General features: G+C 41.2%; 1 protein-coding gene across 1 annotated transcript; it reads right to left on the minus strand.

Moving 5' to 3' along the window:
• Positions 1 to 27,040: 27,040 nt before the first annotated feature.
• On the minus strand, positions 27,041 to 59,104 carry TNFRSF11B (TNF receptor superfamily member 11b). Its single transcript, XM_089659048.1, has 5 exons — positions 59,010 to 59,104; positions 42,358 to 42,715; positions 36,528 to 36,710; positions 32,343 to 32,558; positions 27,041 to 27,729 (listed from the first exon to the last, which is right to left on the minus strand). Exons 1-5 carry the CDS (start codon positions 59,040 to 59,042, stop codon positions 27,353 to 27,355), a joined length of 1,167 nt encoding a protein of 388 aa, XP_089515174.1. The 5' UTR covers positions 59,043 to 59,104; the 3' UTR covers positions 27,041 to 27,352.
• Between the last annotated feature and the right edge of the window lie 12,985 nt (positions 59,105 to 72,089).

The raw sequence follows: 72,089 nt of genomic DNA on the forward strand, positions 1-72,089 counted from the left end.
AATTAAAGCCAACCTCCAGCTCACACTTCTATAATCAGTTACAACAAACAGTTTCTTTCCTTTTAGGATAAAGGTCTTTGTTGGAAATTCTGTATATATAGCCCTACAGAACAGACAGTACACAGCCCACATGTGCTTTTCTGCTTCACTGCAACAAGGAAACAGGAAACTTTATTCAGAGAAAAGACAATAGAGTTTACCAGAGATGCAGCTACAAACTTATAAACACTGCCATCTACTGGTTGAAGAATATACCTCTACTGAATTTTGATGTAGTTGCACAAAATACATGAACACTGTTCTCCAACAGTTTTACATAAATAAATAAAAGCTGATTACTGTAAGCACCCCTGCTAGAGTTAAATTGTTGGTCTCATTTCTGTAACTGATACATTCTGCTCAAGAGCTTGTTCTTTTGAAAAACAACAGACATACTGGCTTGATTACCAGATGAAAAGAGAAGACAGAAAGCCTAAACAAGAAAAAGAATACTGCCATAGCATTTAACAATAGGTATGCTGCAATATAATACATTTTTTCTTTGGGGTTTAAACCCTGATTCACACTGCATGACTTCAGATGTGACACGTGAATTACAAATCGCACCAGAAGTCGCATCTAATATATTACTATGGCACTAACCTAATAGCAGCGATTCCAATTAGCATGATTTGCAAAATAGTTCCTGCATTACTTTTTCACCACTTCAGTGCTATTACATATCAGACAGGAGGAGAAATGGTTAGAACCTCTGCCAGGTTTTTATTCCTGTCTGCATGAGTCTCCACCAGAAAGATTTATCCTCGCGTCCTAAAGATAAAATAGAAAGTAAGTAAAAATGTCCCCAATGTACTGTAAGTGTACATGTCATCTATGACACCAGAACAGCTGATTAAGATATCTCCTCCTCTGGTGGCAACTGTACAAGTTTAGATTTTCTTTCACTTTTGGTCCTAGAGACTTTGGTCAACATGAAAAATAGTGACGATAGATCCATCCAATAAGAACCACAAGAAAACCCTTAAATTTCAACCAGTCTGAACTTGGTTTTTGCCCTTCTGGTTTTGAAAGCAACACCGGAGGAACTCTAGAGCAGTATTGCCTCTAGGGAAGGTTAGTATCTCAGTTACATTTATATATATACAGTGCTCATGTTCAGCATAAATTAATACACCCCAACAGACTTGTCAGAAAACCTTTACTTTTCAGAATCACATTTTCTATGGGACACTATACTAAAAATTATTATCACAAATGCGGGCAATTGATTGAAAACAAGATATGTTAATTTGCACACACAAAAAAGTATTTTTCAAAACAAATTCATTCAAGACCATGTTGCAAAAATTAATACACCCCAGTGAAAGTCTTATGAGCAAAGCTAAATTTTGGACAAAAAGATCCTAGTGAACAAGAATTCAACTACAGGTGAGTCTAATTATTCATTAAACAGGTTTCCAGCAGACAACTGATTACAAAAGAGCATTACTTAACAAAGAAAAACCTGTCAGCAATGGCACCATATAGAAGAGAAATGTCACAAGGCCTGAGAAAGAAACTCATTTCTTTACACAAGAAAGGTGAAGGCTACAAGAAGATTAGCAAAGTTTTACTTATCAGTTAGAATACTGTAACAAAAGTTATACAAAAATTTAACAAAGTTGGAATTGCAACCATCTCACAGAGACGTCCAAGCCATCCACGGAAGTTAACACCTTGAGAGGAGGGTGTTCTGATGAGAAGGGTTGAAGAAAATCACCATGCAAGTTCACTGCAGTTAGCTAATGATGTAGAAACTGGGGTGATTGTTTCCCGTGACACTATACGGCGTACACTGTAGAGAAATGGCATGCATGGGTGTCGTCCACGAAGGAAGCCTCTCCTAAAGCCCATGCACAAAAAAGCCCACATAGAATTTTCCAGTGCTAAATGCCCACCTAGAATTTTCCATGCTGAAAAAGAAGAAGAGTACCGGGACTCTATACTCTGGAGTGATGATACCAAGATAAATGTTTTTAGAACTGATGGCTTCAAAACTGTATGGCATCGCAAAGGTGCGGAGTACAAATAAAACCACATGGTGCCTACAGTGAAACTTAGTTGTGGCAGCGTCCTTTTGTGGGGCTGCATGAATGCTGCTGGTGCTGAGGAGCTGCATTTCATTGATGGTTTCATGAATTCACAGATGTACTGCTCTATATTGAAAGAGAAGATGCTACCATCACTCCGTGCCCTTGGTCGTCGTTCACTTTTCCAACATGACAATGATCCAAAACACACATCTAAGGCTACTGTTGCATTTCTGAAGAAGAACATGGTGGAAGTGATTTATTGGCCATGTATGTCTCCTGATCTGAACCCAATCGAACACCTATGGGGAATTCTGAAGAGACAAGTTAAGCATCACTCTCCTTCCAGCATTGAGGCTCTAAAAGAAGTCATTCTTGAAGAATGGAAAAAGATCGATGTTGCAATATGTCGCCAACTTGTTCATTCCATGCATAGAAGACTTGGTGCTGTCTTTACAAATCATGGAGATCATACAAAATACTAGATGGAGTAGTTTTTGTTGTGGGGTGTATTCATTTTTGCATCAACTAATCTGAGTAAGACTGAAGATTTTGTAATCTAAGTTATAACCTTACTTACCTTACTTTCATGTAATGAGCTAAACAAATGTTCTATAATACTCAGTTTTGTCAAAACGAAATTGTTTTCGTGTTCATCGAGATATTGATTAAAATCTTACTTTTCAAAAGGGGTGTACTCATTTATGCTGAGCACTGTATAAAAAAGTCCAATCTGCAGTACCTTGTAAATTTATTGAGAGAGTTAAAAACTCATAAATATCAAAATAACAAAGTTTCAGACCTGTTAAGATCCTTTTTCAGACATAACAATTTTTAAAATCACATAGCATTCATTATATAACAGGTTTTTTCATTGACTGGAAATTAGCAACACCTGAATCATCTCAACCCAAAACATAATATGGTTTAAACTTCACAGCTAATATCCAGCAGATAATTAAACAGTGTTTCTGGTTACTTCATATAAACATCTGTAAAAGAGAAAAGGAGCATAATATTTTACAAACATATTTATAAAAACAAATATAATCATAATGCTTATTTAACCCCTTAGGATAAATTGTATTTAGTTTTGAAATCCAACCCACTTCTCTCTGTTTTAATTTTAACTCCTTATTTCCCCTTCTCCTCAGTTGTGGTATGTGATCAATAACCATAAATCTTAGTTGGGCTACAGTGTGGCTGCATTGTCTAGAATGCTTAACAACCGGCAACTGATACAGCCAGCAACCACCCAAGAGCTCCCTGGGGCTCTCCTGACACATTATGGGCTCTTACTGAGTATGGATTTTCACCAATGATGGACAATCACTTTATTAGGTATGCCTGGGCAGCCACATGCCAAAATAGTTAGTTAGGGATGAAACTGTTTGAACTGTGTTTGCCCTTACCCTGTTATGCTGCAGAGAAAGTTCAGTAAAGTTTGTTGACTGTTTTCTGAGCTTGGTCTGAAGTTACTAAAGGGGTGCATGAAAGACACATGGCAGATACAGCGCCCTGCTTTGGGTCACTTAATGCGCATACGAGGTATGAACCAAGTCAGTCACAGGAGGTTAATTCAGCCTCGGAGTGAAGAAAAAGAGTAGTTGCTAAGGATAACTTGATTGGTGTCAAGTGAATAGCAGCTTGTTGTGAAGTGTACAAGGGTGGTGCTGCGCTAATCCTCTATATAGAGTGAAAAAAATGGAAAAGTGTATACAAACTGTATTTCACATATGAGCAAACAAAAAATAGTAGATGAAAAATAAATGGAAATGAGAATGTGTCAACAAACACGTGATCCGAATATCAACATACATGTAGTCTTGAGTGCAATGCAAATACAAGCATCCAGCTAAAAACTGGTGAAATACAAGCAAAGGTGCTGCGCTGCTCCTATTTATAGTGTGAACAAATCCAAAGAGTGTGTGAAAATGCACTAGTGAACGAACACACAAAGAAAAAAATATCAACATGAACGTGATCATAAATGCAGTATAACCATCAAATAACATATAAAGACAAAATCCCCAATGAGATGAATAATGAAGTGAGTGTATAAAAAAAAGAATGTGTACAAATGACACAATAAACATATAAACGAAATGACGAAATGTGCTACAACAACTGTGAACTAGCACAATGGTGTAAAGTCCAAAATAACTCCGTGAAGGGCCCAACAATCTGACTCTGTGTCAACTTGATCGGTGACAGCATATGGTGATCACCCTAGCACATAAATCCGCCACCGGCTAGCATGCCTGCTCACCTCCATGCTGCGACCCATAGGGGCCAACACACATCAGAATAGTGCTCAGCAAAGTCAGCAAAACCACATCTGGACCCTTGGTAGTAATCTAGGAACCGTACCAATGGTGGTGGTGTCCCCCTCCTAGTGATGGTAAGCCAGATAGCCTCTCAAACGATCTCCATAAAGAGGTAGAAAACAAGGACTCCCATAGTGTAGTAAGTTAAACCATTTATTAGGGCAACACATGCCAAATACCCACTTACAGCAAAAAAACAGGGTCTGCAGACAGTCTTGAAATAAGCAAGGAACACACAGGGTGTACTAGTATGGGTGTAGCAAGATGGTGGTTGCCGTCCACGCTAGATATGATGTCACCACGCCTCCATCCTATGCGTTACATCACGGGTTACGTGACTTCCTCAGGGAAGCTTTGCAATGTGAGGGCAAACAGTACAATTGAATATAGGAGGAATCAGAGGGCCCTGCTTGTTGAAGCTTACAATCTAAAAGGAGAGGGTCAAGTGATACAAAAGGTAATAACTGTGGGGGATGAGCCGATTGAGATAGTCAGATAGATTGGGGTAGGGAATTCCATAGGATGGGAGAAGCTCAGGAGAAGTCCTGCAGGAGAGCATGGAAGGAGGTGACAAGGGAACTAGAGAGCAGGAGGTCTTGGAATGAATGAAGAGTGCGATTTGGTTGGTATTTTGAGACTAGGTTAATGATGTAGCTGGGGGCCAATTTGTGGATGGCTTTGTAAGTTGTTGTTAGTATTTTTAATTTAATTTGTTGGGTGAGTGGCAGTGATACGTGAGGAGACTGATGTTGTGAGCTGAGGGGTAGAGCGATAGATTTGGGTGTCATCAGTGAAGAGATGATATTGAAAGTCATGGGAGGCTGACCCAGGGAGTAGGTGTAGACTGAGAATAGGAGAGGTCCAAGAGTCGAACCTTGGGGGACCCCAACGGAAACAGGAAGAAGAGAGGTGGAAGTAGAATTGTAAGTGACACTGAAGGTGCAGTGGGATAGGTAGGATGAAAACCAACGAAGAGCACAGTCATGGATACTAAGGGAGTAAAATTTTTGGAGGAGGAGGGGGTGGTCAACAGTATCAAAGGCAGGTGAGAGGTTCAGAAGTAGGAATACAGAATAGTGTCCAGTGGTTTGCTGTAAACAAATCGTTTGTGAGTTTTCTGAGAATAATTTCTGTGGAGTGTTGAGGGCAAAATCCAGACTATTCTTGATGAGGTAATCGCTCAGATAGACTAGGCATTCAAGGAGTTTGGAGGAAAAGGGGAGCAAGGAGATGGGGAGTAGGTTGTTAAGATTGGTGGGGTCCAAGGAAGGGTATTTAAGTATAGGGGTGACTTGTGCATGTCTCAGACATAGTTATCTGCTCAGGTTTCCCAGGAAACATTGCCTTCTGTAGCAAATACTTGCCAAAACCATCAGCCCAGTCCTGATGAGGCTCCATGAAGGCCACTCTAAGCTTTAAACATCCATCTGGTGTGGCATTTACTTCTGGACGAACACTGTAAAAATGTAGTTACCCAGCCTTTTTTGGCAGTGCCTGGGCAGGCATTTACCCCTTTGGCCAGTGTTAATAGGATATGTTAGGCTGGTGGCCCCCAAGTGGCCATACTTTACCATTCAGATATTGAACAGAACCAGGAGTAAGTGACACATGTTAAGCATGGTATAGTGGCACTAGTCAAACCTGGTAAAACATTCAGTAAAGGGAAGATTTCCTTTGAAGCTCTGCCATTTGATTGAATGCAGAGAACCCCAAAGAAAAATGAACATTGAAAAGGTGTCTCAAAATAAACTATGCCCTTTAGGAACAGCTACCTTCCACCCTGCACAGCAATCAATACACTTTTCATGGTGCACTTTCACACTAAATCTGTCCCTACAATCCATGAAAGCGCCATTTGATTGTGTTTGCCGCCTGGCCAATGGCCCCCAGTCTTCCTCTGCATTTCATTTCCAAGAGGATTGATTGCAAAAGTTTTCTTCCAACAAAGTGTGTCTTGTTTGATAAACACAAGTTAAATACCTCCAATGTTACTCAATCTAAAAAGAGGATTATGAAAAACAAGTTGTTGCCTAAAACCAATAAACTGCAAAAATGATCTTAAATCTTAATTCACTTTCCGTGATTGATGGCAAAGTAAACATATTAAGCAAAATGAGCTTTTCCTGGAACCATGACTCTGTGACCTGCAGGTCAGTACAGTTCTTTCGAAGTGATATTAAAAAACATGTTTGCTAAATCAAAGAGGTCACTCAGCTCTTCGAATAGCGTTTGGTATATTTTCAGGAATTATGTGAAGAACATGTGTTTTTTTTCTTGTCTGCGGGAGTAGGCTTCCTATGTGGGTCAGCACAATCAAAGCCCTCTGGTATAAATCCTTTCTTGGATAGCGAGCCTGGATGATTAGAATGAATAATTAGATAATGAAATTAGATATGAAATGATCTAATCTTTGGGAAATTAATCAGCATGTTTCTCCCAATTCCTAATACACAACTGAAAGCATGTCAAGAGGTCTTTAGTTACAGGCATGGAGTCAGTTATTTTTATTCACCTCTGCATTATCAAAAATAAACCATTTGTTCCAATTATATATATATATATATATATATATATTTACTTTTTACTTTCCCAATTCAAAATGTTTATGTGGTTCTAGCATCTGCATCTGTTCATATCAGAATAACTAAAATTCTTCTATTATATATTGTTTTTTTGCAAGGAATAAGCTGACCATACATGGAGATAATTTTGGCTGGTTACTGGAAGCTCATTTGGTTTGGAAGACCATTAAAGATATCAACAATAGGGTGCCTATAATAGGGATATGCTCTAATACCCTGGTGCCCAACTTACAGCCAAGGGATGTGTTCAGCCCTTTGGTATATTATGTGCAGCCCTCAGACCTCAGCAGTCTGTAGTGGAAAGATTAATTAGATTAATAGCATTGATCTGTGCTAGCCTTGTGCAGCATGTTCCCAATTTCATAATGTCTTCTACAACATATCCCCAGCCAAATTTGTAGCATGTCCGCACTTTCTGACCCCCATTTCCTCTATTAGATCTGCAGTTTCTGACAGTCTTCTTAAGCAACATGTATATTGAACATTATGTTAGGCCCTTTGGTGATGTCAGGGACAGCATTTGAGGCCTCCTTTAGCTTATTTGTTGACAACCGCCACTCAAATATATAACAATTTAGGCATGAATTGTAGAATTAGTTGTGAAGGAGGATTCCCTTTTTTTTTTTAGAAGGCCACAATAAAAATAGTGTCATCCTATAGTAAGAATGTACCCATAGTGGATTTACATCACTAGTTGTAGTATTGAAATTCAGAACAGTATCTCATGAGATACAAATAGATCTTTATTGAATATAGATCTTTAATCGTTACAATTTGTTTTGGCTATATTTGCACTTGCAGTAGAGGAATTCTGATCTCCAGCCCACCTTCCAAAGGTTGAATCTATATCAATCAGAAAAGTAATAAACATACACGTCACACTGTTTTCTTGAAATAAAGTTTATTGAGACTCTAGTACAGGATTTCTCAACCAGGGTTCCATGGGACGCTAGGATTCTTCCAGAGGTTGCCAAGGGCTCCTTGAGGAATGAGCAATTTCTGCTTCTCAGATAAGTTCCCACTGACACCATTGATCTTTCTAGCTATCTGTAAGGGGGTAATGCTTCCACAAGTGTGAGCAGCATTTTTCCCACTGACCATCACACCAAATGTATCTATAGTAAAGTTTAGCAGGGGTTCCCTGAGACCAGAAAATTGTTTCAAGGGTAAAAAGTTTAAGAAAGTCTGCTCTAGAAGGAAATTACATGCACAAGGGTTGTATGTTAGACCTTGTCTGCAAAGATTTTCATGAACTTATCCCTGAGTAGAGAGTCAACCTATGGGTAGGTGCAGAGTGGTGCAGCGGTAGTAAAGACACCGAGGCCGGTTGCAAGTAAGCTCTGAACTTGTACTGCAGAGAATGCCAATTATGAGGGGCGTTCAAGTCAAACCAGGACATTTGAGTTTATATGAAAAAAGAACAAATTTGGAGTGGTAACTGCATTTATTTTTCAACATACTCCCCTGCTACATTTATACACTTATCCCAGCATTTGACTAATGCCTGAAAAGCTTCGGCATAGAAAGATTTTTCAGTACGCCTGAACCATCCCAGGACAACTAGCTAAATTTTATCATCATTGTGTTCATCGTTCCCATAGAAAGATTTGTCTCTTGTGCAATTTCACATCAGTTTCTGCATCGATTATCCAGGATCAGGTGTTCCACTTTTTGAATGTTCACAGGAATGACTGCTGTGGGCTGGGAACCACCAAGGCCGCTATCATCTGACGGATGTATGGCCATCTTTGAAACTTCATCACCACATGCTGTTCCAAGCACACACTAACACTGTTGTCTGCCATCTTGACTCATGGTCTCTGGACTGGCCCACTACATGAGCGTTGCCTATCAGTAATAGGATACACTTGCCCCTTACTACTGCATGTAGTACTGCCATGCTAGCATCTCTTTTTATACCTATAAAATTAAAAGTCACGGTTTAATTTGAACACCCCTCATACAAGCAACCTCAGCGGAAGAACACTCACATTTAGGTAACACTGACAGTTCAGTTCAATGCAGAGATACAGTGGGTAATGATGCACTAACAGCATCTGTCTTCAGAGGGTGGAATATGGCCTGGCCAGTCTTTTGCCAAAGGGGAGGCTTTTATGCAGGGTTGCGAGTCCCTGGCCTGTCCTTACTCATCTAGAAGCTTTCTCTGCCACTAACACTTTCCCAGACAGACAGGTGCTCTTTCCCTACTCTTGCCACTTCGCAAAACCTGGAGGCAGGGACTTATAAAGGTGACTGGCAAGGATCACCTGGGTGCAAAGTAGCCAACCGGAATGCTGCCTTCAGGGCTCAGGAAACCATAGAAAAAACATGAACCTCTTCTCCAGGCTGCAGTACAGTTCCAGCCAAGCGCCACCTGCAGTGGAGAAAGCAAATTGCACCTGCTTACATACCCCTCTTTGACAGATGCTGTCCTCTGCATCGCAACACAATGCGCACACATGGGCAAATTGCTATGCAACTGCAGGTTTTTTTGCAAATACATGTGTATTTGGTGCAGGCAGGTTAGTAAGGAAGAGGGTGATAGTACAAAAGAATATTAATATTATTATTGTATTTATAACACTTGTAACAACCTCCAGGTTAGTTAGATTTTAGGATTTTTTTTGACAGAGGCCGAATAGCAGTCTGGGGATGAGCCAGCCTGGGGAGAAAGATAATGAGGTTACCTTAGGACAGGCTGGGAGGCTCTACAAGGTCAGGGCTTCTGGAGCCCCCCCACCTCTCCAGAAAACTGGGAGCTTTCTGAAGGAGGGGTGGAGGAAGGGAGGAGGCCCAGATCTGCATGTTTGAGGGACCCTAGCCAACTCCTTAAACTCCTTCCTTAAAATACTCTCCTTTATTAATCGTAACACAAGAAACTTGGTTTATGTCATCACCTGCACACTTTGTTCAGTTCAGTATGTGGGTCGGACAACCCATAGATTGAGGGATCGACTGCATGATCACCCTTATGATATTTGTAAGGAGCATTCTACCAATGTGGCAAATCATTTTAATGAATGTCATGATGGCGATGTTTCTGCATTACAAATTCAAGGTATGGAAAGGGCTGTAGTCCCTGTGAGAAGGGGAGACAGGTTTAGAATGCTGTGTAAAAAAGAAGTCTTTTGGATTTTGTTTGGGCATTAGGAAACCTTTGGGGTTAAATCATGAGTGGGATGTGTCACATTATTATGAATAGAAGATTTTTGATGGAACATAAATGTTTATATATATATCTTCAAATTCTGTGTCCCATATACAGGATTTTCTTTCTGTCAGGGCTCCGGGTATGACCAGAGGTGTGTGGACCGACACAGGGAAACACAGACTTCAGGTATAGCGTGTAAAACAATATAATTTATTAAGGGCAACACAAACATAAACGCAGTGCAACAAACCAAACCCAAAACTAACAAAAATACGTACAACAAGGTGCAACAAACCCAAACCTTAACTGATATATATATATATATATATATATATATATATATATATATATATAAAAATATGAAGCACAACGTAGTCAGGCAGGCCGGGTCGGTAGCTAACAGGCAGACCAGGTACAAGGAGTAGGCAGAAGATTGGTCAGGAGTAGCCGAGGTCGGTTTAGGCAGAGTTCAAGCAGAGTCAGGATCAAGCAGAGTCAGGATCAGGCAGGAAGCAGACAGGATGCAGGTACAGGGGCTCATGGGAACAATACACCAAGGCCCTGACTGCTGGCCTGGCCATTCCTTAAATACACCTCCTGCAATCAGCCTCAGGTGATGGCTTGATTGCAGGAGTGAGCTTCTGGCTGCTGAGAGCACCCGCTGGCCAGCCCTGGTACTGCAGCCCACAAGGCAGGTGAGTCCCACCACCATTGGCGAGTCCATTCCTGACACTTTCTTTTTTCAAAATACTTGGTACTGTGTTTTTTGATGGGTTTACATTTTTAGTGTCTAGTTAGCTGCATCTCACTAGCTAACTTCTCATGAGTGTTTTCACTTTGTAATTATTTTGTTACTTTGTATGTGTATATATATATATATATATATATATATATATCTGTATGTTAAAGTGTATCTTTGAGCTATGACTAAGCACCAGCACCTGGGATTTAGTGTGTGTATGGTAGTGGAAAAGGGAACCGACCTGGAGTGGTGTTTTTTGTTTTTTTATTTGGCTTTATTATAAAAAATAGTAGGTATTATACATACAAAATTAGCAAGTATCACAAGCTCATCATATGGAAACAACACGATCCAATCCACAATGCATCATATATCATGACAGGACAATAGGATCTTCAACAGGCTGATATGATTCGAGAACTAGCCTCTTCTTCAGAGCGAACCTTGAAGTTTGGACCCTGGTCTGAAAGGATCCATTTACGACATCTGTAGGGCTGAACAATGTGCTCCCAAAAGGATCTAGCGTTGATGGCTGCTGTTTGGTCCTTGGTAGGCACCACAACTGAAAATTTAGTGAAGTAATTAACAAATACTCGGGCCTACTGGAAGTGCATGGGTGCATTTGTGATCATTAGGATGTTCATGGTCACCAACGCAAAAGGCTCAGAGGTGGTGATACTCATGGGTGACTCCTTCCCAGGGGGTGTCCTGTGGATGGAACAACTCTTACACTTTTGGCGGGCTTTTTGTACCCAGAGCTACTGATGGGGCAAAAGAAATATCTTTGAACTAGCGCCTCTGTCCAGTCCACCCCAAAATGTCCACCTGCGACATGGAGCAGTTGACAGACCTCCAGGATATGCAACTGGGGAACCACAACCGGCTTGCCAGTAAAACACTTTGTCCCAGAATTGTAGCCGATCCCACGGTCTCAGGATGGCCCCTGCCACAGGGGCTAGTCTCTGACATTTCCTTGCAGAAGGTCTATATTTGTGAGATAGGAAACGCTGCACCTGGAAGGCTGCTGACTTAGGCAAAACAGGAGTGACCTCTATATCTTCTTAACTGGCATCCACATCCTCGCCAGGGCATTACACAGGGAACTGGGAAAAGGCATCTGTGTGTCCATTGAGATTTCTAGGTCAGAAGTGTATTTTAATGTTGAATCATGCTAGGTGGGCAGCCCACCACTTTTCCAATGCCCCCAGCTTGGCTTTTTCCAAGTGGGCTAAGGGATTGTTGCATGCCCTTGCATTTGCCAAGTTGTGCAGTGCTAAACAGCAATAAATGGCCTGGTCATGAAGGGGGTAAGATCTTCTGGAGCTTAAGTGGTTAAACATGGATACAGCAATTACAATACCTATGTAGGGAGAGGATGGCACAAAATATAGAGAATATCAAAATATTCAAAGTTAACCAACCCTTGGTCACCATTCTCCCAGATTGCTGATTCCCTAGGAAGTCCTTGAAAAGCATGAAAGTCAAATTCAGGACTTTACAACTGTCCTATTTTGGTCACAGTGTCAGAAGAGAGAAATCACAGGCGAAGAGGGAGACCAACTACTAAGTGTCCCTCGTCTTGTCACGTCAAAAGCCCTCACTTTCACATCAGAGTTCTCAGTTCCCCCCCTCTGTCACATGAGAGTCCTCAGTTTCCCCCTTTCACATCAGAGTCCTCAGTTTCCCCCTTTCACATCAGAGTCCTCAGCCCCCCCCCTTTCACATCAGAGTTCTCAATCCCTCTCCCCTTTTCACATAGGAGTGCTCAGTCCAGGAGTGCAGAGTCAGGCAGTTGGTGTCCAGGGCCGATCACTCAAATGTGATTGCTGAATGAGCAATTACATGCAAGTGGGAGCGATTAGCTGTGGGAACCAGCAGTCTCCCATTGTTTTCAATAGGGCTGCCTCTCGCAGTTCATCACTGAAACTCCTGCTGGGATTCTAGCATGTAATCAGACCGTGGATGCAAGAGTGAATGCACCCTAAGAGTCCTGATTCTCCTCTTCCACATCAGAATCTTCAGCCCCCCCCTTTTACATAAGACTTTTGGCTTCCAATCTTCACCACAGCATGGCTGTGGTAGTACCGCAGTGGGTGGGAGGTGATGCAGGCCAAGAAGGAGGCAGACTTCTGGTCCTGGGGCTGTCCTGAATGCCACCTGCCCTGGATTAGTCTCATGCATTGCCATGGTGCTGGTGGCTTGATCAATTGTGCATTGGACAAACCATAATGCTGAGCAGAAATATTGGGCACAATGTGGCACCCCTGCTGAACCCAGACAGCGCCCCAGAGTGCCCTGGCACCCTTGCTGACACATGCTGGCCTGACATACTGAACAATAGATTAAAGTTTACATACACTTAAATTGCCAAAAATGCAATAGCAATCACATACACTATATTGCTAAAAGTATTGGGATACCCCTCCAAATCATTGAATTCAGATGTTACAATCACCTCCATGGCCACAGGTGTGTAAAATCATCACCTAGGCATGCAGACTTCTTCTACAAACATTTGTGAAAGAATGGGTCGCTCTCAGGAGTTCAGTGAATTCAAGCGTGGTACTGTGATAGGTTGTCACCTGTCCAATAAGTCCATCCATGAAATTTCCTGGCTACTAAATTTTCCATGGTCAACTGTTAGTGGTATTATAACAAAGTGGAAGCAACTGGGAACAACATCAACTCAGCCACCAAGTGGTAGGTCACGTAAAATACCAGAGTGGGGTCAGCGCATGCTGAAGCGCACAGTACGCAGAAGCCGCCAACTGTCTGCAGAGTCAATAGCTGAAGACCTCCAAACTTTGTGTGGCCTTCAGATTTGCACAAGAGTGCATAAAGAGCTTCATGGAATGGGTTTCCATGGCCGAGCAGCTGCATCCAAGCCTTACATCACCAAGTGCAATGCAAAGCGTCATATGCAGTGGTGTAAAGCACGCCACCACTGGACTCTAGAGCAGTGGAGATGTGTTCCCTGGAGTGACAAATTACGATTCTCTGTCTGGCAATCTGATGGACGTGTCTGGGTTTGGCGGTTGCCAGGAGAACGGTGCTTGCCTGACTGCATTGTGCCAAGTGTAAAGTTTGGTGGAGGGGGGATTATGGTGTGGGGTTTTTTTTGCAGGGGTTGGGCTTGGCCTCTTAGTTTCAGTGAAGAAAACTCTTAAGGCGTAGACATTCCAAGACATTTTGGACAATTTCATGCTCCCAACTTTGTGGGAACAGTTTGGGGGTGGCCCCTTCCTATTCCAACATGACTGCACACCAGTACACAAAGCAAGGTCCATAAAGACATGGATGAGTGAGTTTGGGGTGGAGGAACTTGACTGGCCTGCACAGAGTCCTGACCTCAACCTGATAGAACACCTTTGGGATGAATTAGAGTGGAGACTGCGAGCCAGACATTCTCGTCCGACATCAGTGCCTGACCTCACAAATGCGCTTCTGGAAGAATGGTCAAACATTCCCATAGACACCCTCCTAATCCTTGTGGACGGCCTTCCCAGAAGAGTTGAAGCTGTTATAGCTGCAAAGGGCGGGCCAACTCAATACTGAACCCTACAGACTAAAAAAGGGGATGCCATTAAATTTCATGTGCATGTAAAGGCAGGCGTCCCAATACTTTTGGCAATATAGTGTATACAAGATGAGAAAAAATATTCTAAAGTGAGGTCTGAATAAACATATAAATATATAAATAGTTCACAAGGTATTAGAGTGTAGCTCAATCTAAAATCTATGAACAGACAGACACATTTTACAGAAGTTGCTATAAGACCAAAACATTGTTTTGGGGACACTGAAGCTTTGGTGACCACAATTTAGGCAAATCAGTCTCAGCACCCACTCACTCACAGATGCTCCCAAGTCACCCATCCAGCTGCGCCGCCATCCCCTGCTGTCCATGAGTCTCAGTGAGTGGGTGGCCAGAAATCTAGATGATTTATACTGAGGTTTACAAAGAGTTCTACGAGTCTTCTATAGTGTGTTGTGACTGCAGATGTCTTTTCTGAACACTGCTAATGCAGATGGCTATTTTTCTAGGCTCTTTAGTTTGTTATTTTTAAAGCTTTCCATGCTGTGAAATAGATCTGTTTATTTTTAAAGGTTTCTACAGTTTATTCCTTGAGCTGCAAAGCCTAGAGATTATCTGAATCCCACACTAATAATGGTAATGAACAAACAATATTTGCTACACCGGTAGCTGTTCGCACATGAAACTACCCCCCAAAGTCAGTGTTTTTTTCTATTTGTTGCTTTCCTCTATTTGGAAACCTTAAAGTTAAACTGTAGGCACAAAAACTTCAGGGGTGCCCAACCTGCAGCCCACGGGTCACGTGCTATGAATGCAGCTCAACACAAAATCATCAACTTACTTAAATATGTTGATTTTTTTTTTTAAATGCATTTACACATGCAAGTGCGAACACATGTGGCTGAAGAAAAATTTGACAGTGTCTCTTTACTGGATATTTATAAGTTTTAGCTTCCCAAAGAGAAATCTCCCACCCTTCCCACGCCTTGTTTATGTCATCAGTTTTCGGCAGCACTTATATTTGTGAGAACTATTTCCAAGGATGAAGCACGCGAAGGGAAAAATTAGAACCAAAATATCTAATGAGCACCTTGAGAACTCATTGAGAATTGCTACTCCAGCCATCCAACCAGATAATGATACATTAGTTTATCAAAAACAGTGTCAAATATTGCTCTAGTTTTATGTTGTCCTCTTTTAGTTTCATAAAAATATTTTAAAAAATGAAGTTTTATTACTCAGATAAGTACATTATGTATATCAGGGATCATTAACTTGTGATTTGCGTGACATTTTCTGCTCATCAGCTATCCTTATTGTTAGTGTATTTTATGTGGCTGGAGACCCAGGAAAGTCAAAAGGTTAAAAGGAAACCCCTGATATATATATATATATATATATATATATATATATATATATATATATATATATCGTGTTTCCCCAAAAATACAACACTGTCTTATATTTTTTTTTGGCTCAGAAAAACACACTAGGTCTTATTTTTGGGGTAGGTCTTATTTTTGTAATCTACAGGTGTGGACAGGGGGTGCAGAGGTGAGCTGCAGGCAGTTGTGGATGAGGGTTACTATAGAGAGGGCCGGCTGATGAAAGTTGTGAGCTGCAGTCAGGTGTTGCAGAGGTGACTTGACAGGTGAGTTTCAGACAGGGTGCAGATATGAGCCACAGACAGGGTGCAGGGGTGAGTTGCGGACAGGGGATGCAGAGGTGAGCTCTGGCTGGGGGGTGCAGAGGCAAGCTGTGGTCAGGGCCTTCAGAGCTGAGCTGTGGTCAGGGGGTGCAGAAGTGGGTTGCAACTCAGCTCACCTCTTCACCCCCCCCCCAGCCGCAGCTCACCTAAGCACCCTCTCTGCAACTCACCTGTGAATTTACCTCTGCAACACCTGACTGCAGCTCATTTTTGCACATCCCTCCTCCCCATCCACTGCCTTCATATGGCTAGCTAGCTTTGCAAAACAAGCTGTCAGCAGTCAGCCCCTCTCTATAATAACTCCTGTTTCAGGTCCTACATTCCCACACAGTGCACCAAGCACACTCACTCACCGCTTTCTCTTCCACACTGGCCGGAGATCACCCCTGGGACATCGGCTTCCGTGCATTAGGCTGCAGGACAGATGCCCCACCCGTAAATACACTGCACACTGCGCCCACAGATATCAGTTCCTTCCCAGTTCCACAATGAGTACAGAGGTAGGGAGGTTCTGTGGGAGCGGATGGTACTGTCACTTACAAGAGGGACTGTCACTTGCAAACACAAAAGCCGCGCTTCTGTGTTTATAATAGACAGTATATATTTTTGTGCACAGGGCCAGTGCCGGAGATGGCGGAACAGCGTTCTGACACATTCTGGCTGAAAAAAAGCCCTGATCACAACTAGGTCTTATTTTCAGGGTAGGTCTTATACTTTAGCAATTCCCAAAAATTGTACTAGGTCTTATTTTCGTGGTAGGTTTTATTTTCGGGGAAACAGGGTATATACATGGCGTGGCAATTTATTTCCTGGTATGCCCATGACATAGCACTATGGTCTTGAATCACATAGCCATTCGCACTCGAGCGTGTTCTAACATGTTCTAACTTGCACTTGCCTGGGTTGCAGACCAGTAGACTCAGTCTTTATGGAGTCGTAGAAATAATACCAAATTTGTGCATTGCGCTGTTGGTGGAAAATGACAGGAATCTGGAGCAGCGGATTATAATCAAAAATTGGCAAAAGTTTAGTTTTGTTACAATAGGCTTATGGCGAACACTCCCTTAAGTGTTTTTGAATGCCATAGGCTGAGGTCAGGAAGATATCCATGATGATACAAGAAATGGGCAGCCAAAAACGCAAAGGGTGGATGCAAATGTGGAAAATTAAATGGTATGGGAATCTGTTTGAAGGAAAAGACCGGAATAGTGGTCAGACAAGTGGATTGTCCACCATGACAATATTCCTGCACATAATGTGGTAAAAGGCAAATCACAGCGGCCTTTTACCACGTGATCAGCTGTGTCCAATGACACAGCAGATCACCGGGTAAATACAGTTGCCGGTTATCGGCTGCAGTTTCCTCATGCTGTCCTAGCCTGAGGAAAGTACTGCCGATAATCGGCAATTGTCAGAGAAGGGATCAGCACTGATTATCAGGGCAATGATGATCAGTGCCCAGCAGTGCCTCCCACCTGTGCCACCCACCTGTGCCCATCAGTGCCGCCCACATGTACCCATCAGTTCCACCCACCTGTGCCCATCAGTGCTGCAGTGCCACCAACCTGTGCCCAGCAGTGCCCCCCATCAGTGCCACCCATCAGTGCTGCACAGCAGTGCTGCCCAGCAGTGCCCAACAGTGCTGCCAGTCAGTGCCCAGCAGTGGCATCAGTCAGTGCCACCCATCAGTGCCTAGCAGTGCCACCTATCAGTGCCCAGCAGTGCCACCTGTCAGTGTAACATCATCAGTGCCAGCTCATCAGTGCTGCCTATCAATGCCGCCTATCAGTGCCTCCTATCAGTACCTCCTATCAGTGCCCATCAGTGCTGCCTATCCAAGCCACCTCATCAGTGCCTATCAGTGCTGCCTATCCGTGCTAATCAGTGCTGCCTATCAGTGCAGCCTCTTCAACGCACATCAGTGAAGGAGAAAAACTACTTGTTTGCTAAAGTTTATAATAGAAACAAAGAAAAACTTTTTGTTTCAAAGTTTTTGCTCTTTTTTTGTTTATAACGCAAAAATTAAAACACCCAGCAGTGATAAAATACCACCAAAAGAAATCTCCATTTGTGTGAAAAACAATTGATAAATGTTTCATATGGGTACTGTCACGGTGTGCAAGATCACCACCACCAACCTGCGACAATCCCACGATCGCGACGTCCAGTATGTCACAATCGTTGTGTCAGACCCCAGACCTTCTCACACAACTCCTGACCAAAGGACTAGCCAATCTAAAACCGCGATGTGACGTGCGTAACAATGCCACACCCAGCTGCACCCTGCACAACGATTTTCCAGCTAATGGATACAGATCGACGTGCCAGCAGCCTGAATCGATTGTTACTGGGTCAGGTTAATTAGGCAATTAACCATTCACACTGCCACCACCTCCTTTTTATTCAGAGAAAGAGGAAACTCGACGTTCAGCTATAACACTATAATGGTTGATATAATCGACTGCATAACCCGATCATAATACAGGCCTGTTATACAGAGGGTTAAAACAAACAGTAACGTCTCTTCAAAGGCAGGGATTCGTAAATTGCAATTAAGAGCTATAGAAACAGAACAGAAAAAAACCCAAAAAACAAGAAACAAAAAAATGAGTGGACTTGGTGGACCACTTGGCCTTTTTCTGCACAGGTGCAGGTCTAGGCGCAGGCGCAGGAGATGGAGATTTCCAACACATGTGCAAAGACAGCAACATCAAAAAAACTGCTCATGCCCAAGTCTGTTGGGAAAATTTAAACTTGGGTAAAATAGAAAGCAATACAGAAAAGGCAACACACAAAGCATTATTTAAGAGTAAACAGTGACACAGTCTGTATTTTTTTAATATAAAACATCTCACAACATGAGACATACATTTTAGTTGGAAGTCCAGCATCAATCTACAGAACAGTTTCTCTTTTAAATTAAATATCACAATATTAACATATTTAAACAGACAGTGCTATTGACCACTTGACGTAAAATGCAAAAAAAACCCTGCAATATCAAAAAGCCTTTCATGACATTAAAAAAATAATATATAATAATGAAAGTTTCTGAAGCTTATAAGAACTAAGGATATTTGAGGTAATGGTATTATAAAGGGTACAGGCTTCCCTCTGTGCACAAGATGCCCACATGGAAGAAAAATATATTTTAAATATATTTTAAAAATATTCTTCCCAAATATATTGACATATATTTGAAATACTACAATTTTGTCTGTGTTCAATATATATATATATATATATATATATATATATATATACTGCATGTTGAAATGAGTTTTTTATATATTACAAAATAGATGAAAAGTATTTTTAAAAATACATTTTTAAATATACTGTATGTCTTTAATACTAGTTAGAATACTGCTAGTTTCCTGCAAGACACAACTGACTTTCTGAGCAAGATCAACAACATACAGTAATTACCATCTAATACACTTCTAGTGACTATGGATGTAGTATCCCTGTATAGTAATATCCCTCATAAGGATGGATTAGCTGCATGTCACAGATCTTTATCATCCTCACCAAACAACAAATACACTGCTGAGGATGTTACACAGCTCATTGAATTCATACTTACACACAACTACTTTGCCTTCAATAAAGACATCTATCTTCAATGTATGGGAAGTAAAATGGCACCCCAATATGCCAATTTATTTATGGCTGACTTGGAGGAAAAATTCCTGAACAGCATGGAACAAAAACCATACAGATACTATCACTATATTGATCATATTTTCATCATATAGACAGAAGGTGAAGAAAACCTAAAACAATTTTACTCATTGATCAACACCTTTCATCCATCAATCAAACTAAAAATGGAATACTCAAACACCCACGTCAACTACCTAGATACCACAGTATAAATCAGGGATGATACGCTTCACACCTCAATATACAGGAAACCCACTGACAGATGCAACTACCTCCACAGTTCTAGCTTCCACTCCCAACACACGAAACGTGCCATCATACACAGTCAGGCCATCAGATACCACCGAATATGTTCTGACCCAAGAGACAGAGATAAACATCTCGGGACACTAGCAGACTCCTTCCATAAGAAAAGTTACAAGGACAAAACTATCAACACCAGCATAAACATAGCCTTGAGAACCCGAGGGGAAAATCTACTTCAGTACAAGGAGAAAAACAAACAAACAACCGTGTACCTCTAGTAACCACATACAACCCAGCACTAGAAGGGATAAGAAAAATAATCAAAGATTTACAACCCATCATAACAGAGGATGGAACTCTGAAAGCAATATCCCAGCAACCACCAATACTGGCCTTCAGACAACCCCCCAACCTCAGAAATAAACTAATCAGTAGGAAACTTCCTTCTGATTATGATGTCACAAATAATGGAAGCACACCCTGCAATAAAAAACGCTGCAAACTGTGCAACCAAATCAATCCATCAAAAAGTGTCAGACACTCAAAAAGGATCTTCAATATCTCCGGATCATACAGCTGCACCTCCAGTAATGTTGTGTACCTTATCCAGTGCAGAAAATGTAACAAAGGATCTTATGTTGGCGAAACAGGACAGAAGTTGCAAACAAGGATGAATTTGCACAGACATGCCATCAAGGAACATAAAGAAGATAACTTTTGCACACCTGTGAGACACCATTTCGCACAACAAGACCACACTTTGGGAGACCTCAATGTTTTAGTTCTGAAAGGAAATCTCAAATCCATTCAGGAAAGAAAAACTTTTGAACTAAGAATAATAATTCTATTTGACACAAGAGATAACGCCTGAATTTGGACATGGGATTCCTCAATCATTATCCAACATTTTTATGACTCTCTCTGTGACTGTTGTCCCCCCCCCCCCCCCTCTTTGCTTTTGCTTTGCTGTATCTTATCTCTAGTTTAACCCTAGGCTTGTATTTCTTTCTGCCTTTTTTTTTTCTCTCATCTCCAACTTCTAACATTCTGCTAAAACATTGTAATAGTACTGCTCGGACCTTGAAAAAGGGGACATTCCCCGAAAGCTTGTCCTCAAAGTTGTATGTTAGTGCAAATAAAAAAAGTATCACGTCAGTACTCAATTGTTTCTGTCGCAAGTGCGCTAATACGGCTACAATCACCTCAAGCACTGTATGTCTTTAAAAATACATTTAATCTACATTTTTGGAATGCATTTACAAATATATGTAAAATACATGTTAAAATGACTTTTTATATGTTAAAAAAATAAGAAGAATATATTTAAAATAAAAATATTTTTCATATATTTTGTAATATATAAAAAAACGCATCTCAACATACAGTATATATATATATATGTAAAATTGTAGTATTTCAAATATATGTCAATATATGTCAATATATTTGGGAATATATAAAATATGGAAAAAAGTGAGCGCACTCCAGTGAGCGACAAGTGCACAAAAAAGGAACTACAAGCCCTTCCAACCAAAATAAAACAATATAAGTGCAGCGCTACAAACAATATTCAAATGACAAAAAATATAAACGATTGTCAGATATAGGAATGTTGAAGATGATAAACAGTTCAGTGAAGGGGGAATCACAGGGCATATAGGTGTAATCCAATCCCAGGAATAGATAAATTGCCTGCTTACCAGAAGCGCAATTTAAATGCGCATGTACAGATTACATGTAGCCGGAATCCCATGTAGGCGCTGCTTTCTAGTACCCAGATGGTCTGTCGGTGGTGGAACGATGCTGGCCTGGTCGGAACACACTGCACCTTGGATCCACACAGAGAGCCTAAAAATTGCTGGGGCTGAGGTATGGGAACTCAGTACCAGGTGCAAGGAGTAAAAATACTCATAGTGTAGTATGTTTTAAAATTATTTATTCAAAACGTAAAGCCATATAAATTTACAAAACGCATGCCTGCAGCCTGTAGCCAGTAAATGCATCTTCAAAAAAAAAGATGATCCTATACACTGACCAGTAAAAACCATGGATGGGCCGCCGGACCTCCTGACCCGGCGGCGTAACGTCAAGGCGTGCAAAGGCCTTGACGTTACGCCGCCGGGTCAGGAGGTCCGGCGGCCCATCCATGGTTTTTACTGGTCAGTGTATAGGATCATCTTTTTTTTTTAAGCTGCATTTACTGGCTACAGGCTGCAGGCATGCGTTTTGTAAATTTATATGGCTTTACGTTTTGAATAAATAATTTTAAAACATACTACACTATGAGTATTTTTACTCCTTGCACCTGGTACTGAGTTCCCATACCTCAGCCCCAGCAATTTTTAGGCTCTCTGTGTGGATCCAAGGTGCAGTGTGTTCCGACCAGGCCGGCATCGTTCCACCACCGACGGACCATCTGGGTACTAGAAAGCAGCGCCTACATGGGATTCCGGCTACATGTAATCTGTACATGCGCATTTAAATTGCGCTTCTGGTAAGCAGGCAATTTATCTATTCCTGGGATTGGATTACACCTATATGCCCTGTGATTCCCCCTTCACTGAACTGTTTATCATCTTCAACATTCCTATATCTGACAATCGTTTATATTTTTTGTCATTTGAATATTGTTTGTAGCGCTGCACTTATATTGTTTTAATATATTTGGGAAGAATATTTTAAAAATATATTCAAAATATACTTTTCTTCCATGTGGGTGGGTTTGTCAGGTAAGCTTTTAAGGGGCTTAAAGGCTAAGTTCACCATTCCAGAAAATAGTCAATGCAGTCAAACTCTGCAGCTTTATTAAAATGTTCATTAATACATTGATTTAACTTTTAAACTATGGCCCAGGAGCCAAATCTGGCCCGGAGCAGGAGTTTAGTCAGCCCTCTGATGTAAAAAAGGACCCTAATGTAAGAGGTGACTCTGATTTAAGAAATGGCTTTGATGAGGACCCTTATGTAAGGGGGAATCTGAAGTCAGAGGGACTTTGATGTGGGCTCTGATATAAGATGGTACTGATGTAAGTGGGGGCTCTAATGTAAGGAGGGCTCCGATGTATAGGGGAATTTTATTGGGATTGTGATGTCAGGGGGACTTTAATCGAGATACTGATATAAGGGAACACTGATGTGGACTCTTATGTAAGTGGGGACTGTGATGTCAGGGGGACTTTGATGTGGTCTCTGATATAAGGGGACACTGGTGGGTACTCTGATTTAAGTAGGGACTCTGATGTAAGTAGGGACTCTGATGTAAAGGGGACTTTGATGGGGACTCTGATGTTCTTTGCTTTGTTCACTGAAGTTTTTCTTTATTGTTCTAAATCATATCATGTTAATTAAAAAAAACCCAAGTAACATTATTAATTCATTTAAATTTGATTTGTTCATTACTTTTTTGGGCCCATAACTATTTGTAAAATATATGATGTGACCCCCGTACTGAAAAGTTTGGAGACCTCAGCAAGCTTCATCTCCTGTCCTGTTGCTAAGAAGTAAAAATGGTTTCACTCTGAGCAATAAAGGAGAAAAACAACAGTTTTTACTCCCAAGGAGTTTGACAGTTCGGGGAGTTTTTCTGCCCGGCTTCTGGGGATGGTGGGGTGGGGGGGGGGTGTTGGGGTAAATGAACTACAGATATAACTATGTAAATAATTAACATTTTACTAAGCTGGTTAATACCTACCAGATACTATTGGCTGCATAGGCTATTTTCTGGAAAAGATGAGCTTGGCCTTTAGGAATAAAAATGTACAACATTTATTGTTGCCCATAGCAACTGGCCAGAGTCAATCTTTAACGTCTGTACAACAGAGATGAGAATTAAACAAGGATTTTAAATGTTTGATATGGACCACAAAAATGATCTTGTTTCAGTTTTAATTACGTTAGAGGACTCTGTTTGAACAAGAAGAATGTGCAGAACTTGTAAATACAGATCATTAAAGGTAATGAGATAAAGTCATGTGACTTACAACTGGTCTCTCCAGTATTACATACTGATTTAAAGTGATTCTAAAGGTTCATTTGTTTTTTTAATGTAAAATAACAAACATGTCTATATTTTCCTGCTCTGTGCAGTGGTTTTGCACAGAGCAGCCCGGATCCTCTTTTTCTCCGTTCCCCTGCAGGCTCTCCTGGCCCCTCCCTCCTGTCGGGTGCCCCCACAGCAAGCAGCTTGCTATGGGGGCACTCGCTGCTCCGTATGTCCATTCACACATGGATCTGCTCCCACTGCTGTCAATCACAGCCAGTAAGCCAATGAGGAGAGAAAGCGGGTACGGTAAAACCGCAGCTCTGTGTGTGAATGGACACACAGAGCAACGGCTCCAGAGCAAGCCTGTTTGGATGTCCTCTTTTCAAGCTGCTTGCTCTGGGGGCACTTAGCAGGAGGGAGGAGTCAGGAGTGACGGCGAGGGACCCGAGAAGAGGAGGATCAGGGCTGCTTTGTGCAGTGGTTTTGTATAACATGTTTATTATTTTTTTTTAAATTCCCTTTAATGTCACTTTAAGCCGTTAGTTAATGCATAACAGACACAATGGAGTTGACTTACTAAAAGCAAATAGTCTGTTCCCTTGCAGAGGAATTGTCTATAAGGTGACAAGGCACTAGCAGGTTCCCAAACAAATGTGCATACAAACATTTGTATGAACATTCATACGGAAATCCTCTAGTACGTTCAATCATTTTACAAATATTGTTTGAAAGTACTTTCACTTGTAGAAATTAGTTCAAGAAAAAATATCCATCCTGCTCCTTCAAAGTTTCTCATCACTGTAGTGGAAAATAAACATCAACTTAACCCCACTAACCATTAGAAAATCGAACAAACTTTCATAAAATTAACATTTTCAAATGAAATTCTACTAGTGTAAGGCCAGTTTTAGCTTAATGAATGTGGTGAAAATACACTGCATAATGACTGCCCAATCACGTGCAAGGAAAAAAAAAGGAATTTTAGTGTACACATGATTGGATAGTCAGCAGAGCTTCATATCATTCACTAAGCTAAGAGTAACCTCCTTTGAAAATGTCAAGATTTCCTTTAAAAGTCACTAGTCTGTCTTTAGTAATTCAAATTTGAATGTGTGTCTCTTTTAAATAATCAGAATTTATTAACAAGTTGCGGAGTGCATTAGTGAATACAGGCTCTGTCCACCTGGAGGTTTCCCACTGCTATATATCCCATGTATATTCTGGAACTGTACAGAAGTACAAGTGTAGAAAAGCAGAAGCTGGAGAACATGTTGGAAGTGGTCCAGGGTAAGACTTGCAATCAAGGAATCCTGCGATAGGAACCATGAAGGTGAGTAATATTTATATGAGCCTTTTATTTATCCTCAACCCTTTCCCTCCTATTTCAAGGGAAACTATATTTATGTTTATAAGATTTCAATCCATTTTATACGCTCACCGGTCACTTTATTAGGTACACCTATTAAACTGCTTGGTAACACAAATTGCTAATCAGCCAATCACATGGCAGCAACAATGCATTTAAGAATGAAGATGACTTGCTGAAGTTCAAACCGAGCATCAGAATGGGGATTTAAGTGACTTTGAACGTGACATGCTTGTTGGTGCCAGACGGGCTGGTCTGAGTATTTCAAAAACTGCTGATCTACTGGGATTTTCAAGCACAACCATCTCTAGGGTTTACAGAGAATGGACCGAAAAAGAGAAGATATCCCGTGAGCGGCAGCTGTGTGGACGAAAATGCCTTGTTGATGTCAGAAGTCAGAGGAGAATGGGCAGAATGGTTGCTGTGACATTCAGATGGTAGGGTCATAATTTCGCGGAGAGAACATGAAAGCATAGATCCATCATGCCTTGTATCAACGGTTCAGGCTGGTGGTGGTGTAATGATGTGGGGGTAAGTTTCTTGGCACTAGCAAGGTGTACCTGATAACGTGGCCGGTAAGTTAATATATACAACCTTTTTTTACTTGTATAAATGTATGCTACCTCCATCCATCTCTGTGGATCCTGGATGGATAGATGATGTGTCAAGTTTGTATCCCAGTACAGGGCACAACCCATGGAATTGCTTACAATACACAAGAGGCCCGCAGATGTTTCAGTCAAATACAGATGATTTAGCCCACCCGCATCAACCCAACACTAAAATGTCAACTATAGTTATTGCAACTCAAGTAGCAACTAATTAAAATTGGAAAAACCATTAAAAAACCCCTTTGGACATTTTGCCCAGGAACTTGCACTCATTGAAATGCGAGCTACAAGTTTAAAAAGTTTTTAAATAAAGAATGTCATAAGAACGACCTCCCCATCCCTAACATATTTCCTGGATTAAGTTAAATTAATATAATAAATACAAAAAGAGGGAAATTAACAAAGGTCTATGTAAAAATAACAGATATAAATACATAAAAATGCATATAACAAATAAAAAGAAGAGAAGACACCTGATGGGGAGCAGTGGAGATATTATCTGGGACAATCAAGCATATTCCAATGCCTTAGTTTGCCAATGCACTGTAAAATAAGAATGCAAGATTTTTTTGTTGTTTTGGCTAGGGACAGCATTACCTTTTTCTCCTTTGACTACGTTTCTGTTTTTTACCCTTTGGGTATATATATACAAAGGACTAGGTTTTAATTTTTTTAAGCAAACCTGTATTAACCTTCCCCCTACATCTTGACCCTACTTCCACCTTATTTATAGCTTAAAAAGAGGTTTTCTAAAATATGTACCCATTCTGAAGACACTGTTGCATCTGCTCCCAAGACAACTAGTTGCATAACCAAATGTCAGCATTTGGTCATGTGATAAGAGCTAGAATGGAGAATCAAAGTTGATGAATAGGCCCGTACCTTAATTTTAGTTCCCCAGTGGTTGAAATCTTATGAAGAGATGCCAACATCTGGTCATTACTGGCCACTCTGGGAGCTGTGGTTTCTTTGAAAGGTATTTCAGGGATTTTCTAATCAATGTGTACTTTTTTACTTTTGTGTATATAATTTGGCAGGAGGTCCAGGAGAGAGTGGTTAGATAAAACTCTATAAATTCACTTTAATAAGATATATATTATAAAAAAATACTTTCAAATATATTCATAAATAAAGCTTATACAGAAGGTACCAAAATAAATCTCCAGTTTCAGCATAATGGACCTCATAACAATTGCTTGAAAGAAAAGAGTCTTTTTTGCCCACATCAGCCAATCAGCTTCTTTTTATTGGCATGGGGAAAAAAAATGAAAGGTGGGATCTGCTATTTTCCTTTAAGCCATGAGGTTCAATGTTCTGTAGATAGCTTGAAATGGTCCGTTGATGAATGGTGAATTATCTGCGCACCAGTCATAATAATGAGTCCGATTTACCAAGATGTGATTGTGTGCTATTGAGCTGTAGAATTACCTTGTCATACAGTCTGTACATAGAAACACTGTTTAGAAACCGCTCCAGTTTCTTCATAGCTTTTCTTAACATTTTAGGCAGCTTGATGGTTGTCAGCTGTTTAAGGCCTTCAGTGGTGTCACCTCCATTCTTGTCTCTCCACAAGCTAAGGAGCTTCAGTATTTGCTTTGGTCGGTCACATGACTTCAGAGTGTTTTCTATATCCTCCTTTTTTACTGACTTCCCTTGCAAATTTTGCATCAATGCATTGAGATGTTTTGTATTCAATGGTAAATGTCCAATTTGCTTCAGGACTCCCATTTCACAATCTTTAATATCTGCAAGTGAAGAAAGCGTGAGGCAAGTTCCTAAAATACTGTAAGGCAGTTTTATCACAAAAGCTGAAGATTGGACAATCCTTGAGCACTTTTTTCACAGTATGCTACAAGCTGTCACAGCTAGGTGCCTACACTTAAGATGTCGGGGAACGAGGGCGACAGGTGAACCCGGCTGCCGTGAGCACATCACTGGATCCTGAGACAAGTGAGTGCCTATTTTTTAAAAGTCAGCAACTACAGTTTTTGTAGCTGCTGACTTTAATTTTTTCAGAATCGACTGGAGCTCCGCTTTAAGTAGTATAGTGAATGTTTGACTCTGTAATTGAGAGGACTAGCTGAAGACAAGCAATATTTAAAAAATCCAAGAAAAATGGGAATCAATGGGAGGGACAGCCCTAACATATCATGGGGGATTTGGTATGCATATAAATAGCTCAGGAACCTCACCCAGTTACATTCAAAGCCTTCTTAGTTATGGGGTTGGCCTGTACTACATGCTGAATATTTAATCGAATGACTGGGAGGCAAACCTGTAAGCAGGTTGAAACTACTAGTAAGGTAAGATCTGGCCCAGGCTCGTTTGGAAGGGGTAATCTCATTGCTCCCATTGCACAGGCTTTTTGGAGTGTCAGCTGGCCTACCTGTGATATAAATTGGGGGAAGGTTGAGGTCCAAGAGTCCTGCTTTCTGCTGAGAACCCTTTGAGAGCTTTCAGTATTGTGCTGTTGTACCCATTTCCAGGAGAAGTCCTAGCTGCCTGCCTTTTGTACTGAGGATACTGGGATGCCACCAATCATTAACCATGCCATCATCAATGGACTCTGTCTCAATAAACTGCTTCCTATAAGGTATGCCTGGGCCATCTAACATGGGCCATCTAACAGTTAGTTAGGGTGATTGAAGGAATCATTGCACTTTATCATGTTTGCACTGAAGTTAATTAATAAAGACTGTAAACTTTGTCCTTGAGCCTAGTCTGAAGTTATTCACAAAGGGGTACATAACGGGGCTGGGCCTGTTATAGCACTAGAGGGGGTATGAAGAATCTCCAGTGTCAAGTCAGTATGCTAAAGAAGAGCAAGGTCGTTCTCAAGAGTAACTTAGTATCTGGATAAGGTGAGGTGTCCTCAATTAGTGTGGGAGATGCTATTTAGTCCCCCTTCCCTAGCGGTCCATCTCCCATAGCAACCGGGAGCAGACCAGCGTTACAGAGGCCCTCAGCCTAACTGTATGGTACAGTAGAGGAAGAGTTCATACAGGACACGTATGAGATCTGCGCAGTGTGTCCCATTCTCTTACTAGGAGTGAGGTAGCACAGTTACACTGGCTGTTGTAAGTGGTGTGGTTCTACTTGTCACTCCGAATGCAACACATAAAAGTCACAGTATGTAGAGCAATGGAACAACACTTTATCAGGCATCATTCTACATGCAACGTCAGCTCGTCTGTAAGTCAGGAGACTGCCTTAATGCTTGACTGTGCACATGACCGCAGTTTCTGCCTGGTAGAGGACATTGATAAGCGTGCTCACGGGCAAGGTACTACTAGCGCACAGGCACAGTAGGCCCCGCCCACAACTCAGCTTAGTTGGTAGAACACAACCACCCTGCAAGCCTAAAGCAAGCCGAAAGGTGCAATGAAAGAGGATTATAGATAGATGAAGATAGGTTAGGCATAAATTACTTTACTTGCAGAAGTGTTAAATAAAAAATGCCAAGGAATACATCTGCAAATGTTACTAAATGGTGATTGTAGCATAGAATTTGTGAAAGAACTTAAGGACCATGTAAACAGAACATTATTAAATAAATTATTTTAATTACAGAAGATGTAAAGGATAGAAATCACTGAATAGGGAAGTAATTGTAGAAAGGTGCAAATGATGCATAAATATACTATGAAGAAATACATAAATGGGTCAACAAAAGATACAGAATGAGCAGTGGGTGAGATGTTACGGTTGTGATAGGCAAGAAGAATGGCAAACAGTACTTGGTGAGTAAATGGTTTCTTATAGAAAGGGCCGGTTGACACTAGATAGAAGGTTAAACAGGTAAAGTGGTAGGACAAAAGAACAGGAGTATAAGATGTGTGAGAGAAACCTGAAATTAGATGTATTAAAATAAGACAAAGCAGATTGATAAAATAGTGATTTAAGATGAGATAAAAAAATAGGGAGAAGGAAGGCACAGCCAACAAATGAAAAAGACAGGAGGGTTAGGTTTATTTTTCAGGTAGGCAAAAAAAAAAGACTAAGAAAAAGGTTGGTCAAAAGAAGACATAATTGAAAAAGACAGCGGGAAAAGGAAAGTGATGGACGTGGACAAATGAAAAGAAGACTAAGAATTATGATGGACAAATGAACACAGCTTCTAAGAAGCAGGACGGGCAAACAAAGAAAAGTCTAAGAAACATGATGGGCTAAGGCAGCCTTTCTTAACCATGGTGTCCAAGCACCCTGGGGTGCCTTGAGGTTTCTTCAGGGGTGCCTTGGCATAATGTCTAAAAGTTGCCAAAATTGTGTACAAGCCAGCTGGTGGAAGCCTGACTTTTAGTTACACAAAGCCACAGGTTTTCATTGTGCGTCGACAATATAGTCAAGGCACATCATAAAAGAACAGCTGGGTCAACACTGCGCTGAGTAACAGTCCGCAATAGGGAGTTTAGACATCCAAAAGGCTGACGCATTTCGAGGACTTGCCTCTTCCTCAGAGCCTGAGGAAGAGGCAAGTCCTCGAAACGCGTCAGCCTTTTGGATGTCTAAACTCCCTATTGTGGACTGTTACTCAGCGCGGTGTTGATCCAGCTGTTCTTTTATGATGTGCCTTGACTATATTGTCGTTTGCCTGTGCGCCATCTCTTTGTTCTTTCCCCATTCAGTATATTTGGATTCCCCCGGTCCATTTGAGGGCAGCAAGGTGTGCATGTTCCAGGACATTCTTAATGTGGTTGTAGCCTGCATCGAGTCCATCCCCAAGCGCAGGAGCATTTGTGTTTGCTGGTTCTTTTTTCATTGTGCGTCATTACGACATTCTAGCCACCGGTGTCCTGACAACCAATTACATCATCAGTTGATAAGGAGGATGTCAGTTGCCTGCAAAGCATTCTTGTTTGACCCTCCCCTGCCCCTCTCCATCAGTGCTGGGATCACATTAGTTCAGTGATGGAAAAAAACTGAGAGAAACACTGTCAGGACCAGTGTGCAAAAGTTTATGTAATTTGGACGAATAAATCGCCTCTACAGTTAAGTGCCCATGTGCGGATTTTGCTGCGTTATATAAAACTATTAGAATACTTTTTACATTTTAGAATGGGGTGTCTCAAGACTGCTCATAATTTTAAAGGTTGCCTTTACTGAAAAAAGGTTGAGAAACACTGTGCTAAGGAAAGTAAGTCTAAAAGCAGGATGGGTAAAAGAAGACAAAGACTAAGGAACAAGATATGAAAAAAATTCAATATGACTAAGGCTGGCCATACATTATACAATTTTCTTGAGAATTTTGCTTTAGATTTACAAAAACCACATAATATGAGGTCAAACCTAAACAACACTTTCAATTATATCCAATTAGGCAGGCCCTTGCACTACATAGTTAAAGGTAAATCTAAAGGAAATGGGCAGAAATTGGACAGAAAATTGTAAGAAAATTGTATTGTTTATGGCAGTGGTGTATTTAGGTTTCATGCTGCCCAGGCAACACAAACATTGTCTCCCCCCCTTGGAGAGACCCTGACACTGATAGATACCCCCTCCCCCATGATAAGAGCCTGACACTGACCAACAAAACCCCCCCCCCACACCCGAGAGAGCCTTCCACTACCACCACCCCCCATACACTGGCAACCCCCACCCCGACAAGAGAGAGGACACTCACCTTCACAGCTTCATACATCCCTGGGAACAAGAGTCAGGCTCTGCATGCACAATCAAGCAGCCCGCAGCTCTCTCAGTTCCCACCTGGTCCCCATGCTGCATGTGTCCTTTCTTCCATCCCTTCTTTTGAGGGTAGCGCTGCCCCCCTGAAAAATGCTGCTGCCCCCCTGAAAAAAATGCCACCCTAGGCAAATGCCTTGTTTGCCTTGTGGTAAATACACCCCTGGTTTATGGCCAGCCTAAGGAACACAACGGGCAAAGGAAGACAAGTATAACAAGAATAGGATGAGCAAAGGAAAACTAGATTAGGAAACGGGATCTGCAAAAGAAGGCAAGACTTATATACAAGTTATTCATAGGAAGACAAGACTAATTAACATGATATGCAAAAAATGATGAGAGAGGAGCAGGACGGGCAAAAGGAAGATAAGGTTTATAAGCAGCATTTTCAGAAGAAGATAAAATGGGCAAAGGGAAAGTTAGACTAAGAAACATGACGGGCAAAGAAAGACAAGCGTAAACAACATGGTGGGCAAAGGAAAGCAAGAGTAAAAAAAAAACAGTAAAGGAAAACAAGACTAAGAAACAGGATATGAAAAGGAAGATGGGAGACGACCCAGAAAATGGAATTTGTTTTGTGATTGAAATTTAGATTAAAGTGCTTGAAAATACCACAAAGTTATCTAGGGTATGGCAGGCATAAGAGTTAACAAATAAGCAAAGGGAAATTATCCCTTACCTTGTACTAGATTTCTGAAAGAATTGTCCCCTTTGATTTGACTCTTGTACAGCTTAAACAAATAGAATGGCTGATCCTTGGGGTCATAGCTCTGTTTAATTGCCTCTATTTGCTGTAACATCAGTGCTGTTGGTGGTAATTTCTGAATGAGTAAATCCGACCAGTTGGCTGCTGCCTTAGGTAACCGAAACAAGGCTTCTTCACAAAGACTAATATCTGCGGAGAGAGAATAAAGTGTCAAACCCACCCTGACATTGTGCAGATGTGGTATGCTTGACTTTGTAATAGGCACTCTGCAAACACAGTGACATGTATCCACCCTGTAGTAGATATTTACAGTCATGGCCGAAATTGTTGGCACCCTTGATATTTCTCCAGGAAATCATGTATTTCTCACGAAACGTATTGCATTAACACATGTTTTGCTATACACATGTTTATTCCCTTTGTGTGTATTGGGACAAAACAAAAAAAGGGAGGAAAGAAAGCAAATTCGACATAATGTCACACAAACCTCCAAAAATGGGCTGGACAAAAGTATTGGCACCCTTTCACAACTGCGGATAAATAAGAATGTTACAAGCATGTGATGCTCCTGTAAACTCACCTGGGGCAAGTAACAGGTGTGGGCAATATAGAAATCACACCTGAAAGCAGATAAAAAGGAGAGACGTTCACTTAACCTTTGCATTGTGTGTCTGTCTGTGCCACACTAAGCATGGACAACAGAAAGAGGAGACGAGAACTGTCTGAGGACCTGAGAACCAAAATTGTGGCAAAATATCAACAATCTCAAGGTTACAAGTCCATCTCCAGAGAACTAGATTTGCCTTTGTCCACAGTGCGCAACATTATCAAGAAGTTTGCAACCCATGGCACTGTAGCTAATCTCCCTGGTCGTGGACGGATGAGGAAAATTGATGAAAGATTGCAACGCAGAATAGTCCGGATGGTGGATAAGCAGCCCCAAACATGTTCCAAAGACATTCAAGCTGTCCTGCAGGCTCAGGGAGCATCAGTGTCAGCGCGAACTATCCGTCGACATTTAAATGAAATGAAACGCTATGGCAGGAGACCCAGGAGGACCCCACTGCTGACACAGAGACATAAAAAAGCAAGACTACAGTTTGCCAAAATGTACTTGAGTAAGCCAAAAGCCTTCTGGGAAAACGTCTTGTGGACAGATGAGACCAAGATAGAGCTTTTCGGTAAAGCACATCATTCTACTGTTTACCGAAAACGGAATGAGGCCTACAAAGAACAAAACACAGTACCTACGGTAAAATATGGTGGAGGTTCAATGATGTTTTGGGGTTGTTTTGCTGCCTCTGGCACTGGGTGCCTTGACTGTGTGCAAGGCATCATGAAATCTGAGGATTACCAAAGGATTTTGGGTCGCACTGTAGGGCCCAGTGTCAGAAAGCTGGGTTTGCGTCCAAGATCCTGGGTCTTCCAGCAGGACAATGACCCCAAACATACGTCAAAAAGCACTCAGAAATGGATGGCAAAGAAGCGCTGGAGAGTTCTGAAGTGGCCAGCAATGAGCCCAGATCTAAATCCCATTGAACACCTGTGGAGAGATCTTAAAATTGCTGTTGGGAAAAGGTGTCCTTCCAATAAGAGAGACCTGGAGCTGTTTGCAAAGGAAGAGTGGTCCAAAATTCCGGGTGAGAGGTGTCAGAAGCTTATTGATGGTTATAGGAAGCGACTGATTTCAGTTATGTTTTCCAAAGGGTGTGCAACCAAATATTAAGTTAAGGGTGCCAATACTTTTGTCCAGCCCATTTTTGGGGTTTTGTGTGACATTATGTCATATTTGCTTTTCTGCCTCTGTTTTATATTTGTTCCAATACATACAAAGGGAATAAACATGTGTATAGCAAAACATGTGTTAATGCAATACCTTTTTTGTGTGAAATACTTGATTTTCAGGAAAAATATCAAGGGTGCCAACAATTTCGGCCATGACTGTATTTGTTAAAAAAGGATTTAGGCTGATTTCAGATACAGTAAGTGACTCTGCCTCTAATAATCCTGCAAGGGCCCAAGCAGTGTCTCGCTGCATCTGGCTACAGAGGGATTGATTCCATAGGGGCAAACAGAAAGTCTTTTTAGTGATCCTGCTACTGGTGGTTTGTCTTTAGCAGCAAAATAGTCAAGGTGACATCAGCCTAACACAAATGTTTAAAATAAATATAATACTTTCATTTAGAAAAACAAAAATAAGACTGACCAAACCATTATGATTTCCTTTTAATTATAGCTTTGTTGTTAAATTATTTTTAACTTTTTTAAATCTTAAAGTGTATATGAAGCAAAAAACTTTTTTTATATAGTTGTAAATAGAATAGGGAATGATTAGCTAGTTTTACAGCTATACTGAGCTCCATTGGAGCCTCACTTGTCCTGTGGTCAACGGTTACATCAAACCTAGGCAAATTGTAGCCCCAGGGCCACATCTGGCCCTTTGGCTGTCCCTATCAGTGCCTTGATGCCCCCATTGTCAGCATTCCACTTGCCTCAGTGCCTTGATGCCCCCACTGTCAGCATTCCACTTGCCTCAATGGGTGAGCTTGACAAGCTGTACCACTTAGACTTTGAAGCCCAAGTTAACAGACTCGTCCAACTTTGTTTGGGTGGGTGGCCATGGGGTAATAAAACCACCGCTCAACTACCCGTTTTTATCACCCCCTGACCACCCATCTAAAAAGAGACCTATTTCATGAATAGTTGTAGCTATCAATTTTAGTACCAGGTGTTTGTATTTTATATGTTTATGTATTTAGGGCCTTCCCAGGTCCAAAATTAATATTGAGAAGAATTTTGTTAAGCCTTCACAACAGTCATGGCTTCTCATGTGGCCCCTTGGTCAAATTATTTGCCCACCCATGAGTTACATCATGCAGCAACAGGGTCACAGACAGAAATAAAAACTTAGTAGTGATCAATTTTCCCCTGATGAAGCCATGTGACCCGGTGTCGTAACGGGTAGGGGAGGGGGTCTGACGTCACAACACTTAAAGCAACATATAGCAAGTATTCATCAATATTGGAAAACTTTACTGTGGATTAAAATCTTAACATTTTAATGCATATTTAACTTGTAACACATGTGAGTGTACTACTATATTTAATAAATTATGTTTTAAAGAGAATAAGGCACTATATTCTTTTATTACATTCAATGGAGTAGCAGTGATATCTGTCAGTCTCATGTAATGTATTTATGTCTATTACTGTGTCTTGAAGGATGTTTCTTGTCTCAAACAATTCCTATATCATGTTCACAATCTCTGACAGTCTCCTGCAGTATGTGTGCAGTCTCTGATCATCTCTTGTATCATGTCTGTAGTTTCTAACCATCTCTTCTATCAGGCCCACAGTGCCTTACCGTATTTTGTGGAATTCCTGCAGTCTCTGATCATCTCCTGTGTCATAAACTCAGTTTTTGACCTTGTCTCATATCATGCCCATAGTCTTTGACTATATACTGTTTTGTGTCTGCTGTCTCTGAGACTGCACATTCACTTTATTTTATTTGCAGCCCTTTGGTTATGTTGGGGGCCACACTTATGAACCCCCCCATATAAAAAATGTTAATCACCACTTTTTTAGCTGATACATAACTACAAAATAGTAAAATACAAATAAATAAAGATGGTGGTGATCTGGAGAATATGGACAAGCACACTCCTATCTTATAGTGTAGATGTTGAAACTCTGTATAAAAGTTGTGCCGTGGAGTGTATATATTAATTACCCAGTATACTAGACATATACTGTTTGATAATCTGGCTTCATACTTTTACTTTTTAGGATAGTTCATATATGGTACTTTGGTCAATGGAATTCAAAGATGGTAGAGAACAAATATGTTGTCTTTAAACTTTGTCCTACTCTCATTCTATACTATGAGGTGATATCAAAAAAGTTTGAGACTAGTTTTGTAACACGTCAACAGAGGTGCACAGGCTACATGCACAGTCACAGGGAACACTGATCTTAATAAGTCAGTGATTCAAAAGACAGACTAATCCTTACAGAATGATGTCCTGTGTACATCGGGAGCTGTTCAACTGGTGCTATTCTGACCGTGCATGCAGCCTTGTGCTGCCATCTGTTGGAGTGTTACAAAATTAGTCTCAAAACTTGTTGATACCACCTCGTATAAAGAGGACTGTTTACCTGTCTCACAGAATCTCGATTCCTCTGCACACACGGTGTCCTCCGTAGAGCTTCCTTTATGAGCCACTTTGAGTCTAAGGTTCTTGCAGTTGGTTTGTTTCTTACATGGAGCTGTGGCAGATGTTACATTTGAGAACATTCCTTTGGGACATTCACCACAAACGGTGTCACTCTCTGGAGTCCCTGGAAACAAATATGGCCATGGTGAATTTACAATTCAACAGGAAAGAGGTTAGGCGAATATGATTTTTAAATCCTTCTTAGCTTCTTGTTTGCACTCTACCCATCTGCCAGTTTAAAGAGACTCTATCACTTTGCCCATTAAATAATAACGTAGAAAAAATGTCAATTCAAAGCAGTCCTTTTAATGTAATCTTTCTTCCCCTGAAACCACTACAATATAATGTATCAACTCAATAAATAATATGCTGTATCAATTAACCAATTATCTAATTAATTTACTGGTGCCTTTCGTAAGCATTCCAACTTTTTTTCTGTATGTACCTTTCCATACATTTGTGTTCATTCACATGCAATGTGCCTTTGAACTTGCTAGAATATTTGACTTCAACAATATTGACTGGAACAGTAAATTCCCTAGCACAGCCCCATGCCCTCCTTGCACATCATAGCCAGCAACTCTTCTGGATGTGTCTAATTCCTGTCTGTGCTGGCTCAGCTCCTCGGCCCCTCCCTTAACCACCCTACATAACCACATATTTAGCTACTGGGGGAGAAGCAACTGTGAATACCATAGAGCAGCTATTCTCAGCTAGGGAGCTGTGGCTAATTGACACCCATCTGATGGTGCCTGCCTAATCCTAGATCTAATGACACTAAGAATAGCCAGTGCATGATGTGATCTTTTTAGTAGCTTTTAAGGATGACATTCTGAGCATGCCAGGAAGGGGGTGTTCTTCCCCCTGACATAAATGTAAGGGGGCCTTCTTCCCACTGACCCCTTATGAATTAATTTTAACAAGGGATTCCTTTGACTTGATAATTATTATAGGGTTCCAATAGGGTAAAAAGATTAAGAAAGGCTGCAATAGAGTGTCACTTGAGTGACAACTCTGAATCTGCTGAAATCTGCAGAAGCTACTAACATCTCAGCACACGATGGGGTGCCCAGCAGCTGTCTCAGGGCTTTTGGATGTCTACACAAGGGAGTGTCTTCGAGTTAAATAACATATACAAAATATGTCAAATGCGTGTATAATCATATAGAAAGATTTTGGTTGAAAAGAATTGTCTGTAAACAGGGTATTTTTATTACTCTGCAGAAATGTATTGGACCGGGTTGGAGGGATACATCTTCAGTCAGGGGAATCATCACAATGGCAGAGGAGGATTTATCAGGAACTTTTATCCCAAGCTTAATAATTTTACATAGTCATTGACATTGCAGGGCTTTGTAATATCTGTTGGTAAGTGACCCCCAACCTTCTTTTAGTGAGGTGACACTAAAATTCCAAGCAGTCTTATCAGACCTGTCCAGTCCCCTCCATAGGATTACAGAATGCCTTTCACACATTTTATGGAGATGGGGAGAGGGGGAGTGTTCTGCAGCCCTAGCATGCTTCTTGTTCTATAGTACAGGAAGTGTAAAAATAAAGGAAAAATAAAAATTCCAGCCTTGATTATATACTATATAAAGTTTTTGTCACAAATATTCCCTATGCACTTGTTCCTGGAAATAGCTATTAGATGTCAGTGGGTGCTGCAGCAACCGACAGTTTGAAATTAACATTTAAAGTGGAAAAAATGTCACCAGCAGACCAGAGATTCTTCAAATAGGTGCAAAGCTTTATTCAGCGATCAACATTTCGGAGCGAAGCAGGGCCCCTTCATTAACCATGTGACATCACATGCCTGATGAAGGGGCATTGCGTGGATTCGAAACATTGCCTCTGTAAATACGATGTGATCACTGAATAAAGCTTTGGACTCATTTGGAGAATCTCCGTTGTGCTGGTGACAAAACAACATGACACATGTCAATCATATGTATATAAGCTAACAGTACATCCCATTCAAAAATCATGGACATTAACATGATTTTGCTACCCATTTAATGCCTATAGCAGCTACTACTCTTCCGGATAGGGCTTTACGCAAGATTTTGGAGTGTGTCTGTAGTAATTTATGCCCATTCAGCTCAAAAAAGCATTTTTGAGGTCAGGAACTGTTGTTGGATGAGAAGACCTAGCTTGCAATCAGTGTTCCAATTCATCCCAAAGGTGTTCAATAAGGCTGAGGACAGGGGTCTGTGCACGCCACTCCAGTTCCTCAACACCAAACCAGTCAAACCATTTATATATGGAGCTGTCTTTGCGCATATGGGCACTATCATCTTGGAACCAAACGACCTTTCCCCAAACAGTATTGTATACTTTAGTAGAACAGTACCTTTACTAGTAACACACAAACTCAATAATTTGTAGGCATGTCTACATGCTTTGGGCCTTATAGTGTATGTCCAGGGTTGGGTGAGTAGAACACAATGTTGGACTAGCTGCCCACTGAGATAAATTTTTTCCCTGTAAACTTGTTTGCCTTAAAAATTTATCAAATTTAAATAGGTGTAGCACACTCCTAGTTAGCTAGGGGGAGCTAGCTAATTATGTTTTTAGTTAGATGGCTGAGTAGCAGCCGGAAGGCTTTTCAAAGGGTCAAATTTGGGTCAGGGCTAAGAGGCTTTTCAGATCAGCTCACTGACACCTCCCCCTGAGCTAGAAGACTTGGATGAGTCTCTAGAATGCATTGGGTGGGGGTGAAGAGGAGCTGGTCTGCATTCTTGGGGGATCCTGACCAATCCCCAAGCAGGAGGCTTGGCATGGGGTCAGGACAGCCCTTAAGAGCCTACTCAGTAGCAGGAGAGTTTGGGTGGAGGATGGAGTGAGAAAGCTGGGGTGGGGAGCCTGGGAGGGGGCCCAGGAGAGGGGCTACATGGGTAAATACCATAATAATAAACAGCCATCTGTGGAGTAGCCTCACCCTTATGAAAATGACTTGGCTATTTCTAGAGGATTGAATATTAATGAACAGGAAATGTTACTGTGAAAAGTATTTACAGTTGTCAACAAGAACATTTTGTTTACATTTCAATATAATTTATTGCAGAAAAGGAACTGACCTGATAAGAAAGAATATTCAAGAAATCATTGTTAAAGGATAAGTTCACCTTTTGCACAAAAATAATAATGCACAATTTGTTTGGAGGAAAAAGAAATGTGCATTTATTATTTTTGTCTGCAGGAGCCTGTAAAGTAATGCACCAGCAATCAGCAGATCGCTGGTGCTATGCAGGTCTCCTGCAGACCTGTCACTATATCTACATGCCCATACATGATGTACGAGCAAGCAGATACACTGAGAGGAAGACTGAATGAACTGCCACAGGGCTCCACAGCGCCATGGTAGTTCATTGAAAACTACAAGCCAACAGCCGCTAAGGCTGTCGGGACTTGCAGTTCATTCACTCACAGAACTCTGTGAATGAATGACACGGCCATGTGGGTGGGGCCCTGTTTTCAAATCTGACAGCTAGTATGGGGAACTTCTGTCAGAGGGGTGGGGGGGGGGGGCAGCTGAGGGCTGATTTACTAAAACGAGCTTTCCACCAAAATCTGGTGCAGCTGTGCAGAGTTGCACCAGATTTTGCACTCTACAGTGTTAGTAAATTAGCCCCACTATGGCAGTCCAGGTGGTTTTTAGAAATGACTATAAGAGTGGGGTTGAGATTTTGGCTGGCGAGCAACCTGAAGCAACGGGAGAGGAAAAATAGCTCCATTGTAAAAAGGTCAAGTGAATAGAGGATACATTTACAGTTTGGTAAATATACTGATACAGTGATAGGAGTGCTACTCAAAGCTCAAATGTTTTCAGTGATAGGAGTGCTATTCAAAGCTCAAATGTTTTCAATCTGGTGATTCCACATATTTTGACTTGAACGGATAGACAATAAACAGAAAAATATGAGCGCACACCAAAGCCATCCGGTTCTACGACTTCAAAACACGCTTATGCTTTGCCTTCTTCCAAACTGGGCCCCTCTAACCGCCTTAGGTCTTGGACAAGGTAAAGCTGATGTCTGTTTTGAAGTTTTAGAACCAGGCAGCTTTGATGTGCGCTCCTATTTTTCTGTTTATTGTTAAATACTTTAAATGTCTTCTTCATACACTTAAAAGAGGTCTATTTATAAATGTTTTTACCCAAGATTTACATACCTTTCACTCAAGAGCCATACAATTTTCAAATTAGTTACAACTGGAAAAATGTGATTCCAAGGTTAAATAACAACAGAAATACCTTTTGGCGCTGCTCCAAGCTGGAAATGGGAAAGGAGTCACGCCATTGGCAAATGAAAGGAGGGAGCAGGTATCCAGGAGTGATTCTACCATCAGCCAATTCAATGGGGAAGTGGACACCGCTCAACGGACCCCAGGAGTCAGATGTATGGGATGGCCTTGGCCACCGCTCTGGCCATGCTCTCTGACACATTTCACCCCACCTAAAGGAGCTTGATCACAGAGGCAGTGAGGATGTTGGGAGTCAGAGAATTTATTTGCATCACTGGCCATGGAAGGGAAACAAGTGTGTATATGTGGTAGTAAAAAGGTTAGGAAACTTATTGCGGAAACTTAAGCAAGCCCTAGTGGGCTGGGTGAATTGGTTCATTCCTGGGTTAAAGTTGTATAAATCTTTAAAAAAAATAGACCCCCTAGATCAGCATTTCATAAAACGGGAGAACCCTTGAAAAAGCTTTCAGGTCGCAGGGAAGCCCTGCCACTAATTATTATATCTATAGTTGACAATACATTAGCATAATGATCATTGGGAATAATGCTCCTTACATTTGTGGTCACTAGTAAGAATCCCTCACATAGGAAGAAGGGGTGGGGGGAGTAAGTTGTTGACTTTTACTACATTTGCAAACTGCTGGTATACAGAGGAACAGTGATAAGGACACCTTCTTACAATACACCTTGATATTGATAGCTTTAGTGCTTGTGTCAACAGGTTTTTAGCTTGTGTCTATGAGAAGTTTTCCAGCCACATGAGGCGGTATTTTGAAGCACCATGTCTTTTAATGGAGTTTAATAATTCAACTATTTTTTCTGCACTTTCATGTATTGTAAGTGTATCTACAGATTATAAATTGTTAAATATGGTAATGAATATAAGAAACGTTCCAAACAAATATATGTTCAATCTTGTAGATGATGTCACCCATATGCAGAGTTCTTCATTTTTCCCTGAGGAAGGAGTGAAGTCACTCCGAAACGTGTTTGGTCATTTAGAATATTATCTCTGTAGTCATGTATACAAACAGTGATATTACATCCTTATCATGTAATTCATATTCTGATGTTGATGTTGTACTATGACTTTGGATGATGTATTGTATCGTATGTCTATGTGCTAAAACAATTCTTTGACAAAATAAAAAGTTTGTACTTTTTTATAAAAAAAACTCTTTTGGTATATATTCAAGCCTTTAAAGTCCAAGCCTTATAGGCGGTCCCTTTCTTCACCTATTTTGTGTTTATGAGAAGCATCCAGAATTCACTGATGGGTGTATTAGACCTGCATTTGACCTACTCCGGACTTGTATTTGACCTCTTTTGAAGCTGCATTAACCTGCTTTAAGCTGTTTTTGTGTTCACATTGACTTGTATGGAGAGATGAGCAGCTCTGATTCAAACAAAAGCCTATAGACACAAGAGGTTAGGTACTCATGTCGCTCTTAGCAATTCTGCTTTGTTACTTTAGACTCAGTTTGCTAAATGTGATAGAACATGGCTGTTGATATAGAATTGTTGCTTACCTTGCTGCAGCACTCCAAATCCAGGAGGACACTCCGTGTGGGAGATGCAGAACTCCACATCCAGGAAATGTCCTGCAGCGCACTCACAATGCCGGTTCCTGGTGCTGTTGCACTCCTGCTTCACGTACTGCAGTTCCTTACACACGGTGCTGCAGAACTGGCATTCCTTGTCAAAGTTCCACTGGTCTGCGTAGTGATTGGACGGGCAAGGGGCACACTCTGTTCTCTGCTCAACCGTGCAGTCTTGTTTAACAAAACTCCCTGGTGGACACTGGTCACATTGTAGCAAATTATGTGTATCCCGGTCATAGCGAAAATATTTGGGTGAGTTTCCAACGGTAACACTGACGTAGAAGATCTGTAAAGGAGAAATAGCAATCTTCAACAAAAGCAGGAGAGTCTATGGGGGAGAGATACTAAAATTGGAGCACTCAGAATCTGGTGCAGTTGTGCATGAGAGCCAATCAGCTTCTAACTTCAGCTTGATCAGTTAAGCTTTGGCAATAAAACCTGAAAGCTGATTGGTTTCTATGCAGAGCTGCACCAGACTTTGCACTCTCCAGGTTTAGTAAATAACTCCCTATGTTTAATTACATTAATTACATCCTATCTAGTCAAATTAATTTGAGTTTTTTTTGGAATGTTAGCTTTTAAAATGACCATACAGTGCTATTCTCTGGTGGTGGTGGGTGGATACCTAACATCCGGCACCCACAGGATGTTCTGGGTCTTTCAAATTAATATATTTATTTATTACAGGTACTTATATAGCTCCATCAATTTACATATATATTGGACATTCACATCAGCCCCTGCCCTCAAGGAACTTACAATCTGAGGTCTCTGACTCACATTACCTTACTAGGGCCAATTTAGACAGAAGCTAATTAACCTACCAGTATGTCTTTGGAGTGTGAGAGAAAATCTACACGGGCACAGGAAGAACATGCAAACTCCAGGCAGGTTTGGGATTCAAACCAATGACTGTAGTGTTGCTAGGTGGAAGTGCTAACCACTCGGGCCCCTGTGTCCCCCAATGCCAGAAGAATGAGAACATCTAGTAGTGGAAAAAATAAATGTGGGGCACTAGGCTGAAAAGGAGAAATGTATTGCAGCCAGAACTGCTTTTTGTTTTAAACCCCAGCTGGGAGACTTTTTTTTTAAATTTCCTTAAATTTTGTCCAGAGTTTATATTTGTATTATTTTGTTTTGTTTGTTTTCTTTAGCTAGTAAAATTTGCCAGCAATAATTGCAAATATGGTTACTGCAATAAATATTATCGTGGGACATACACAGAACCAATCAAGTAGGCATCATATCATACACAAATGCATCTAACATTGCTGGAGGCAGGTGTCATCAATACCTGATCCAAAAGCTCCTGATCCATTATAGAACACCTTGTCATATCAACATTCTACTCACCTATTCCACCTCCGTTTGTTTGGAATGAGCAGTACATGTTAGTTGCAGTCATGTACACTGCTCTAAGTACACTATAGTCCACGGGTGTCAAACTGGAGGCCCTCCAGCTGTTGCCAAACTACAAGTCCCATAAGGCATTGCAAGATTGACGGTTACAAGCATGACTCCCAAAGACAGAGGCATGATGGGACTTGTAGTTTCGCAACAGCTGGAGGGTCGCCAGTTTGACACCTCTGTGTATAGTCCATAGTCCATCTTGAGAGAAAACATAACAGGGTGGCTACATTCCTTTTTGTACATTGAGACCATGGGGAACAAATGGAGACACCTCTAATGAAGTCAGACCACAGCAGCAAAAAAAAAATTTTGGAATTTGGAAGTTTGAACATTTTTTAATTTGGAGATTTGGAGGAAGACGAAAGCAATAGAAGGGACTTTCCCAAATTAAGAATGCATATTGATAAGATTGTATTTAGAGAGTCAGTGTTACGTTGTACTTTACAGCAGAATTAAATGCAGATTTTTTTAAAACTGCTGACAGGCAGGGTTTTTATGGTAGAAAAGTCCCTAGTGGTCTCTTCTGTCATATATCTTTCTCCCTGCCTGGCAGCGGTAATGTACACTGAGACATACAGTGTACATTTATGGCCCCGCTCTGTGCTGTGATGATGTTACTCCTGTACAGGGGCGGACTGACCATTTGGAAACTCGGGCACTGCCCAAGGGCCCGAGTCAGTAGGGGGCCCCATGAGATGCCCCTGGTACCTTTTTCATAGTTTGGGCAAGGACACATGGGCCCCATGATCCCCTATTTCCCGGGGGCCCCATGAGTTGTCAGTCCGCCCCTGCTCCTGTATGCACAGGTGGAAGTGATGTCATTGCAGCCTGGCCATTCAAGTGGTCAAACAGATGGAACTCGGAAAGAAGATCAGGAGAAGATGGAAGCATCTGGGACCAGCTGGAGAGCTGACACCACAGCGCTGGAGGGCTTTGACAGGTAAGTCTGCCATAATGCGTTAATATGCTGTCCATTCTAGCACATAATGGCATAATCCCTGAAACAGAGTGCAGGTTCACTTTAGGTTCTTAAATAGTAATAATAGACAAGTAATATTGTAATTTTTTTTAAAGTATTATAAGGAATTCTATAATTTATAGAGGAAGTTAAATTTACACAAATGAAACATTTCATCTTTAACAAACAGCTGTATAAAATAAACCTGGAAATTTAGATTTTTTTTTTTTTCACATAATCTGACCCTTGTTCTACAAGAATACACTCTATGCATTCTTCATTTATAGCAGAAAGTAGCAGAGGAAGTTCTGCTGGGTTAGCCACAACATGATGGCTCGGTACTCGGCAGTGTTAGAGCTCACAGTGTTGATGTCTCTTCTAGGTGCCAGTAGTGAGATCTTGGCTTTGCCTTCCCCCGTGGCAGTCATTGCATTCTTATTTGGCTTTCAGCTGCATTTGGTAGTCAGTAATCATTTACTTCTATGCAGAATGACCCTGGCAATCTGCCAAACATTCATCTGACATTCAAGGCAGAACAGCTATGGAATCATTAAAAACAGCCAATTTAATCTGTGTGGGTTTATTTTAAAAAGCGGTGCAAGGAGCAAAGCACTAAAAGCAAAGTACTGCAACCAATAGCGGACATTCTGAATACATTTTGCACTGGGCTGACACCAGTTGGTTTGCTTTACTTTATACCATCTTTCATCCCCAGAAATTATTCAAGTCTAGATGCCTAGACCGAATATAGTGACTTTGGTTATCTTGGCAAAAACCCTTTCACTAATTAGCTAACTTAAATAATTCCATTTTGAGGCATATGAGATTTATATTTGGTATACTATTTTAATAAATACCCATCTCATGTTTTGTTTTTATTTTTCCTACCAACCTGGACAAAATTTAAAAAAAAAGAAATTTGGCTATGTTACAAACATTTTTAACTGCATTTATTTTAATGCTGAAGTCTGAGTATGGCAATTTTGACATAGTTACATTGGTCCAGCTTGGACCAAGATGATGAAGATGATGTACTGCCTGTAGCATTATTACAGATCTTGAAAGCTAACCTGTTACAAACCTGGGTAATTGGAGGTCACCTTTAATTTAAACATCAATTGTCAAAATGATCAGTATATCCAAAGATATAGGCATCTGAAGTTGTATGCAGGTGTGGGCATTTCCTGCAGTTGAACGTAATCTCATCTCTAAGTCTTCTTTTGGTCACTGATGCTGCCCATCACATTTATACACCAATATGAAGACTTGAGATGGGGTGGGAGGGGGTCAAGATTTGTGTCTTGGGTGCATTATTTTCTGCAGATTGCTAGCAAACTGGCAAACAGGTCTTTAAGACCCCTTACAAATTTAAATTTTTCTGCCCCAACCACCCATAGTGACCTCAATGAGTGATTGGGTCAGTAGCTGATTGGCAGATACATATACTTGGTCTGGCACACAGCCATATTGCTGTGTCATTTTATTGAGATAAAGTTATCATGAACTGAAATTTACTAAGTTTGCTGTGCTGTAGGCACAACCAGGGGTGGACTGACCATTTGGAAATTCAGGCACTGTCCGAGGGCTCGGGGTCAGTAGGGGGCCCCATGAGATGCCCCTGGTACCTTTTTCATAGGCTTTTTTGAGTTTGGGCAAGGACACACGGGGCCCCATGATCCCCTATTGCCCGGGGGCCCCATGAGTTGTCAGTCCGCCCCTAGGCACAACATTAATTAAAGGACTTGTAGCATAAATGTTAGGATGGCAGGTGTACAGGAGATCTGAAGCTAAAACTTATGTAACGTGTAGAGGATTATGTAGGCTACCATTTTTGCCCTTCCATTTGAGAATGATAGTTGTCTTGCTGTCTTATTGAAGTGTTTATCTGCAAGACTTTCCAAGTTACTGAACTGGGAAATTAGGAATTCTGACACTTTTCTGATTCCCATTTACATCATACTTGTTCCAGGACTGTGACAAAAGTATTGAACTCAGGCACAGCCAGGCAACTAGCATTTCTAGGAGGCCAGCCTAGGCAACCCTTATAACTATATCCACGTAAGGACCAGTGACGTACTGGTACGTTGCTGGACTATGAGTGATTATACTGGGATGATGCCTGCAGCTGCTATTTTATTCAGTCTGTGGTTGACTTTCTTGTAAATAAATCCTAGTGGCAAATTACCTGCTGAATTGCTTTTACAAGCAGCCCAAGAATGTGAGACTGCAGCCAGCAGTTCCGTTGGCTGACCATAGAGCTGACTGGAGACTGTAACGGCTCTATTCATCTCTATAGTCAAAGAAACCTAATACACCCCAGATTTCTCAGTAAAGAGGACCTGTCACTGCCTATTGCTGTCACAGGTGGTATCTTACATCACCTGTGATAACAATAAAAGTGATCAAAAAACATGTAAAGGGGCAGTGTAAAAATAAAAATGAAAAAACATTTTTTTAAATTGTGTCAGTACATAAATAGTGATCGTGCCATACATATGAGGTATCACCATGAACATCAGATCAAGGGCAGTAATTCCTGTGTAAATCTAAAAAAGGCTTTTAAAGTGTCTCCTATGGATAATAACATTTACGTAGTTTGTCGCGGTTGCATGGGCGTGTGCAATTTTAATGCATGACATGTTTAGTATCTATTTACACGGGGTGAAATCATCTTTTATAGTTTTCCTAACAATTGGGTATCATATTGTTTTTTTGTGCATTAAAATGCAAAAAAGTGTGTTTTTTCCCAAAAAATTGCATTTGAAAAACTGCTGCACATGTGACCATGTGACATGTAAAATTGCAACACCCACCATTTTATGCTCTAGGGCTTCTGCTTTAAAAAATATATAATGTTTGGTTGTTCTCAGTAATTTTCTAGCAAAAAAACTCCCTTGATATTTACATGTAAACAAACAGTGTCAAAAAAGGCTTGGTCACTTTCTGAGAAGAAATTCAATTGGTATGAGTTATTGCATTTACACATTATCGCAGCTTTGTGCTAAAATCATCCTTACTTGTCATTGTTATTCTAGATAAGCTACCTGTATATTTTTATCATGTATGCAGGAAGGCATCATCTTGCCGGGGAATTCCAATATCAGATACATCTCACACAGTTCTGTATTGTAGCTGTGAGCTTGTTCCAGATCAATAGACAGTGGAACAGTTGTAGTGGAACAGTTGTACTCAATGCAAACATTTCGATGGCAGCACACATTTTTTTTATAACAACACATTCTGGCAGTGAAAAATAACACAGCTATAATCAGTGTAATATTGTGTTGGTTGGTGAATGAAACTACAGCGCACTGGGGGGAACCGGGCATCCAATACACTCAAAAGTGTGTCCAGTGCTGAAGATTCTTCAGATCAGAGTTACTGCCCCTCGAAACTTTAACAGGATTCCTTTTTTAATTATTGTTTCTCTTGGAAACATAAAGGGTTAGTTCACCTTTACTGAAAATAATGTAAAGATGGAATAACACCAGACACCCCGATCTTTTCTATATTAATCTTTGGGGCTGCAGATCTGTCAGCTCTTGAAATTCGCTGCTCTTCTTCCTTTTCTCTGTGCAGTGCTTCAGATCGATTCTGAGCGGTCAGCAGTGACTCGATCTGGTCCATCCTGAAAGTACTGCATGGAGATGAGGGAGAAATACGGGGAGTTCAAATCCCCAGACCTCTGGAGCAGTTGCAGGCCGGGGCGGACTGACCATTCGAGCACTCAGGCACTGCTCGAGGGCCCGGGGTCAGTAGGGGGCCCCATGAGATGCCCCTGGTACCTTTCATAGGCTTTTTTGGGTGTGGTTTGAGTGTGGGCGAGGACAGAGAGGCCCCATGATCCCCTATTGCCTGGGGGCCCCATGATTTGTCAGTCCACCCCTGGTTGCAGGTGTGCTGACAGCTTGGCAGTCCTATAGATATGTACTGGGGTAGGGCATGTTTGATGTTAGATCACCTTTACATTTTTTCTGTACTACCTAAGCTAAAAACTAAAGTTCTGCTTTGATACACTGTGAGCAGGCATGCATTTTATTTCAGAAGAGACAAGCATTGTCACTTCTGACAGAAAACCGATCTACCTTGGACTATATACTAAGCTGTGCATGTACAGCTTGGCTTACAGGAGCCAGGGCAATCCTGTGTGCCCGATCACTAGCCGTCATCCCCTGGCAGTCAAATGAAGATGACCGAAACCTGGCACACTGGAGAAGATGCCGGCATTGGTGCGGGAGTGTTCGGAAGCTGAGTATTCCTCCCTTTAGTTCCACTTTAAGGGTTTTTAGTTGGTTTTAGGCCAAAGGCTTTGTGGCAAAAAACTAGTGGGTTGCAGAAAACTAACTTACTAGGGTTACATTAGCTGTGAAATTTTCTGCAAAAATGTATAAAACCAAAATCATTATGTAAAACCAAGGAGCTTTACCAATGGCACAGTAATTGAATGGCTATAATTGTTTTGGTCTGATCAGATTTTCCTGAGCTGAGAGTTGGTGTGAGGGACCGCCGAGCGGCACCACTAGCACTCCACTGGTCAGGCGTGCCCAGAGCGCGGAGTCTAAGCCCCAGGGTACTTGTTCACCAGAGCCCCTGATGGTGGGGATGGACTTGGAGTACCCCGGGACCAGGTCGCCACTACTGAGCACACCTGTCAGTGGTAGGGGTGTTCGCCAGGGGCTCCAACCATGGAGAGCCAGATGTGAGGAGGTCGGGTGACGCCGATGGGATGGATGGATGGCTGAGCAAGTGCGAAGTCAGACAGGCCGAGTTGGTAACGTAGAGGACGGTATGGTACAAGGGAGCGGGCACAGAATCGTCGGGTCACACGCCAGGTCAGCAACAGCAGGTCAGATCTAATGAGGGGCATTCAGAAGAGAGGTCAGGCAAAGCAAGGGTCTGGGCAGGAGAAATCAGCAGGTCAAGAGCAATCCGGGTCAAATAACTTACTAGGAACAGGTTCAGATTCGCAGGATACAGGTAGGACCAGAAGGCACTGAATGACAGCTCAGGGACATTTAAATATCCCGCCCTGCGCTGCCATTGGTGCCCAGCGGGCGGCCGCGGCTTCTACTGCGCATGCGAGAACTCGAACGCCGCGGCCGGCCCGGACCTAGTGCCCGTGTCCCTGCACAGGGCGGTGCACTGCGCCTGCGCCGGGACCATCGCGGCGGGGATCGAGGGGATCCCTGACAGTTGGATTGCTTCCCCCTGCCACTGGAAGATGTCTCCAAAACATTGGAAGGGAGATTCGAGTGATCAGTTGAATATTTATACTGCCCCAGCCAATCCCTGGGAAGGTGTACCCAGAAGGTGGATAAGAAGGTGATAAATATGCAGGTAGCATGAGCAGACTGTTCTTTCCTCATCTGGGAGGGTTCCAAAGCCTCTGTGGGCTGCTGCCCCACTGAGGAGGCATTTGGACTGGTTAGATGTTCTTTGAGGTCTCAGCTGTTGCAGAGCTGAAAACCTGAAGCAATCTTTTAAGGATCTGGCTGTGGGACCTATGAGATCTGGTCTAGACAAGGATTGTCTCTCTCACTGGACAGTGTCCAGATGAAGCTGGAAGGTGTGCAGCTGTCCTGGAGACTTGAGAGTACTGACCCCGAGTTGTGATCACTGGTGACTGCTTTTGGGATGTAAGTACCAGAGGCAGCTATGGACTGAGACGGGTACTCAGAGTACTTACCATTCACCTGTGTCTTCAGCAGAATTTGCATATGGAATCTTGGGGAGGAGTGTCCTCCTGTGACTGTGCAGCATTCTAAAGCAGCCCATGCCCTAACCCCTCTCCTGTTTAAAGTTCTTCAAGTAATGAATATTATAAATACACCACCTAGACTGTGTTATTGGAGCCTGTGTGCACAGACTAGTGCCTGCGAGGATGGGCAGCCTCTGTACTATATGGGAAGAACTAGCTATTACCAGCAATCCCTACAGTCATGTTAATATAGGAGCTGAATATTAAAGAGCATCTGTTAGGACACATTCATCCATTAAATTGAATGGGTTGCCATTTTGGTCCACAAAGCAGTGCTCTGTCCTGGACCTAGCACCATTTTATATTGTAAGCTCCCAGGATCAGGGCCCTCCTATCCCTCTTGTATTGAACTGTATTGTTGCTGTATTGTCTCCCTTTATATTGTAAAGTGCTGAGCAAACTGTTGGCGCTATATAAATCCTGTATAATAATTTTAGTGAATAAGCTAATAGCAGCCCTTCAGCTCTGAATGGGACTTACAGATGTTAATTCCTTGGCGCCAAGCACATGCAAGCCTCTCAGTGGCTGAGCTTTGGCACCAAGGGGCCACATATTTGTGTACCCAATAAAAACAACAGATGTGCCGAGAGCACACGCCCTGCACGCTCCCGTCACATTTACTGGTGCCTGCTGGGCTACTTGCAGTCGGGAGCTTTCTGATCATGTGACCACCGTGACAGCCAATCACGATGGTCACATGACCCTAATCCCCGTCCAGACTCCCGGCGTCACAAACCCCTTACAGGGCCTGGAGGTGCCAGCGCCAAGGAGTTAGAGATGCTCTGTTGCCAGCCTATTCATTTCAACAACAGTCTTCCTATAAGATTGATCAGTGTGACAATGCAGATGTCCCTTGCCATCTCCAAGACTGAGAGTGATCACATAACTGCTGATCACTCAGCTTTCAGTCTGCTCTGAGCGGAGAGAGCAGTGACTGTCATTCACCGCTCTGCTCCTCCATCACTCACTGGAGTGTGAGGAGGAGGGGCAGTGTGACCAGGGGCGGACTGACAACTCATGGGTCCCCTAGGCAATAGGGGATCATGGGGCCCCTGTGTCCTTGCCCAAACTCAAAAAAGCCTATGAAAAAGGTACCAGGGGCATCTCGTGGGGCCTCCTACTGACCCCGGGCCCTCGCGCAGTGCCCGAGTTTCCAAATGGTCAGTCTGCCCCTGAGTGTGACTGACTCAGACATTCAGCTCTCAGCAGAACCCCAGGCATTCAGGCATTGGGTAGATCTTGACAGTATTGTCAGAAACATCCAGAGCCTGGCACGGCTTTGTCCTGTCAGCTGATAGCAGGCAGTAGCCCACTATCAGCTGACTCAGTCACAGGAAAACAAAAAGTAAATGTGCTTCTGTGATCCTGAAGAGAAGTACAGCCAGAAACGTTTTAGCCATACTTCACACATTTTTTTCTGTGCTTTTGCCTGCTTTTTTCTAATTTGGTGACTGGGTCTCTTTTAACAGCAGCCATGACAGGTTATATTTAACAGACAGCTAACCCTAAAAGAAAACCCTTATTATATAAACAATCTTGAGACAATTTTCGCAGCAATGGGTCTGATCCATGAAAACCAAAAAAAAAATTAGCACAACAATGGAGAACAATAGATTCTTGTTTATTTGATCCATAAGATGAAAGTTGAAACCTGATTGCTATAGGTCCAATTTTTGTGTTCTTTTTTCCTTCTCCTGTTTTTTATGCATCAGTTCTGACATTTGTAAAAATACCGTTGAAAGGAATAGGCTCATATTCCTCTCAAGATACACGACTTCAACCGTCACCGATCCCGACTCACTTCAAGGAAGTCAAGAAACAGGTTCAGGGTACGCTTATTAATGAGAAGTTGACAGCGATTCTTAACATCACACATGATACATTTTTATGCACTTGGCAGCCTTGGCTCAATCAATTCCCAATCTCACAATCAACCATCCACTTTTGGAACTATAAATGTACAGTCAAGGAATGCGGTCCGACACCTGGCAGTCTCTAGGGTACATTCCTCCTCCGCTTTCCTCCCCTTTTTTCGGATCCCCTCCCTCTCCCTACCTTGTCTTTACTATCTAGTTTGCCTTCCTTTCTCTTCTTCTAATGTTCTTCACATGCATTAGCCTTTCCTTTTTAGCAAACCTCACCCTTGGATGCCTTTTTTTGATCCTGAGGGTGGAAGGGAGGTCTTTTTTCTCCTTTCTTTAGCCAGCACTGACAACATACCAAATATGAACAGAGAGTACCCACCAATTGGCAGAACAAGTGACAGGAGAGGACAGTTGAGAGCTATGTGTTGGTAAACAACACAGAGCTCTCTATTGACAGCAGCGATGTACCGGTTTTTGTCTCCCTGCACTCGCCGTGATTACTATTGTAAAATAAATAAATAAATATGAATTTCTGTATATACTGTATATATCATCCTTTCTAGATGCTATAACTTTCACACAAAGTAGTCATTATACACTTATTGGGATTTTTTTTTTACCAAAGACATGTAGCAGAATACATTTTGGCCTAAAATTATGAAGAAATTAGATTTTTGTTTTTTAATTTTCTATTGGATATGTTTTATAGCAGAACGTTAAAAATATTGTTATTTTAAAAAACATTTTCAGTCTTTTTTCATTTATATAATAAAAAACAGTGGTGATCAAATACCACCAAAAGAAAGTTCTATTTGTGTGAAAAAAGTGACATAAATATCATCTGGGTACAGTGTTGCATGACTGCGCAATTACCAGTTAAAGCAGTGCAGTGCTGAATAGAACAAAAACGTCCTGGTCATGAAGGGGTAGAAATCTTCCAGAGCTTAAATGTTTAAACCTTTTTATATCCATTTCTTTAATTACTTCCTAGTTTCCATACCTAGGCAAATGATGTCAAACACCGCAGGAGTCTTTCCCTAGAAATGCAAGGGAGTGCTTTTCAAAGTGATTTGCTGCGGTTTCTGGGGCGGTTTCCTCTCTTGTGTTGGGGGAGGTGTAGACAGAGAGAGAGAGATATCATATTACCCCGGTACAAATCATTAGTAAGACCTCATCTGGAATATGCAGTTCAGTTTTGGGCACCAATTCACAAAAAGAACATTGGGGAACTGGAGAAAGTACAGAGAAGGGCAACCAAACTGATAAGAGGCATGGAGGAGCTCAGCTATGAGGAAAGATTAGAGGAACTGAATTTATTCTCTCTTGAGAAGAGGAGATTAAGGGGGATATGATCTCCATGTATAATACACAAGGGGGGGGATATGATCAACATGTATAATACATAAGGGGGGATATGATCTCCATGTATAAATACATCACTGGTTCATATATTGAACTCGGTGTAGAGCTATTCACCCTGAGGTCATCACAGAGGACAAGGGGACACTCTTTACCTCTGGAGGAAAAGAAATTTAATCTCCAAATACAGATAGACCCCCTCAAGAGTTGGTTCTGGCCAGCTCAGTAGATTGCTTTAAAAAAGGTCTGGATTCTTTCCTAGATACACAGAATATAACTGGATACTAACATTTATAGGTAAAGTTGATCCAGGGAATATCCGATTGCCTCTCGGGGGATCAGGAAGGCATTTTTTCCCCAGCAGGACCAAATTGGATCATGCTTTGCTGGGCTTTTTGCCTTCCTCTGGATCAATGGTGGGTGTAGGATTATAACTTTTTTTTTAGTTGAACTAGATGGACTTTTGTCTTTTTTCAGCCAGACTATGTAACTTTGTAACAATTTCTTATATAAAATGGTTAAATAGTGTTTTAGTTTTGTGGTGTTTAGGTACAGTGCAGATCTGCTTTGAACCAGCGTATATTTATTAGCACACTGACTCTATGGGGTTGATTTACTAAAGGCAAACAGACTGTGCAATTTGCAAAGTACAGTTGCTCAAGAGCATAGTAAATGAGGTAAATCTTCACTTTGCAAAGACTACCCAATCATGTGCGTGGAAAACAAAAAAAAACAGCATTGTTGCTTGCACATGATTAGATGATGAAAGTCAGCAGAGCTTCTGCTCATTTACTAAGCTCTGGAGCAACTGCTCATGCAAAGTGCACATTCTATTTGCCTTTAGTAAATCAACCCCAATATGTCCAAATGCAAGACCACCCCCCCCCCACACACACACACACCTCCAACCAGCTCCCCGTCTTTATTTCTCTCCAACTAGTTGTAAGATATACACAGCCCTGTCTCATATCAGACTTTTCTCTGCCTCAAGCAGGGGCGGACTGACAACTCATGGGGCCCCCGGGCAATAGGGGATCATGGGGTCCCTGTGTCCTTGCCCAAACTCAAAAAAGCCTATGAAAAAGGTACCAGGGTCATCTCATGGGGCCCCCTACTGACCCCAGGCCCTTGGGCAGTGCCCAAGTTTCCAAATGGTCAGTCCGCCCCTGGCCTCAAGTATACAACGCAGCTTGGTCACTTCCCTGCCCATAGACTGTGATTGGACAGTTGAGGAGCAGCAAAAACAAATGAAATCATCCTTCTCCTTCTATCACTATGTTCCTTGTAAAGTCATTTGCACGTTTGCACCCCTAGTGTTCCCATTTTAGTTGCCAAGAGGTAGATACTAAGTCAAATATAGTTATGCCATATGCCTTTAAAATCACATTACAAGTAGGTCATCAGGTCTTTTCTCAACCCTCCTTAATTACTAGGGCTTGGGATTGTTATACAGAATTTGAATGTGTATAACCAAACTGTACACACATGCAAAAGACAATTTGGACAGGAACCAATTAACTTACCAGCATGTCTTTGAAGTGTGGGAGGAAAGTACAGCGGGAAGCCACTTGGCACAGGACCCGGATGATTGCAGTTATTGCAGCAGTGGTGCTGACTAATACAGTGATAGCTTCCCCAGTGGCTCCACAGATATGAGATATACACTCACCAGCCACTTTGTTATGTACACCTGTTCAATTGCTTGGCAACACAAATTGCTAATCAGTCAATCACATTGAAGCAACTCAATGCATTTAGGCAACTAGATGTGGTAGACAACTTGCTGAAGTTCAAACCAAGCATTAGAATGGGGAAGAAAGGGGATTTAAGTGACTTTGAACAAGCCATGGATGTTGGTGCCAGACGGGCTGGTCTGAGTATTTCAAAATCGACTGATCTACTGGGATTTTCATGCACAGCCATCTCTAGAGTTTACAGAGAATGGTCTGAAAAAAAGAAAATATGGGCGGCAGTTGTGTGGACGAATATGCCTTGTTGATGTCAGAGGTCAGTGGAGAATGGGAAGACTGGTTCAAGATGATAGAAGGGCAACAGTAACTCATGTCAGTATATGGACCAGGGGCGGATTGACAACTCATGGGGCCCCCGGGCAATAGAGGATCATGGGGCCCCTGTGTCCTTGCCCAAACTCAAAAAAGCCTGTGAAAAAGATACCAGGGGCATTTCATGGGGCCCCCTACTGACCCCGGGCCCTCAGGCAGTGCCCGAGTTTCTAAATGGTCAGGCCGCCCCTGATATGGACCAAACTCTCTGAGGAAGGTTTCCACAACCTTATTGAATCTATGCCATGAAGAATTAAAGCAGTTCTGAAGGCAAAAGTGTGTCCAGCCCGGCACTAGCAAGGTGTACCTAATAAAGGGGAACATCCAACTCACTGATACTGACCTTGCCACTGTTTCCCCACCATTTCATCCTCCATAGTAGCTCAATAAAGTACCCGATGGTTAAATTTTTTTTTGGGAAGTAACATCACTGCTTTCCCTAGAGTCTGACATCTGCTGATTCTGGAGATTTTAGTGCTAGCAGTGACAAAGGAATGAGCAGTAGGGGATAGCTGGTAGGGTGAGGAGTATCAACGGGTCTGGGGGCACTTTGCAAAGAAACTGTCACTTCAGCCTAATTGGGCAAGGTGACAGTGGGGTTGATTTACTAAAGGCAAATAGACTGTGCACTTTGCAAGTATAGTTGCTCCAGAGCTTAGTAAATGAGATGAAATTTCACTTTGTAAAGAATACCCAATCACTCCCAGGTTATCCCTCACATCGACTACTGCAACTTTCTTTTCATTGGCTTACCTTTACATAGGCTATCCTCCCTCCAGTCCATCATAAATGCTGCTGCCAGACCCATTCCCCTTACCCTTACCAAGCGTTCAGTGTCTGCCATTCCCTCCATTGACTGATTGTCTTTAGTATGTCAACCCTGATGTCACTTTAAAAAGCAGGAAACTATTTAGCAGATAACTGTAAAAAAGTGAAAAAGTGTCTAGTGTTTCAAAGAAACTGAAACACCAAAATGGCATACTAATCCTGAGGAAGAGCATTTTTTGATTAAAATTTAAATCAGATAGATTTATAACTATAGCAAATAGAAATAAAATACCGCTTATAATCAGTAAATAACTGTTTATACAGCATGCAAATGCTGATAGAAAGGAAAGTATCTTCATTATCCCTCTGCCATCAGCATTAGGTTCAATGCTGACATGGTTTGAATTTTGGCTAATTCCTGCTGATGGCCGAGATAGAAGAAGTGAATGGCTGTGTTAGCACCACCCAACCTGACAAAGTTTGATCTGAAAATCAATGGAACCAGGTGGAAAATTACTGGCCAAATAGCAACTGCAGCCAATCAGCTGCATCATTGTTAGGGCATTCTGACATCCACAGGAACAGCAGCTGTCAGAATACAAAAGCAGGCAGGGGAGACGTATCTATCTGTACTACGTAGCATGTTTTTGCTGCCTCTGCATCACTGACCGGCACTATGCCAGTCTGCTTTCCGAAACCCTTATAATCAATATATCATTTTGGGAACTAGTCCCATCCAATATCAGACAGCAACATCCCTGAAGGAAGGGGTGTTCATTCCCCAAAAACACTTTGGCTTGATGTACATGATCATACGTTTACTAAACATCTTATGAACCATACATCAAAGATGCAGTTTTTTGGAAACCGGGCACTCCTTCTATCCTACCCAAGACTTCTTGCTGAAGTGACCATAAGGCTGTATCAGAAAAATAGCAGCCCAACCTCCAAGAGGGTCCACCAAGACCATTCACCATTGGACACAACCTACCTCTTTACACACACAATCACCCACGCATGACCTTCGACTGGACCAGTCAGTCCTGCATAATCTCCAGTGAAAACTAGGAGGAATCTATTCATTTCTCTCTTTCAGCCTGCGGGGCTGAAGGAGGAAAATATTAGTATGTGTGGCTAGCCTTAAAAGGACATAAAAAGCCTATACCTAAATCTGATATTAAAGATACTATAAAGATGTAAGAAAGGAAAGGAAAGGGAGAAAAAAGAAAGAAAGAAAGAAAGAAAGAAAGAAAGAAAGAAAGAAAGAAAGAAAGGGAAGGAAATGAAAGAGAGAAGAAAGAAAGAAAGAAAGAAAGAAAGAAAGAAAGAAAGAAAGAGAGAGAAAGAGAGAAGAAAGAAAGAGAAAGAAAGAAAGAGAAAGAAAGAAAGAAAGAAAGAAAGAAAGAAAGAAAGAAAGAAAGAAAGAAAGAAAGAAAAAGAAAGAAAGAAAGAAAGGAGAGAAAGAGAGAAGAAAGAAAAAGAAAGAAAGAAAGAAAGGAGAGAAAGAGAGAAGAAAGAAAGAGAAAGAAAGAAAGAAAGAAAGAAAGAAAGAAAGAAAGAAAGAAAGAAAGAAAGAAAGAAAGAAAGAAAGAAAGAAAGGAGAGAAAGAGAGAAGAAAGGAGAGAAAGAGAGAAGAAAGAAAGAGAAAGAAAGAAAAAAAGAAAAAAAGAAAGAAAGAAAGAAAGAAAGAAAGAAAGAAAGAAAGAAAGAAAGAAAGAAAGAAAGAAAATAGAGAAAGACTGGAGGGCTGTAGGTCTGTACAAGATAACAGATGCAGAAGCACATGTGTAAGACTGATCAGGTAGATAGATCAGATAGATGCACAGATTACATACATTACATAGACAGACATAAAACAAATAAATGAATTCTCAGATACATACATATGACGTAGACAGCACAAAGATCCTTCTATTCAGTGTACCCAATAACAGCATTCCTCCTTTTTATATTACACACCAATTTATCTTACGGGGTTGAAGGCTGAAGACAAAATACCGTCATATTTCCACAATAAGGACTATACATCCATGCAAGATTCCTGCCACAGTCACATAGCACTGTTACATCTGCTAACAAACCCCACTTTATACAATGAACACCTACCTACTGAGACCTCTCCGACATTTAGAGCAGCCTGCACAAGGGTTAAACTTTATGGGCACTAATACGCTCAAGCTACTGAGCATTAAAACCTCCTGATGTCAACCGCTTCATTTGCAACACATTGCTTCTGTAGCATTGAAGACATGGCATGAGCCAGCAAGAGGTTAAACACCATGAAATTACAGTCAGCTTTGTAGCTTAGACCTGACAGGCAGAGACACAGTCTCATACTGGAGCTGCAGTCGGGCAAAGCTATCCAGCCACAGAGTATAGCAGTGACAGTGTGTACTCACCACCACAAGCGTGCAGCTAATGATCTTGTACATTGTGGTCTGTGTGCAAACCTCAGGAGGGAGCTGGGAGCACAAGCCTCCTCTGCCTTCGTCTAGGCCCTCCTCCAGGTTTTATAGCATTTATATACAGACCCCAGTCTGAGCAGCAACTCACGTCATGGTGACACTTTTATTTTTTCTTTTGGTGGAAAAAAACATTTTTTTATAAGCTGTGGAGATCACAGAGGTGATAGGTCAAGTTTCCGACATCAAAAAAAAAAATTACATTTTAACTGGAAAGTCCCACTGTCTGGGATAAGGTAATTACAGAGGTGGAAACCTATATCCATCCCTACATTCCTCAATTGTATTAGCAGCATGCTTCACATTTTTTACATTTTATTCACAGATAAAATGGGTGTGGAAATAGATTAGACCATTTAACTTTTTGTAGTTTAGAATAACTAAATGATTGCTAATGGACAGATGGACCAATCGGAACCCAAATGCCTTTGTTTCCAAACTTGATTAGAGTGGATACCCCACAATTACACCAAATGTTGCAGTCCCCTGCAATTATATGTACAGAAAAAAATGGGAGATGCAGGCCAACACTAGACACCAATCAGATGTAGTGCATGAACATGTGCTGGCAAAGAATATGCTGATAGGAGTAGAGTAGCAGAGTGATCAGAGGGAGGAGCCCATCAGTTTATTGCTGCTCCTGTGCTGTCCAATCACAGACTAGGTGCAGGTTGATGCCCAAGCTGTTATACTGAACGTGAGTAGTTAAGAGTGAGGTCACTTCACCCCAAGGCTAAAAAAAACAATATAAAATATTCATATGCAATATTTAAAATGTATTAGAATTATTAGGTGTCATGTAAACTCCTGGCTAGTACATTATTTGTGCTCTCCAGAACAACCTGACTTCTGCTTGGCTCTTCAGTGTTTGCAATGGCATGATTTATGTCTGTAGCCAACCACTTTATTAATGGCCATCCTCTTCTTCTTTTCTAAATAATGTTTTCTTTTTTAGTGAGTTGGTTCTTTCCATAATAAGGCTAAAGGAGTTGAAAATATTTATTTAAATAGCTGTATGCAATTTTACTTTACCATCCAATCATTCAAAAAGCAAATTCCCATTCAATCATGTGAAGATTTCACACGATTTGATAATTGAAGTTAAGATTCACATGATTTATGGTGTAGAAATTCAAATCAACTCCCTTAGAAAATCTGCCCTATGTTCAAAATAAGACAGAACTATCAGACCTGATTTGTTGGTCAATCCATTTGTTTGTTTTCTATGCTGTCGATGTTAATCTTAGAATTCCTCGACAAGATCAAAATTCAAACACATCAATACTTTTACTGTCTTGCTTCTTCATTGTTCAGCTTTCAAATCCATAAAACAGTCAGTACAATTTTGATCTTTGTTCTTATATATACTTTTCTAGTTTTGAAGATTTTTTAGAGTAGATTTTTCAACCTTGGTACTCTAAGTGCCAATCTCTAACTGCTGTGCTTTCTTAATATTTACAAATTGTGCTCTCTTAATGTATGTCTAAAATCAGGACTTTGTTTTTTGGATAGGGTACAGAATTCCTGTAATGTATTTTTGAGTCCCAATGAGATTTCCTCTATTTCCTATCTGGTACACACTACAACAAGCAAAAGAATCTCTCCAAAGAGAGATTCTTAGGCTTTTGTCACCAAGTGTCCCCAATGGAAAATTTTGGCACTTGAAATTTTAGATTTTCTTATCATTTTTTTCCTCCTCCAACTCCCCTTACTGCTGGTGGGAATTTGGTCATGTGGGGCTACTACTTTACATACTAATTTCTTGTAAATCTCTATTGAGCTTTTGGCGGAAGATCTTCCAACTTATCTCTGAACTCATTGGGGTGTTGGTTAAACCTAATCCTGCTTTGGCCTTACTAAATCTGGGCATTGAGGCTGTAATCAGAGGGGCATTTCTCACACCTTTGGTGGTCCTGCCCTAAGATTAAGGTCTTCTGGGAGGAAATCACCCCATGGATCAAAAAAACTACCCTTAGACCAATAGCCAGCACCCCTTACAGTTCCTGTTTCACAATACCTCCTTGTTTATTAAATCTTATAAGAAAAGTGTAATCTTATAAACTTGTGTAATGCAGATAAATCTCTAATTCCATGCTTTTGGAAAGACCACCTGTCCCTCACTACTGCACTGGAAAAGAGAGGTGGACACTATCATGGAAGCGGAACGCTGGGTACACACGGTCAAAAATCAGCAGGGTAAATTTAAGGATATATGGTCAAAGTGGATGTATTACTCCACTGAGATACCTGATACCCATGTTTATTTACCCTATATCTAGCATTTCCAAGGACCAGTATAGAAGACTGACGACCCACCTGCCCGGATTTACTCTTAGTTGAGGACTTAGGGCTCATGTACACTGCAGCTGATAAACTGACGGTCAGGAGCTGTTCAGCATTTTGTTAAGCAGCCCCTGAACTCACCCTAATGTTTTCCTATGTGTCCATGTACACATCTTCATTTACAGTCGTTTACAGGCATTTCAGTTTACAGTCATTTTTTTGAACACAGAAAACTTGTGTTCAGCAGTCGATTTTATCAGTGTTTCAAATGCAAAATGCTTGTAAACACGACTAAACGCAGCAAATCGCATTTATAAGTGTTTGCGTCTGAAAATTTGTTTTAACTCTTCCAGTTCCCGATGCTGTCCAGAGCCTTTTTTCATCATAAAAAATGCATGCAAAGCGTTTTCAAGGTACTCAAATGGACAAAACACTGAACACAGGATGTTCCTCAGCCAAGCTTGTCACACATTGTAATGACCAATTCACACCTCAGACCTCTCCCACCCTTGGAAACAAAAGATATGTTAATGACCATTCACATCTCAAATTCCTCATAAGGACCCCCTGCCAGGTGGTCTTAAAGACTCACTCCACCAGACACCTTTCCCACCCTTGGAAACAAAAGAAATGTTAATGAGCAACTCACACCAAAGCTGATCTCAACACATACTGCTGTCTCTGCTTCTACTCTCTGTATTTCTCTGAAACAGTCTGAAATAGTTAATAATTTACCACTTTTCAGTGCATTCTGGGCATTTGGGAGGTTCTCCTGTGCTTATCTTTAAAAACGCTTCTAAACGCAAACGCACATAAACGCGTTATGCAAACGCAGCTAAACAGACGTTTTTTAACCTACATTTTCCAGCAGTTTCCATCGTTCAGAAGTGTCCCGTGTACAAGGGGCCTTAGAATACATTTGTAGTGTTGTCTTTTTTTTCAGCTTGGAGTTGTATTGCACTTGACATATTTTGAAACTATTACTGCACTGGTTGCACTGATGGACTTGTTTTTCTGGTCACAACTTTGTTGTTATGAAATAGCATAGACAATTATCCTTGAATGTAACCTGAATACTCAGATAGCTTGGAGGTTGCCTATAGGTTTGGAGTATATCCTATGGCAACCTTTTACATGCTGTTGTGCAAAGCTTACTCCTCCTGCATGTGCCTTTCACAATGCTTTTGTCTTTTTTTGTATTGCAAAATCATAATAAAATATGATTATAATAAAAAAGAGCTTCCCTACTGATTACCATGATATGGTTACGCATGTTCTACTTGCTGCTAGAACCACTATAATGAGATATTATGAATCACAGGTGACACCTAATCCATCCAAAGTGGTCACTCTGGTTAAAACTAACTATTTATATGAGCGTTCCTTGTCATACAGACTAGCCACTTTCGCCACATTTGAGAAAAACGGGCAATCCCGACGCACTTATTGCAATTTCTGAGATGTTGTTTTACACTGTATATTCTTGGTGCTCCTTCGGCATATAGTAAAGTCCTTTTGAACTGTTACAGTGACTTGTTTCCTTAGTATTCCTACACTAATGTAGAACAGAGGTTCATATTGTTCCAAACCCTGTTGATACCTTCTGTTTTGTATTTGGAAAGTTTCAATAAACATTTATTGAAATAAAATTTTTGATTTTTCCCCCACCCCAAGTACTGGTAACAGTAATCATGAATAGAGAGAGTGAGTTTCCTCAGTTGGGCCTCAGACAGCAATAAAAACCTAGCATCCCTCTTCAGTCCATCATGAATGCTGCTGCCAGACTCATCCACCTTACCAATCGTTCAGTGTCTGCTACCCCTCTCTGCCAATCCCTCCCCTGGCTTCCGCTCACCCAACAAATTAATTTCAAAATACTAACAACAACTTACAAAGCCATCCACAACTTTGCCTCCAGCTACATCACCAACCTGGTCTCAAAAAAACAATCTAATCGTTCTTTTTGTTCCTCCCAAGACATCCTGCTCTCTTTAGTTCACTACAAGAAAGCACCTGTCTTGCTAATTCTTCAGAGCCGCATTCTTACAAACAGCCTGAGTGCTCAGAATGTTCACCATTGCTACACAACCTTTGGCCAGACAAGATTAAATTTTAGCAAAGGGTGGGAAATCCAGACTTTCTCAATATCTGAAAGAGATTGACCCTTTTGTTTGTCCCTGTTTCTCAAGAAGTTGATCATTTGTGAAGAAAACCAACTTTGCAACTAGAATTTCTTATGAATTCATGAAGTGCAAAACTCTGATTCAGAATTTCCAGCAGACATACCAACAGATTACACAGCAGGCTACTTCCCAGTGTTCTGCATACCAAGTGTATGGTTCTTTGCACAATTATAAGCACATTCTTTTTTTTCAGTATGTGGAGACTTTGTTGCATTCATTAGTCTTTGGATCTGAAAAGAAAAGCTTGTAGTTAAAGTAATACTATGCCTCAGTTACCTCAACAGATCAAAAAAGCAAGTTTTCAGATAGTTACATAGCTGGTAAGTTTCAATAAAGACACCAGTCCATGCAGTTCAACCTGTGTGCATGTGTTTATGTTAATACCATTTCCTATATCCCTGTATATTGCATTCGCTAAGATGCCCATTTCAACGTTTTTAAAAAAATGTTCCATATCCTGGCAGACACCACTCATTGTGGAAGGGAGTTCCACACCCTTACTGCTCTGACAATTATTATTATACAGTATTTATAAAGTGCCGATAGTTCGCTCAGCGCTGTACATTACAAAGGGGGACAGAACATGTGACAGAACAATACCAATACAATGCAAAACATGAGGGGATTGAGGGCAAAGAACCCCTTATACAGTTTATGGTTAAACTGCTTCTCCTCCAACTTCAGTAACTGGCAACACGGTACACGGCTAAGAAGGAATTTTGGAGAGGTTTCTTTTTGCTTCCTGTTGTGTCTCTAAGACAGGAAGAGAAGTAAAAGCTCCCTGGTGGGACAAAGACAGCTAAAAAAAACTTTACATGGGATCTAAATAATTTCTTTTTCCTAACATACAAAAACACTTTTGCTGTACATACACTTTAAATTTTGTATACAGTGGGCCCATGAGCCACTGTAACAGGAACACATTTAGAGCAGTCATAGGGACACAATTAGGGAAGCCACAGGGACACAATTAGGATATGATTGGCAACAGAGGTCCTAACCAAGGATGGACTTAGATACTAGGATCCACCAGAAAAAGGGAAGCAGAAGGGCTCGTCACTGTGCAGACACACCTGTTTATGCCCCACATAGCTACAAAGTGGCATGTGGCTACAAAGGGGAAAATTGGACATGATTTGAATATTGGGCATGGCTTAAAGGGGTATATATAGAGTATGAGCCTATTTACAGCACACACTGTGCATGATTTATGCTGTCCCTATGTCCACAGAATACTCCCTCAAGAGATTATTTTACAGGCACACATACACTCACTGACCACTTTGTTAGGTACATCTATTCAACTGCTTGGAAACTCAAATTGCTAATCAGCCAACCACATGTCAGCAACTCAATGCATTTAGGCACCTAGACGTGGTGAAGACAACTTGCTGAAGTTCAAACTGAGTATCTGAATGGGGAAGAAAGGGGATATACGTAACTTTGAATGTGACATGGTTGTTGGTGCTGCGTGGGCTGGTCTGAGTATTTAAAAAACTGCTGATCTACTGGGATTTTCACACACAACCATATCTAGGGTTTACAGAGAATGGTCCGAAAAAGAGAAGATGATAGAAAGGCAACAGTAACTCATGTCAATATGGGCCAAAATCTCTGAGGGATGTTTCCAACACCTTGTTGAATCTATGCCACTAAGAATTAAGACAGTTCTGAAAGCAAAAGTGGGTCCAACCTGGTACTAGCAAGGTGTACATAATAAAGTGGCCAGTCAGTGTATACCTTACATCTTATGCTGCATTTCTCAGCTAACTAGGTATCAGCTCATTTAATAACTGTGCAAAAAGCAGTTTATGACATTTACAAATATCAACCACTAGGGTTTTTTTTAAAAAACTGTTTAAACTTACAAGTCATTCATTCATGTGCCCACTGGAAAAGACCCACCAGTGGGACCATCCACCCCTTGTCCCAACCCTTTGTCACTCTGCTTCTTGGCACAGTTATCACTTTCAGTGAGACAGAAAGTGAGGGATGGCTTCTCAATGGAAGCACAGTTAGCAGTAAAGCTCCAACAGGGTTCTAAAATTTCTCACTCCATATTGAGTTACATATATAGTTAGTCTTGGTGAAAAAAGATGTAAATCCATCCAGTTCAGTCAATATAGAAGAAAAAATGGTATACAATCCTATATACACAATCCTATACCCACAGCGTATGCAGGGGAAGACAAAAAAAAACAATAAAGCATGATCCAATTTGTTCCAGTGGGGGGAAAATCCCTTCCGGACACCTCCCCCCCCCCCCCCCAAGAGGCAGATGGATCTAACTGGGATCAACTTGATCTAAATAAATTAAATATAAATATTACTCCAGGTCTGAATATGACAAAATGAGTATCTTCACAAAATATTTGTGTAATATGTTACCAAACTAGGAATAAAAATTACCTGACTGCTACTGACTCCTGCATTCCCTGCATTGCTTACTCCTGACTCTTGCACTCTGTGGGAGAGATTTACTAAAATTGGTGCATTCAGAATCGGGTGTAGCTGCGCATAGTAGCCAAACAGCTTCTAACTTCAGCTAGTTCAATAAGAGCTGGAAGCTGATGGGTTTCTATGCAGAGCTGCTTTAGATTTTGCACCATGCAGTTTTAGTAAACAATCCCCTGTACCTTTTCTATGCATAACCCTGCACTCCATGCAATACATACTCCTGACCCCTGCACTCCATGCATTACATACTCCTGCCCCTGCACTCCATGCAGTGCATACTCCTGACCCCTGCACTCCATGTGTTATGCATTCATGACCACTGCACTCTGTGCCTAACTTATTCCTGACCTCTGCACTCTGTCTGTTATGCACTCTTGGTACACCCTGAAACAACTGATCACAAACTTTTGAAACAAGAGAAAGATATTCAAGGTATAAAAACAGAATGTCTCGGGTACCGTAGGTAATGAAATAATGTGTCAAATTGTGGGTGTGGCCAAATTGCAGTATGGTTAAATAAGACCTGAGCCTACTCTGCTACAGGTCAGGAGTGTGTAACATACAGAGTACAGGGGTCAAGAGTGTATAATACATGGAGTACAAGGGTCAGGAATGTGGACCGAAAGGAGAGCAGGGGTCAGAAGTAAGTAATGCATAGAATGCAGGTACCAGGAGTAAGTAACGCATGGAGAGTAAGGGTTAGGAGTAGGTAACACACGGAGTGCAGGGGTTAGAAGTAATAATTCATGGAGTGCAGGGCTTCGGAATAAGTAATGTACCGAGTGCAGAGGTCATGAGTACATAAAAAACAAAGTGCAGGGTTAAGGAGTAAGTAAATCACAGAATGTAGGGATTAGGGGTAAGTAACATAAAGAGTGTAGGGATCAGACATAAGTATAACACAGGGTGTCAGGGCTAAGAGTGAATAGGCAGAAACTGATATGACTGGTTTCTTGTACTTTGTAAAGCACCATGTAATATTCTGTTTGTAATTCTATCTTCTAAAACAACAATAGGCTGATATATCTTTAACACTTACCCCCGTAGGAGCCACTGTAGTAATGTCCAGGTCTTCCCTAATTTCACGCTGCAGCCAGGCACAAGGTAGTTTCATAACCAGGTACACACACACTATCGCTCGTTGACGCCAATAACCATTCACCAGGATGAACAGAGATGGGGATTGAGGGGACACAAACAGTAATAAAAACCTGGCAGAAGGTCCAACTCTTTTGTTAATCAATTAAAAAAAAAGTTGAGGTCAGTAATGCTATGTTTTGTGTCAGATTTCCTTTAACAGAGCAAAGAGCATAAAGAAAAAAAGACATAATCTGCTGTCTTAATCTTTGGGTTTTGTGGGGTCTTATTGAACAAAAAACATAAGTAGAAATGAGCAAAGGCCAAGTAATTCATGAATTTATTAAAGTACTCACACACTGCTCTATAACCCTGCCATCTCCAAGAAAAATATTCAAACCATCCCCTTCACTGTTTACAAGATATTTCCTTCTTTTCCTTTGCCAAGCTCTCAGGATTTATGTTATTTTATCTTTGGGTAGAGCCTTTGCCTGAGATTCTAATATCTGATTCTGTTACAACCGCATCTACACAAAGGCTGATGTCCTTGATTTCTAGGGACTGTTAATTGATTTGCAGGGATCTCCCTAAATCTATGACAAACAGTTGTATATAAGTTCTCAGTAACATCCCGGTACGCATAATACAGAATCAAGGAAGATACACAAGCCGTTCTAGAAGAGCAGACAGCCAGGCGGTGCCTGTTTTATATTTTTTTATAGCATGTATTGCCATTTCTTCCCTCTTCATAGTAAAAGTTGGCAAATAACCATTAACTTTAATATTTTATAGCAAAGATCAATGCAATAAAATTTTAAATTGTATACATATTGTTCAGCTCTGCGGTTTTTACGTAAGCTACTATCATTTAGCAAGATTACAACTTGCTAAGTGCATTAGAACTGGGTTTTTGTTTGTTGTTTTTAGTTTTTTTAACAAAAATAGTTGTAAAAAGCATTTTAATGAAAAAACAAAAATACAACCTGCCATCATTCACACCTCCCCAGATGCAAACTTTATACCCCTCAAAATTGATTTTTATCTGGACTAAATAGTTAAGGATGCTTTGCTTAGACCCCTGTTAATAAGCCTTTTTCACTTTGCTGTGGTACCTGGGTGATTCCAAGGCAATAGTTGTATCTCACTCAATAAAGGCTAAGAGCAAAGCAATAAGTTCACTTTTATCACTTCAGTACCAGCCAGTATGTACCCTATCTATACGAGGCCAATTTTTCAGTTTTTAGTAGTGTGATGGCTTTACTGACAAATACTTGATCAAGCAACACTGTATAGTCATGCAACACTGTATTCAAATTAGTTGTTGTTTTTAGACTGGTAGAGGATGTATTTAATAATCACTTTTTTATTTTTTACTATACATTTGCTTATTTTGCTCACTGGCTGTATTATTAAGTCTTTCCCTGGCAGTGGAAGATCAAATTTGATGTTCTGGACATCAATGCAACTGCCTGAGCAAGTGTAGCTCCAATGGACTGCAGAGGACGATCTCCTTTGGTACACAGCACAGACTCAGCAAAGAAGAGTCTTTGAGTATCCATGCTTGCAACTAATTCAGGCTACCTAGCTACAGTATGCAAGTGTCTAATTACAATGGCTACCAACGTTCAGGGCTATATATAGGATCCCTGTAGGGGTGCATTAATAGCAGATCACTTCTGACAGTCTGTGCCAAGGGGTTGTATATTTAAGTATATTACATGCAACCCACCTCAGATCTCTAAAGTTATGGAAGCCCTAATAAGGGTGCCACTGATGTGGACCCCATCAAAATGTTGCTTTAGAGTCCTGCAGGTTCTAGTTCCCTATGAAAAGCTGCAATATTTTTTGGATTACATCAACAGTTCACTGAGTTTACTTGCTGCCCAGAGTAGTGCTTTGGATGTAAAGGAAAATTCTTGTTAGGTTACAATGAAATGCTTAAACAGTGAAGCCATGTGATATTGTTTTATCTTTGATATAAAGTTTGACAAAGATCCAATTTTGAGGTGGATCCATCTTCCAACATGCTGATCCTACTACATGACCTCAGCTGCCAGAAATTTCTGGTGTGGCTGAACAATGAATGGCTGTTGTGGTTTACTAAATAGTTGTAACTAAAAACAAACTGAGTAGATTAAAGCAGAAATCCATAAAAATTTCATTTTTCCCATGCAATGGGGTTGTGCCCGCACTGTGTGGATTAACTGCTCATTTTGTTCAGTGGTGTACAGAAAGTCTATACTTACCCGAACCTTCTGTCCTCCATGTCCAGCAGTGGAATCTTCCTGCCGTCCTCATGTCCACAGCCACTAGCATGTGGGGGAAAGGGGAAGGGGCAGGGGCTGTAAGGACCGGTCTTGCTCTCGGAGGATGGGAGGATTAGGTAAGTATATCTACGCTGTCCTTACCCTTAGACAAAAACGAGCAGTTAACCCATAGCCCCATTGCACAGGAAAAAAAAACGAATGGAGTTGCTTTAATCTATTCAGTTGTTTGGAATTTTTCTTTCACTTTGTTTGATTTATGGTTTACAATGCAATATATATTCAAAACTGGAAAATTGGTGCTGTCTTCCCTCACACTAAATCTGGCCATACATGGATCGAAAATCAGCCCATTCAGCAGGGACCAGCCAAAATCCATCTATGATTGTTATTCTACAAGAGGAGTCGATCTAATAATAGAATCCCCAAGAATAGGATTGCTGGTAAATTTTCATGCGATCAGGAGTCCTGCTGTCAAAATACAATAGCGCAGTGGGGAGGATTCCCGCATCTATCTCAATTGTATGGATTGGGGAATCTGTTCTGTTTTTTTGATCATTCACTGGCTTATTGAAAAAACTGATCAATGTATAGCCAGCTTAACCCTTTCTGTAAACTCTTCCTAGCCTACGGCTGTCAAACATAGCTTGGATTTCATCCAACCCATACTGAATTGACCACAATTCGAGCCCTGAGTAATCAACAAAAGTCAACTGAACAACTGACTTTTGTTGAAGGAGCCGGGTGGAAAGTTGTTGGTCAAACAGTGCCTGCACACAATGCACAGCTATAGGTCTGAATTAGTGGGGGATGTGCCAAAACTCTGCAGAGAGACCACTGCTTCCATACAGAGATCAAGGATCCTGCTCTACAACATGCTGGGGAAAGGGGGGGGCAGGGAGAGGCATTTCTACTGAGGCTGGTGGCTTAAGAAAAAAATTATGATTATGAAAACCTTTTGTATTGATGCACTTGGAAAATATTTAGGTAATTTTAACTGAAAGTTCACTTGGATATGTTTTTTCCCAGAAACCTTTTTGTTGTTGCTGGTGAATCTCCCTTTGTTCTGGGTTCCAACCGCTTGTCACCCAAGGTAAATATGAATAGAATGGACATCTTTGAGTCACTTCCCAGCCGCGCCTGAATCCGTCCCACGCTAAACAGCACAGTCATTCTACTAAGATGGGAACCTATAATTGAAGAATAGGACATGGGCGCACAAAGTCAAATTATTTAGCCAAAAAAAAGCTACATCAAATGAAAAGTAAAATATCCGCCCACGGGTTTTCGCAGAAAGCTGTATTAGAACATTTTCACACATCGGTGACATGGACCATTACCTGGCAGATGTTCTGCTCGTTAGTGGCTCTGTTTGATGTGGGCACAGCAATAGACTTTTACCAAACTGGGCAAGAAGAACAACTAAGAATAGAGTTCAATGAAAAAAAGTTGTAATTATAAAGGGAACATAATACTGACCACAGACAAAATGGGGCTTAAAAAGGCAATGGTATACTGTTAAAAAATATACAAAAGAATTGTCTTTACAAAGACGTAATCCATTTTTAAACAATAAAAGCACTCGCAAATTAAAGAAAAACTTTCCTTCAGTAAATGCTGGCAAGTCAGGCAAGTTGGCAAACATTGTTTAACCATTTTCCTTTCCTTTGCTGGTCTTGGAGAGCTGAATTAGGCCCTTCAAGGGCTCTGCCAGTTTAGTTTTCCAAATAAAGTCACTGTAGACTCAAGACTGTCAAGATATAGCAATATAGCAAAAAGATCCTTATTGCACCACATTCCTCACATGTTTCTGTTGTTGGGTATTATAGCAATGTTCTTTTTTTTCAACCTCCTAACTGCACAAAACCTTGCTAATGCTTTATATAGGGGCAGGCTTATGTCTATCTCTCTGGAGTTTATGTCTTATGTAATAAATGATATGACCAAAGTTAGTAGGTCAGGCTTTTTACAAGCATTTGGAGTGGGTCTGAGAATGTGTGCAAATTCAGTCAAAAGAATACTGCAAGGTCAGGTACTGATGTTGGATAAGAAGACCTTGACCTTAATCGGCCTTTCAATTCATCCCAAAGATGTTCATTAGCATTAATGGTAGGGTTCTCTGTAGAGCAAGGATGTAAAGCTAACACCACATCAGTGCTCATGTGTGAAATACCATAGCAAATGAACTTGACTGAATGCAAAGAGGCTAGTGGACTATGAAGCCTGTTGTCTCATCAATCTGTACAGAGCCAAGGATCTGTTAGTGGCTTGGCAGCCCACTTCAGATGGAGGAAATCCTTATTCTAAACACAAATATAGCAAGAAGGGGGCAACAGCCTTGTCTATTACCAGAACGCTATTTATTGATAACAAAATAAAAGTATACACTCACAAAATTGTATGATCACGAGCATAAATGAATCAATGGCCAGCCAGGCCTTGGAGGCACCAAGGTGCCAAGAGACCCAGTCCCATGATTCAGTTATGCTCGTGATCATACAGTTTTATGAGTATATACTGTACTTTTTTTGATCGAATAAGAAAATGCTTTATTGAAGCATATGCAAAAGGGGAATACACAAAACATATAAAAATCAATAACAATCTATGACATTGTGGGACATCAAAAGACAAAGTAAATACAGTCAATACTGGGAAAACTTCATCTAGAGCCCAGGGCACACATGCCAAATTAAGCTTCCCCTGTAGATCTATGACCATTATGTGTCAGCAAAAAAAAAACAAAACTGAGC

This window comes from Staurois parvus, unplaced genomic scaffold (genome assembly GCF_062004578.1).
Source record: "Staurois parvus isolate SC_StPar_1 unplaced genomic scaffold, SC_StPar_1.0 ptg000030l, whole genome shotgun sequence".
Classification (NCBI taxonomy): domain Eukaryota; kingdom Metazoa; phylum Chordata; class Amphibia; order Anura; family Ranidae; genus Staurois; species Staurois parvus.

Excerpts from the sequence above, each read along its gene's own strand:
- TNFRSF11B (XM_089659048.1), bottom strand. The coding sequence starts at position 59,042 with ATGTACAAGATCATTAGCTGCACGCTTGTGGTG. Across the intron at positions 42,716-59,009 it reads TTAGCTGCACGCTTGTGGTG|ATCTTCTACGTCAGTGTTAC; the intron begins GTGAGTACACAC and ends TCTCCTTTACAG. Across the intron at positions 27,730-32,342 it reads TTTCAGAAATCTAGTACAAG|ATATTAAAGATTGTGAAATG; the intron begins GTAAGGGATAAT and ends CTTCACTTGCAG.